The sequence below is a fragment of the Papio anubis genome, chromosome 8, assembly GCF_008728515.1.
Source record: "Papio anubis isolate 15944 chromosome 8, Panubis1.0, whole genome shotgun sequence".
NCBI lineage: Eukaryota > Metazoa > Chordata > Mammalia > Primates > Cercopithecidae > Papio > Papio anubis.
In genome coordinates this window covers 124,396,943-124,469,031 of record NC_044983.1, presented here as the reverse complement: position 1 = coordinate 124,469,031, position 72,089 = coordinate 124,396,943, and the positions used below count along the sequence as shown (strand labels likewise).

General features: G+C 38.8%; 1 long non-coding RNA gene across 1 annotated transcript; it reads right to left on the bottom strand.

The window, feature by feature from the left end:
• Positions 1-41,221: 41,221 nt before the first annotated feature.
• Positions 41,222-67,615, bottom strand: LOC103887128. The gene is made up of 2 exons (XR_651102.4): positions 67,387-67,615; positions 41,222-41,670 (listed from the first exon to the last, which is right to left on the bottom strand). It is a non-coding gene; the product is annotated as an uncharacterized LOC103887128 (long non-coding RNA).
• Positions 67,616-72,089: the final 4,474 nt, after the last annotated feature.

Sequence of the window (72,089 nt, the reverse complement as noted above, 5' to 3'; positions counted from 1 at the left end):
TCTATTATGCACTTAGAATTAAGGATTGCTTTCTCTCCACGTGGAATATGACCAGTATAGCATAGTGAGGAATTATTGATAATACTTGTGAACATATCCCATATGAATAGTTGGCTATAGAATAAGTTCACGAAAAAGAAGCGTTGTGCATAACTTTTTAAGGTTGGAAGTCTAGTGCAATTCAGTAATCATGGTATAGTTTAAAAAGTTACCAGTGAGAAGGAAGAAGGATTTCACCCTCAGGAACTCCTTATGGGTACATTTTACACATATTGCAAGAGAATAGAAACCTGATGTTTGGAATAGGATTTTGTTTTCCTTCACACCATGCAATTTGTACCAGAGACTTAATGCTGTGTGAGAGATGCTAAGAATGCAGACCTTTTCTCTAATTCCTGTAACTAATTTGGCAAGTTCTTCCTGAAATAATTACGGTACTCTATTGCTTTCTTGAAAGATTAATTTGTTGTATTTTATTACTAGTTTTTACATGCATGAATATGAAATAAGAACAGTATCTAATTGGGTTAATCGTAGGGTTGCTAAATATTCTCATATTGAAAATCTTTGAGCTTTAGGTTAGTTTTGGAAGGTGGCTCATGCTCTACCAAAACTTCAAAACAACAGAAGGGATTAGGTTATCTGATTCCTCAATTTGTGCTATACCCAAGAAAGATGAGATCCTTTAGCTCTGGGAAGGAAGTGAGAGTTGAGAATAAATGCCTCCCATGAAGAACACATTTTAAACATAACTAGCTATTAAGTTTATTACTCTCATTATAGCTTAAATAAAGGCCATCAAGAAGGGAATTCTTAAGGTACATTCTGCATTGTAACAGATTGTGATCACACCATTTTTGACACAACAGTTTTGAAGCTTTTAAGTATGTAAAATTCATATTTGATGCTGTTTAAGCATTAGGTGATTTTCTAAAATAACCACCCTGCCTCAAGCAGCCAGAAATGAGAAAGAAAGAACTTAGGGAATACATAGCAGTAGCAGATGAAGAACGGAATGGAGTATTTTGAAGTTTCGAAGAATTAAAGGCTATGATATTATTGAGACAAGCATAAAAATGAGTGCTTCCTTCATTCATCAGTTTTTAAAATTAAGTACATCCTATGAGCTAGGTACTTTGTAAGATATAGGATATTACAAGACAGACTTGGTTTGGGGTCTCATGTAGTTTACAGTCTAGTGGGAAAGACATATATTGAACCAATAAATTATATGCAGCATTAATTAATTGCTATCATTATACCTGATATTAATGATCTTTAGATTTCCAATGAGACAGAAAAGTATGGCTTCAATCTAATCTGGGTGGAAGGGGCGGTCCATCTTCTCTTGGGCAATGAGAATTAGTTAAACAGACAGCAGGGGCTGGAAAGGAAAAGGATAGAAGTCTGGAAAGGGAGATTTCTTCAACCAGAAGGAAAAGCACATGTGAAAGCCCTGAGACCAGGTTGGCAGATTCAAGGAAGTAAAAGCAGCCTGTGCCCGGAGCAGAGTGAAAATCTGCAAGAGAGACCGAAAGTGAGGCTGGAGAGACAGGCAGGGCTGTCCAGGCCATGGTAGATTTCCCTTAAAAACATGTCAGTCAATGAAGATTTTTATGTGAGTAACATGGTTACATATTCAGATTTAAAGTATCATTTTGGTACTATAGATTGAAAGGAGAGGAGGTGTGTGTGTGTGTTTGTGTGTGGTTAATTCTGTCTGTGTTGAGTGACCTTGTGCAGGTATCTTCAAGTAGCTGAGCCTTGGCATATGCATTGGCAAAAACAAGGGATGAAACTAATAATTTCGAAGATGTTGCAGCTCTTTAAGTCTGTGCCCTGAATTGCCCTGACGTTCTTACTTTGTTCCTTTGCCTTGACAAATTTGATTTCCTTTAACTGACAGCAATAACTCCTACACCTGCTCTTAAGATAATTTGCTTTTTGAGAACCATGTCTTAAAAGCATGAATGTCAAATGCAGCTAGGAATTGGAAAGGGGGGAACAAAATTATCATTTATGCAGATGATGGGATTGTCTCTAGACATTCTAAGCATCGCTTAAAAATAAGAACTAAAAAGAGAGCTCAGGAAGAAGGCTAGGTACAAACAAATCTTCAAATCATTAAGAAGTTTTCTGCATCCCAGCAATGACTAAAAGGCAAACAGACCAAAGCAATTTATGAGATCAAAATGCCTCTGTAGTTGATTGAATGATGATTCCCAAAAGTTGTGTCCACCCAGAACCTGTGAATGTGGCCTTATTTAGAATAAAACGTGGCTTGGCAAATAGATCTTAAGATGAATTTACCCCAAAGTACTTGGATAGTCTCTAAATGCAATGACAAGTGTGCTTATAAAAGACTAAAGAAGGCTGGATGCAGTGGCTCATGCCTGTAATCCCAGCACTTTGGGAGGCTGAGGCAGGCAGATCATTTGAGGTCAGGAGTTTGAGAACAGCTTGGCCAACATGGAGAAACCCTATCTCTACTAAAAGTGCAAAAATAAAAAATCAGCCAGGGATGGTGGTGCATTCCTGTAATCCCAGCTACGTGGGAGGCTGAGGCAGGAGAATCACTTGAACCCTGGAAGCGGAGGCTGCAGCAGTGAGCCAAGATTATGTCACTACACTACATCCTGGGCAGCAGAAGGAGACTCCATCTGAAACAAAAACAAAAACAAAACAAAACAAAACAACACACAAAAAAACTAAAGACGAGAAGACACAAATAGAAAAGGAAAGTCAGTAAGGATAGAGGACAGAGACAGAAACTGGAGTGATGCAGCCATAAGCCAAGGAACACCTGGAACCACCAGAAGCTGGCAGAGGCTAAGAAGGAATGGTAAGAGAATAGAATGGTGAGAGAATAGATTTCTGTTGCATCAAGCCCCCAGGGTTTTGGAACTTTGTTACATCTGCCACAGGAAACAGAGACAGCGTCTAAGGCCCCTCATTGCTCTCCCACTGTGTCTTGGTGAAGAGGAAAATCATCCCTTTGAGCATGGCATTAGTCAGTTTCTACTTCCTTGCTTTGGAAACTGGATGAAACAACGTACAGTCAAAATTATTCTTTCCTCAAAATCTAATGCAAAGGGTTTTGCATTACGGGATAGTTAACAGTGACCTAAAATGAAGAAAATTGCTTTTCAAATATGAGACCACTCTTTAAGAGCCATTGTACAGCCCTTGAATTTGGAACTTTGAGCCTCTACTTGCTACAGTTCACACCATTTCTTTTGGATGAGGACTCGTGAGAGGGAAGAGGCTATATATGACCCTAACTTAACAGCATTTTAAAACAGTTTCTTTGTGCGTAACAGAACAACAAAGAATTTGGAATTAGGAGACTTGCTGTAAAGTCCTGTCTCTCCTATCTGTTTGCTTCATTCCTTGCAATGTTTACTGTGCTTTCTTCAGCTTCAAGTTGCTCATTTATGAGGTGGAGTTAATTAATATTCACTTCAATGTATCTTATAAAGTTATTTTTGAAGATCAAGGGAATTAGTGAAATTGAACATGCTTTAGTAAACTATGCAATGCTAATAAACCTCAGGGAATATTAGTCAGCATTTATTTCTAATATAAATTCAATTATTGTTGATCAAATAAATTGAACTAAAAAATAATGAAATCTGACTGCGGCTGTATTAGTCTGTTTTCATGCTGCTGAAAAGACATACCCAAGACTGGGTAATTTACAAAAGAAAAAGATGTACTGGACTTACAGTTCCACATGGCTGGGGAGGCCTCACAATCATGGAAGAAAGCAAGGAGGAGCAAGTCACATCTTTTGTGGATGGCAGGAGGCAAAAAGAGAGCTTGAGCAGGAAGTTCACGTTTTTAAAACCATCGGATTTCATGAGACCCATTCATTATGACAAGCACAGCGCAGGAAAGACCTGTCCCCATAATTCAATCTCCTCCCACTGGGTTCCTCCCATGACACATGGGAATTGTGGGAGTTACAATTCAAGATGAGATTTGGGTGGGGACACAGAGCCAAGCCATATCAGTGGCGTTGGGAGAAGAGTTTGAAATAGCTAGCCGCCGTGTCTCTATGTTCCTTGCTGTATGAGAGAGTTGTACTAGATCTGTGCTTCTCCAGCTGGCTGACCATTAAAATCATCCAGGGAGCCCTGAAAAACCAGCCCAGGAAAACCCAGTGATAACTCTTGGAACAAAGTCTACACATAGGTATTTTTAACAGCTCTCCAGGTGGTACTTGTGTGAGCAGGAAGCATTGAGAAGCATTATGCTACAATCATGAAGGCCTCTGCAACTCTAAACTTCAAGTTTGTCTTGACTTTTCACTACAAATATTATTCCTGTCCTTTCTCATTTGGCATTATGAAAATGGGATTGCCTTCGCTTAATTCCAAAATCACCTAAACAAAGAGTGGAAAGAAGCAGTTACTCTGAATGCTCTGTTTTATATGATTGCAAACATGCAGATATTCTCAAATATCTAGATGTTCGTCCTGTGGTTGACAAGACCTCTAATTATCTGCATGAATTTTTGCTCATTTTTTAAATCTGAAATAAGGAAAAGGATGGAACAGATGGCACCTCTTATGCTTCAGGGATTGTCCAAGATATTTTATGGGTGCTATGAGGCACATTCTCAGAACTATCCTATCGGCAGTATTAGACCCATTTTATAGAGAAAGAACTGAGGCTGAGGGAGCTTAAAAAATTTAGCCAGATAATTCAGTCAATAAATCATTAAATCAAGAGTCAAACTAGCATTGTCAGCTCCAAATAATGTACAGAGTTCTTTTTTACCATACTGTTTTGGCAGTGGTACTGTAAGATCTTTTATCCATAAAGGCAGTCTGAGAATTCTGGGAAACAGAGAAATTAACTGAATAAACAAACCCCAGTTTACTTGGAGTATTTCAACAGACTTAGCTTTCAGTTATCTATTTCTTTATAATGTATATTATGCTTACCTCCAAAAATGATTAGTAGCACGGTCTCCTTCTATATTTGCACTCCTGATGTTTTTGAAAAGAAATAAAATGATATGATTGTATTGGCATTGTGGACAATCACAGGCAGTATCTTTAAATTAACCACCTATGTAGATCAATGTTTAAATTAACCACATCTCCAAGATGGCTTCAAGTGGTCTCTGTCACCTGCCTATGTGTACATCTGTCCATCAAGAAATAAGGTTGACTTGAATAACCAACAGGATATGACAGAAAGGACGGGGCGAGACTTCCAGCCTAGGCCATAAAAGACATTGTGACTTTCTCCTTGTTCTCTTTTGTCTGATCATTTGCTTTGTGGAGAAGTCAACAGGTATATAATGAGGACTCTCAAGTGGCCCTGTTGAGAGGTCCTTACGATGAAGAACTGAAGTCTCCTGCTGGTAGCCGACACCTACTTGCTGGCCATTGTGAGTCAGGCATCCTGCAGATGGGTCCTCCTGCCACAGCCAAGCCTTCAGATGACTACACCTCCACCTGCTATTTAGACTGCAAGACCTTGAGAAAGCCTGAGCCAGGACTATGAGTCAGCTTCTGAATCGCTGACATGTAGATTGTGAGAAAATAAATGTTTATTACTTTAGACACTAAATTTTGGAGTAAGCTATAATGCTTTAATAGATAAGTAACATTAACTTCTTTCCTTCTAGCCTCTCTTTCTGTATTAGTTTGTTTTCACACTGCTGTAAAGAACTTCCCTGAGACTGAGTAATTTCTAAAGGAAGGGGGTTTAACTGACTCAGTTCCACGTGGCTGGGGAGACCTCAGGAAACTTACACTCATGGCAGAAGGCAAAGGGGAAGCAAGCACATTCTTCACAAGGCAGCAGGAGAGAGAAGAGCAAGCAAAAGGGGAAGAACCCCTTATAAAACCATCAGATCTCGTGAGAACTCACTCATTATTATGAGAACAGCATGGGGGAACCTGCCCCCATGAACCACTCACTTCCCTCCCTCTACATGTGGGGATTACAGGTCCCTCCCTCAACATGTGGGAATTACAAATTGAGATGAGTTTTGAGTGAGGACACAGAGCCAAACCATATCACCTTCCCTCTGCTCCTTCTTTTCTATTTTGCTTCCTTTTTTTCTTTTGTCCTTTCTTTTTTCTTCTCCTGACCTTCCCTCATTACCCCTCTTTTTGCCCTCCCAACCTTCCTCCCTCTCCTTGTCCCAACATCTCTTATTGCCTTCCACAAAGTTATAATGGGTGCTTACTTAATGCTTGGTGCCACAGAGCTAGAAAATTTAAAAATACTATCCTGCTGTCAAAGGACAATTTAGTTGTGATTGGGCTATGAGCCAAAAATAAACCCCATATGTTACAATGCTGTTTTGGAAATTATCTAATGAATTCAGGAAGTGAAGCATAGTGGAAAAGGGTCTAACCCTCTCTGGGGAAGTCAGGGAAGATTCAGCAGATGGATTAAAAGGGACAGTGGAGGAATCCAGGGAAGGCTTTTCCAACAAAGGTAAAAACATTTACAAAGATGATAAGGGCATGAGAGAAAAGGACCAATTCAAGCAACAGCTAGCAGTTCCAGTTTTGCCCAAGCATGAGCTATTAAGAATAGAGGTGAGAAACTGTCATTTAATCCAGGACTTAATAGTAAGGATGGTGATACCCTAAAGAGAAGTATAGATTTGGACTACTCACATCAAGCTCTCTGAGCCTTTGTTTCTTTATGTATAAAACACAACACAGTACCTACCTAATAAAGTTGTGTAATGATTTAAGAAAACATCCTACAGGATGCCTTATACATTGTAGGTGCTCAATCAGTGTGGCTCTTCCTCTAGGCCATGGTCATACCTTTAAAACTTTAGGTCTCAAATTGTCCTTTAACTTCTGTCTTCAACTAAAATGTGTCAAAAGACCCACACTCTATGAGAGAGAGGATAATTAAGTATCAAGAGTTATTTCACCCTCAGAGTATATTAAAATACATATTATCTCCCTCTTAATGGTCACTACTTGGGTAATTAGGCAGAAGAACTCTTCGTATCATTTGACTTTGGGGAGAAAATGGCTAGAAAATGGGAGAGAAACAAATGATATTTCTGAGAAGTCTTGGAACCACAAGCCATGCTCCGAGGTCTTCCCTGTCTGAGAATAGTGATGCTGGATCTTACTGCATTTTAGTGCATCCAGAATGTTCATGCTGAAAGCATTTCCTCTGGATAGTAATGCCCTTGAGAGGAGCGAGTTCCGGGTCAGTACATCCTTATTTATTAGAATTTACTGAAGTTGCATTTGAAGTTCGTTGTGACAGTCTAGCCTTTTCAACTTCTCAGAAAAGGGTGTGTTGAAAAAATACCAGCATTTTTAAAAGTTTTCTATATGAGATGTCTATCTGTGCAGAAGAGTTTATATGTGTGTCTCATCTTTTCCTCAGATGCTGTTCCCAATTCTTATTTTAAACATTTTTTTTACCCCAGAGTTTTCCAGATCTGTCTTCTCCATCTTATGTCTGCTTAACATTTTATTTTTCTGGCTGTTAGCCACTGAGTCTCATTTGAAAGGAATCTAAAAACTCTGTATGGTTCCCAATCAGGTGCAGAGTTAATGCACTGAAGTTTTCCTTCGATTGTGTTTGTTTTCCTCATATCCCTTATGGGTAAGGACATATGGAAAATCTTAGCTGAGGTTTACGTATTGGTTTTGGAGAGACCCCAATGTGACATTTGTCACCTTCCTGGTTGCCAGGCTTGAATCAGCTGTTTGGGCTGGCTGGGGAGATGGGTAACAAGGATAAGAAGTGGGGTTGTATTCCTTCAGCATTGATGTACATAATTTGAACCAAGGGTTCATAGACTGTTGGAGGGAGAAGCAATGTGAAAGGTAAGTATGTCCAATTGTCTTATTGTAGACATAAGAAAATTGAGACCAAGGAAACTGGATGGTGTTACCCAAAGCTCTACCTAGAAAATAGCAGAGAGGGAATACAAATTCTTGGTTACATCAATTCCTATTTTGGTTTGATAGAAAGAAAATAGATTTTGCAGTTAGACAGACATGGCTTCGAATCCCCCTGTGGAATTCAAAGTCATGTCTGTCTAACTGCGAAATCCACATCATTTCTGGTGATGTGACCTTGTTATTTTTTATTTTATTTCATTTTATTTATTTATTTTTTGAGATGGAGTCTCGCTCTGTCGCCCAGACTGGAGTGCAGTGGCGTGATCTTGGCTCACTGCAAGCTCCGCCTCCCAGGTTCACGCCATTCTCCTGCCTCAGCCTCCTGAGTGGCTAGGACTACAGGCCCCCGCCACCATGCCCGGCAGATTTTTTGTATTTTTCTTTTTTTTTTTTTTTTAGTAGAGACAGAGTTTCACCGTGTTGGCCAGGATGGTCTTGATCTCCTGACCTTGTGATCCACCCGCCTCGGCCACCCAAAGTGCTGGGATTATAGGCATGAGCCACCGTGCCTGGCTAATTTTTTGTATTTTTAGTGGAGACGGGGTTTCACCATGTTAGCCAGGAGATGTGACCTTGTTAAATTGGCCTTGTTGACAGGGCTGTTGCATAGATTGTAGATAATTTAAAATTTATGTAAATCATCTCACACATTATAGGCCCTCAGTATAAGTTAGTTTGACCATTGACTGGAGAATGATGTCTGGAGAAGAATTCCAAAAGCTGTACAATGCAAAACCAATATGAATGATGAATGACAATAATCCACTTTGTTAACTGATTAACAGAGTTATGTCTGGAAGTTTTATAAATGCTGGCCGGAAGACCCTCCGTGTGTTTTTCATTTTAATGTACAAAGGTGAAAGGAGTTTATTGCTTGCCTCGCCTGCATTTCCATTTAAAAGAAAAAAATCAGGTTGAACTATGTATGCTCTTTGCATTATTTTCAGAGAGAAAGATCCTGAAACCTTGAATAGAGCCAACAGTGTTTTTTTTGTATTGTTTTGTTTTCTCTTCAAAGAGCAAGTCTGGCTACAGCCAAAATTTTGGGGTTAAGAGTAACTTCTTGGATTATTGAGACCTTGTAGTTCTCTCTGCAAACAACTTGCTATTGTATCACTTGCGAAAATGGGAGGAAGATAAATTCCTCTTTCTTCATCCTCCTCTACAAATCATAAGAATTAACCTTTGTATAACACCCTGCAGTTTATGAAGCACTTTAATGTTGGTAGGTTTGTTTTTGATTCTCAAAACAATCTTGTGAAGTAGACAGGGGAAAGATGATTATCTTCTCCATTTCAAAATAAGAAAATTCATCAGTAAACATCAGCATTCTTAGACATTCCCTTCACCCTCAATGAATACTATTCAGTATTATTTGTTATAACATCATGAGTGCGAGCCCCAAATTCGATTACGTTTCCATGATCTAAATCTTATCTCCCTCTTTGCGCCATGTTCTGCATCTCTCCACCCTCATTTCACAAAGTAACATGATGCAGCTGGGCTGTTGTGTGGATTAAATGGATCTATGTATGTTAAAATGCTAACGAGAATGGCTAGCATGCAGTTAGGTTTATACGAAGTGTTACCTTTTATTACTTTGTTCATGTTCATGTAGATGTTTCCTCTATCTAGAAAGTAAGTCCTTTTCCTAACTCTTAGACATCCATTAAGACCTCTTCTGTGTCACTTCTTTTTGCAAAACATTTAGTTACGCTATACAAACCAGGTTGTCTGGCCTTGTCTTTTCTCATACCATTACTTCTTTATTGGAATCCAAGTACTTGTAACACTGCTTTGTCAATCTATGATTATCTCCACCTCCCTTTCTGGATTCTATAAAGACCTGTCTTTATCTGTGTCCAGTTGACGCTCATATACTTGTGTTTCATTCAAGTTTACACCCCTGTACCTAGCCCAGTGCCTCTTAAGAAATGCTGAACAGAAACTCTTTGGCTTTAATCAACTATCTTTTTTTTTTTTTCCACCAAATGAATTGGCAAGTCAATGAGAAAGAAACCATGTTTTGTTCTCTTTAAACCCACCACAGCTCTTCTAGCACAGGGCCTCCTGGTGTTAGGCCTTCTATCATAGCAACCCTCAAGATTCACACAGCCCATGTTACATCCAGGCCTCTGTGCTCCTTTTCTCAGGGAAGTAGAGGTCATGAGCCACATATCTTGGTATCTTCTGGCGAAAGGAACTAAATGCCTCCACTTTCCTTCCCACTGAGAGGCAGAAAGTTCACAGGATCTGTGTTCTCTCTTCATTGCTATCTTCATTGGGAGAAAGGGGTATGCCCAAGGCTCCTGCTGCCATAGCACCACTTCTCACTCTTGTCACTGTTTAAGTTACTTTACTGCCTCTGAAAAAGATTAATTAGCCATGAAGTCAGCCTCTACCTAGGCTCCCTGATTTGGGTTCAGTCATGGTATTTTGGGACTAGCTGGAGACAATGCAATTGATTTAGAACATATGTGGATTTCTGAGGAAATCCTCTGTAGAAGTCATCAATAATAGTAATTTAAAAACTCTCTGCTTGCATTTGACATAAATATAATTATGTGAGTGAGTTCAGATTTAAACACAAATGTGCTTCCTGTTGGGGATCCCAAAACAATCTGTGAGCCATCCATCTAATTATTTATTGTAAAAGATGTCAAGACTTGACTTCGAGAAATATGAAGAGTAAATGCATGTTTATGTATTTTCTTTCCCCAAAAGCTATCAAAAGGAACCAAAAGTGAGAAAAAGATAAAAAAGAAAAAGAAAACATTAACTTTGAGCTTAAGAAACGGACACCTCCAGATGACTACCCCTGAAGAATACTTTCCAAAGATGTAGCATCATTTGAACCAAACAGAATAGGGATATCACCTAGTAAAGTTAGCAAAAAAGCAAAGTTAACTACTAGTTCATTATTATGTAGCTTTGTTCCAAAGAGTCATAGTAAATGACACTTGTCAAGAAGAAGAAATAGTTTTAAAGATTTGAAAAAAAAATGGAATTGTCATTATTTCTATGTGAAATGATGGTAGACTTAGAAAAAAATAAAAATCTCCATTTAAAAATAGAAACAGAGAATTTAGTAAAAGCGCCGATGTATTGAAAACAATTTACATGAACTTCTTCTTTAAATAGACTCAAATGATATGAAGCTTTCAGTTCTCTATTAATATACAAATATAATAATCATCTATAAGTTTCATGTGTGCCCAATAAAATATAAGTTGATTTTTTTTTTTACTTAGAACTGGGTGGAAAAATGAGAATGGGTAACAAAATGTAGCACAATGGGAAAAGAGAGAATCTAATCCTAACAAATATTTAGGTGAGTTATGATGTTGTAACAAATTTAAATGTTTTGTTCTGGTCCATGAATAGAATGACAGTTGTTAGTCACATGAAATAGGGAGTCTATAAATAGATTACTTTTGTTAACAAAAGTATGAAAGTCATGAGTCTTAAAAGATACTCAGCTTCACCTAATAACTGTTAGTTATCACTTTTTACAATCAGATTGGCAAGGATCAAATAATTTACCAGTGTACTACATTGGTTAGTAACGTGATTAGCCTCTGTCTCCACCCAAATCTCATCTTGAATTGGAACCCTCATAATGCCCAAATGTAACTAAATTACTTTTGATTTTACAGGTTTATAGGTGCAAGGAACCTGCCTTATTTCAAAAAAGACTTTGGACTGTGGACTTTTGGGTTAATGCAAGAATGAGTCAAGACTTTGGGGGATTGTTGGGAAGGCATGATTGTGTTTTGAAATGTGAGGGCATGAGATTTGGGAGGGGCCAGAGGAGGAATAATATGGTTTTGCTGTGTCCCCACCAAAATCTCATCTTGAATTGTAATCTCCATTATCCCCACATGTTGTGGGAGGGACCCAGTGGGAGGTTATTGAGTCATGGGGGCAGTTTCCCCACGCTGTTCTCGTGATAGTGAGTTCTCATGAGGTCTGATGCTTTTATAAGCATCTGGCATTTCGTCTGCTGGCACTCATTCTCTCTCCTGCTGCCCTGTGAAGAGGTGCCTTTCACCATTATTGTAAGTTGTTTGAGGCCTCCCCAGTGATGGGGAACTGTAAGTCAATTAAACCTCTTTTCTTTATAAATTACCCAGTCTCTGGTATTTCTTCATAGCAGTGTGAGAACAGGCTAATACAGTAAGAATTGTTAAATATTCTGTTCATAAAAGTGTAAATTGATTCAGCCTCTTAGGAAGGCAGATTTGTGTTACCTTAAAAACTAAATACAGTTTGATCAAGCAAGGTAACCTACAGGAATTGATTCTACAAGTTAAATGTATTTGAATTTAGTCATGTATAAAATAATGTAACTTTCATTCTGTTTGTATATTAGTTATGAGGATCCTGTCTTAATTAGATAAACTACTAAATCCACCCATAAATCACAAAGTTATTACAAACTTATTAATCAAACTTATTACAATCAAAGTTCATTTCTCGCTCATGTCTAGATGTTCTGACTTGTTGGGGACACCCTTCCAAACAATAATTTAAGGATGTGGCCTTATTCCACTGTGTACCAGCAGCCATTATTACTATTGGACTTCTAAGATTTCTAAACGAGGGAAAAAGAATGTAGTTTCACCTTAGTCACCAAGTGCAGGAAGAGACTCATGTAAATTTCGCCTACATTCCATTGGTCAGATATCAGTCACATGGGTGTGCTTACAAGGAAACTGAGAAAACAGATTTGATAAAGGACTTTGCATTTTGCTCCATAGCTAATCATAGGAAATTAGTTAAATAGTTTATATCACACCTCTAAAATAAACGATGATATATCTATAAAAAAGAATGAGCTGGATTTACAATGTCCCAATATAGAATAAGATATGTTTCAACAAAAACAAGGTAAAAGGAATATGAAAAATTTAAAAAGCGACTTCTTCAAAAATAATTACCAAAATAGATACATTGTTCTGTTTAACTTCTTAATCTGATAGATGACAAAGAGATAGATGAAAATTATGCAATATTAAGAATAACAGGATTAAAATTATTATAAAAGTATACTTCATGAGACTCCATAACACTTTTATAAACCTAGGGGAAATTATTATAAAAATTAAACAGACCCATGATCAAGAAAGCAAGATGATTAAAGGTATACAGAGGAAAAAAGATGTACCAGAGCAAGGCAGTTTCATAGTTGAGCTCTAACTAACCTTTAAAAAACAAGTACTGCTGAAGTTATTTAAACAAAAACAAAAAGCTCAGAACAGTGTTTGTAGTATAATTCCATTGGTCAAAACGTTTCTGAATTAATACACACATTTTTTTTTTTAAAGAGGATGCTTATGAAGTCAGAGATGATGAATCTGAATAGAAAAGAAAACAAATTATTTTCTTTGCATGCCATTTTAGACTCCCAGAATTCTTATCCTCATTTTTGAAACAATTTGCATGTGAAGTTTTTTAATGCAAAAGAAAAGGAAGAGGAGAATGGGAATAGGTGAACCCATTCTTCCTATTTTAAGCACAGGGTTATGTGCTGGAACAGCTGGGTAAGTCTGGAAGACCCGGATGTCCACATGTACGGAAGGCTCTATCAGCTCCCTTCTGACAGCCATTCCACATTCTTCTTTAGTTATGTAAGCTTTACTTACAGCTGGTCATATTACCACCTAGCAAAAAAGACTACATTTTCCAGTCTCCTTTGAAGCAAATCATCTCTCCATTGAAATGCAAGTGAAATGTTTTATGCCACTTTGAGGGATTCTTCTAAAAAGGAGGAGTGAGTTCCTATTCCCCTTTCTCCATTTTGCTGCTGGCAAGGTGGACATGATGGCGGAAGCTCAACAGCCGTCTTGAATTATGAGATTGTAGCACATCCTAAGGATGAAAGATGGAAGAAGCCTAGACCCTGATATCATGGAGTTGAGAGATAAAACCTTCTAGAATGCTGACTGGACCTCTCTATGAAGGGAAAAATGCATTTGATTTAAGCCATTCTTGTTTTTTCTGTTTTTTGTAGCTGAACTTTATCCTTATTGACATGCCTTACAAAGCGTTCATTTTCTTCCTGCATCATCAATGCGTGGTCATGCTAAGCCAGAAATCATTTGGCCATACTATTTTTTTTTTCTCCAACCCAGATTTCAAAACCAAAATCAAGGCATGGAAAGTGAGACTACATCAGGCTAGAACTGAAAAGCAGTGACTTAGGAGTCACTTTTGTAATTTCGATCTATTTTACGAAACAGTGAATGTGTGTTCTGTGAAAGCCTCTCACCAGGTAACTGGCTTACTAAGAAGTGAAGGATTCAGAAAACCTGAAAGAAGCTGCCTTCTCCTCAAAATGTAGATGGTCCCATTGATTAAAAAAAAAAAAAAGATTTAAATATTCTTTTTTAAAAAGGAATGTGCTTCTTAGTTTTTTTCCACATCGGATATCTGACTGAAGCAGGTATGAAAAGCATCAGTGGCCAGCCTTCTATCCTAAATTCTAAAGGAAATTTCAAGTAGAAATTAGGGAAAGAGGGTGTGTGCAATAAGTTGCTGAAATTAATTTAACAGTTGAGGCCATTGTCCCCAGCAAACTAACACAAGGAACAGAAAACCGAATACTGCATGTTCTCATTTGCAAGTGGGAGCTAAATGATGAGAACATATGGACACACAGAGAGGGGAACAACACACACTGGGGCCTTTCAGAGGCTGGAGGGTGGGAAGAGGGAGAGGATCAGGAGAAATAACTGATGGGTGCTAGGCTTAATAAGTGGCGATGAAATAATCTGTACAACAAACCCCCATGACACAAGTTTACCTATGTAACAAATCTGTGCCGGTACCCCTGAACTTAAAAGTTCAAAAAATCAGTTTTCATTTCTTCCTCATACTGATAACATTACTATTCACAATAGTAGAATTTGAACTTTTATAAGTTCCAGAAAGTATGCTGAGTGCTTGAACTACCTTATTTAATCCACATAATTCTAAAAGTCTAAATATTATTATCTTTATTTAGATGCAAGATCTTGTGATACAGAGATGGGCTACAGACCTAGGCCAAAATCCTACAACAGATATGTAACAAGAACAGAATTTAAGATAAGCACAACCCCAGTTATTCACCTTTACACTGTATTGACGCTCACAAAGTCTGCAAATAATCTGGAGAAGTTTAAGTAAAGGTACCAAAGTAGGCAAAGTTCATGGACACAGATCTATAATTCCCAAAGAAAATATTATCAAATTGAGCCTTTAATTAGAAGACTGATTACAATAATTCAAATTCAATGCAAGTTTAGGTTAACATTTCAGAATCAAAGTAATCTGTCATATTAATAGGATAAAGGAATAAAATCTACACAACAACTTAAAAGACACAGAAAATGTAAATATGAAATTTATATCAATTTATAATTTTAAAATGAACAAGTACTCTGTAAACTGCTGTGTTAGCTTCGTACTGCTGTTGCAACAAATTACCGTAAACGTTATGGTTAAAATAATACAAATTTATTACCTTACATCTCTAGAGGTCAGAAGTTGAAAATGGGTCTCACCAAGATAAAATAAACGTGTCAGCAGGGCTGCTTTTCTTCAGGCAGCTCTACAGAAAAGTTAATTTCCTTGCCTTCTCTGGCTTCTAGATTCTGCCCACATTCCTTGACTTGTGGCTCCCTTCCATCTTCAAAGCTAGGAATAATCTGGTCTTTCTCATATTGCATTTGCTCTGACCCTGCTACTTCCTTCTTTCACTTATAAGGACCCCTGTGATTATACTGGGGACACCAAGATAATCCAGGATAATCTCACATCTCAAAGTCAGATGATTGGCAACCAGAATTCCATCTGTAACTGCAATCCCCAACTCCCATCGCCTGCCACATCACATCACATACTCACAGATTCCTGGAATTAAGAGATGGATATCTTTATAGAGCCCATTATTCTGCCTGCCGTAGCGACGAAATAAAAACTATTTTAATGTATTGTATATTTCTTAGCATTGGAGTTAACTCCAGCCTATGAAACACTGTGATATTCTTCTTTCAATCAAAAGTTTAAAAATTCTTTAATCCAAAATAGTTATTTAATAATTAGCCTTGCTAGCAAAGAAAAATATAAGGAATTATTCCCTTTTTACCCTGGTTGGCGTAACAACTTTGTGACAGATTAGTGTTAGGGGAAATAGAAAAAATGTACACCGAGAGATTACAGTGTGGATAAAAAAATGTTCATTCTAAAATGCTTTAAGTGTTCAATGGCAGAGGCATGGATCTTTCCCTAGCCAAGTCTATAGTCCGAGCAATGTAAAAACACATTATATGCAGTCTCAAGCTTAGGCCCAGCAAAGCCAGAACAATCAAAAGTCATTCCAGAACCTGAACTGTGGAAAGTACTTCATAAATATTTGTTGAATAAATGAGTGAATAAATGAATGAATGAATGAATGAATGAATGAATAAAGGTGACAGTAGATGGAACTCTATGATTGAACCAATGAATTTTCCTTGTTTTCTACATGTATGAATATTATAAGCAATAACGAGGCCTCTTAGGAATTAGCTGCCCATGAACCAATATTGTGTACACTAACGACTTGTTCCTGCCTTGTAAGGCCGAAAGGCAGTTACTGGAAGATGGCTGATATTTTTGTGGCCCCAGGATTTATTGTGGCTGGAAACATTTGTCATAGGTAGACACTGCTTCATAGAAATTTTCCTGAAATATTGGCGAAACTCCTCTAACTCTGAAGATACATTCCAGAAAAGTTGGTCTCCTGTCAAATTAAATCATATGTTAAATCCTGAACCAAACATAGACACATATGTACACAAACACACATGTAATTTTGTAGGCAAAGTACAGTGGCTTCTGCAATGACATAAGAATAATACAGTGTGAAAGGAATTACCATATTCTCTAAAATGAAAAAGGCAGAGTAGAAAACAATCATTTGTATGTGAGAGATATTTAAATATGTATAAAATGTTTATAGTTTTTAGTATGATTTGGGTAGATTTTATCTTCTTTTTGTTGTTTCTTTATTTTTATTTATTTATTTATTTATTTATTTATTTATTTATTTTTGAGACAGAGTCTTGCTCTGTCACCCAGGCTGGAGTGCAGGTGTGCGATCTCAACTCACTGCAAGCTCCGCCTCCCGGGTTCACGTCATTCTCCTGCCTCAGCCTCCCAAGTAGCTGGGACTACAGGCGTGTGCCACCACACCCGGCTATTTTTTTGTATTTTTAGTAGAGACGGGGTTTCACCATGTTAGCCAGGATGGTCTTGATCTCCTGACCTCATGAGCCACCGTGCCCAGCCTTTTTGTTTACTTTTACTTCATAATTTAAAAAATTTAACATGTTTGATGTAAGAAAAATTGTATTACATTAAAAGAAAATAATTACCTTTTTCTAAGGATCACTTCCTATTCAGAAGTTTTCATCCAAAAAGCTTAGGGAATCACTAAATCTGTTTACAGAATAGTTTCTATAGAGTCATGTGCCTTCTATGCTTTCTTTGGGCGCTACGTTCTTTTCCATTATTCCAAAGGTCATCACATACTTCTCCCCAGTGAGCTTCTCATATTGAAATGAAATGTTCATACAATTAGTAGATGAGGTCTTTAACAGCAAGATTTTACTAATTTTTCTCTGCTTAGCACTTAAAGCCACACCTTCATCATAGTAGGAATTAATACTTGCCTGCTTAAAGTAGGGAAAAAAACTGCTTCATCTTGCCCGTAGGTAACAGGTGAACACCTGCCTGATGGTTGATTTCACCTCCTAAGAGGTAGCATAGCTTCGAGGGTCAAACTTTGAGCTGTATAATCCTGCTCTATTAACAGAATCATTTGGAAGACTGACCGTATCTATAGGGGTCTTAGCATGAGGCCACTTGATTCTGCTATGCCTTGTTGGATTTCTAATTTAGAGCTAAGGTGGATCTTAGAGATTATATATATATATAAGATATATATATATATATATAAAATATATATTTTTTGTCATGGAGTTTCGCTCTGTTGCTCAGGCTATAGTGTAATGGCATGATCTTGGCTCACTGCAACCTCTGCCTCCCAGGTTCAAGCGATTATCTTCCCTCAGCCTCCTGAGTGCTGAGATTACAGGCGTGTACTACCATGACCGGCTAATTTTTGTATTTTTAGTAGAGATGGGGTTTCTCCATTTTGGTCAGGCTGGTCTCGAACTCCGGACCTCAGGTGATCTGCCCACCTGGGCCTCCTAAAGTGGTGGGATTACAGGCGTGAGCCACTGTGCCCAGCCAAGATAATATTTTAATAATTATTGCACTGTGTATGTTTTGCATGCTTACTATGTCTCTGGTATTGAGCTAAATTGTGTACATGCTTTTTTTCTCAATATTATGTCAGAAATAACCAGGGTACGTGACTTGTAAGATATTCGGAAGCTAGTTTGTAGCAGGACCAGTGCTCTAGTCCACATTTTCTAATGCCGAGCTAAGGATCTTTCTAATTTTGCCTATATTATATAATAGGTTTCCCATTACTCTTAGAGACCATGGCAGATTTCAGGTTCCACAAGCCCCTATTTGGTTTATTTCCTCTGCCACACAGTGAAATCAGGGCTATATATTCGCAAAACATCTTATGTTTAAGTAGAAATTTATTCATTTCAAAATATTGAGTGTCCCAGAACAGGGTCACACATACATGGTCGAATTAGGTTTTTACAAAGGTGTGAAGGCAATTGAATAGAAAAAGAAAAGTCTTTTTAACTGGAACATTTGTATATCCATGCTCAAAAACACAACTTGCATCCTATACAAAAATTAATTCAAAGTAAGTCATACCTCTAAGTGTAAAACTATTAAATATCTAGGAGAAAACTTATAAGAAAATTATTGTGAGCTAAGATTAGGCAAATATTTCTTTAATAGGACTCAAAGAGTCACAATCCATAAAACACACACACAAAAATAAATTTGACTTGATCAAAATTAAGAACTTTTGCTTTTCTAAAGATACTGTAAGAGAATGGAAAGGAAAGCCTCTGAGTAGGAGAAAATGTTTGCCAATTCCATATCTGATAAAGGACTTGAACATATAAAGAACTCTCAAACCCCAATAAGAAGATAACAAACTGATAAAAGATAGACAGAATATTTGAATGGAGATAAATACATAAAAGTGTCTTATCTCATTAGTTATTAGAGAAATGTGCATTAGAGCCACAATGAGATACTATTACATACATATTAAAATGGCATGACAAACAAGGAAAAGAAACACAACTCAACAATACCAAGGATACAAGGATGCAGAGCCACAGAAACTCTCGTACATTGCTGATATGAATGCAACAGAGTACATCCACTTTGAAAAACACTTCAGCAGTTTTCTGTAAAGTTAAACACATACTACACAACATACAGCAATCCCACTGCCAGGTAAATATTCAAGCGAAATGGAAACTATGTTCACACAAAACCCTGTAAGTGGGTGCTTGTAACAGTTCTAGTCTTCCTGATCATCAGAAGCTGGAAAAAACCCAAATAGCTACCAGCTAGTGAATGAATGAAAAAACTGTGGTATATCCATATATTGGAACACTACTTATCAGTAAAAAATAAATAACTACTGATACACATAATACCATAGATGAATCTCAGAATGCATTATACTAAGTGAAAGAAGCCATATTTAAAAATCATCATACTGTATTCCATTTACATGTCATTCTTGCAAAGGCAAAACTATAGGGATAGAAAACACATGGGTGGTTGCCAGGGACTGGGGACTGATGGCAAGTACTCATGGGGAAATGTTTTTGGATATTGGAACTGTTCTATATCTTGATGGTAGTGGTGTTCACATGACAGCAGGCGTTTTTTAGATTTGCATTACTGGCTGGGTGCAGTGGCTCATGCCTGTAATCCCAGCATTTTGGGGAGGCCAAGGCAAGCATATTACTTGAGGTCAGGAGTTAAAAACCAGCCTGGACAACATGGTGAAACCCCGTCTCTACTGAAAATACAAAAATTGGCCAGGCATGGTGGTGTGTGCCTGTAATCCCAGCTACTTGGGAAGCTGAGGCAGGAGAATTGCTTGAACCTGGGAGACGGAGGTTGCAGTCTGGAGCGCCACTGCACGCCAGCCTGGGTGACAGAGTGAGAATCTGTCTCAGAAAAAAAAAAAAAATTGTATGATTGTAAAATAAATGGTGAGTTTCTCTGCGTGTACATTAGAGCTTGATTTTTAAAACATAAAATATATTATTCGGTGCTGTGCATACCAAATCAAAACCTTTAATAAAAAACACAACAAAAAGAGAAGTGAAAGAAAAAGGAATATAATAAGAACATAATATAAAATAGAATATAATAAGAGTTGAGCACAGAGGCCCATGAAAGATTCCTATGCAGATTCTCCGTAAGAAATTCCCTGCCTACCCTTGTACCCCAGCTTTAAGGCAGCCTTATGAGACTGTCTAGATTTGAAATCTGTGATGATTAGAACTTGGGTATCCCACTGAGTTCCTTCAGGGGATATGTCCAGGAGTGGGTGGGGCGAGGGCGGTGCTGATCCTCTAGCTCCCTCTACTCATTGTAAATATCCTTCCTCCTGGGCTACACTTATGTATTGAGTTTCAAGGGAAAGTTTTATTAACAGAAAGCCATCCATGACTCAAAAATAGTTTGAAAACCACTGACTTCATCAAATTATTTTCTATTTTTAGAAACAGTTAGAAATTTGCCTATATTTCTTTGCTAGTTAATAGCAGAGCTAGCTCAGGAACTGAGATGCCAAACTGGACTATCAACAGGACAAGATAACCTCTAAGAGGAAGGCAGGCAGGGAGAACATTGTGGCAAACAGAGTGTCCCTTCTCCAGGGCCCTGACCACCGCCATGCAACTTTGTATGTCCAGAGATACCAAATCTTTCCTTTTTCTCTTTCAAAAGAAGCTTGGATCTGGATTGCCATATAAAATCTCTTGATTTTTTTTTATGTTATTATTATTATTTTTCTTGAGACAGAGTCTTGCACTGTCACCCCAGGCTGGAGTGCAATGGGGCGATCTCGGCTCGCTGCAACTTCTGCCTCCCAGGTTCAAGCAATTCTCGTGCCTCAGCCTCCCGACTAGCTGGGACTATAGGTGCCCATCACCATGCCCAGCTAATTTTTTGTATTTTTAGTAGAGACAGGGTTTCACTATGTTGGCCAGGCTGGTCTCTTAACTCCTGACCTCGTGATCCGCCCACCTCTGCCTCCCAAAGTGCTGTGCTTACAGGGGTGAGCCACTGTGCCCGGCTAAAATCTCCTGATTTTTAAAAGCTTTAAATCATTTCCTTTTTTGTTCACATGCTGTCCTGATAGAATAAAAGCCATCTGTCTGTGGGCTGGAACTGGCCACAGGCCACTGGTTTGTGACCCCTGGCCTGAGCGGGACTATCAAGCACATGCTTTGTTCTTTACATGGTCATCTGCCTCACTCGAGCTGTGAGCTCAGAAACCACAGGAGTAAGACGTAGAGGAGCTATCTTGCATCCTCAGAACTATCTGGGCAAATGGCAGAGCTTCTCGACACAAGAAATCCCTTCTTGCATATCCTTTACCCAGACATGCTTAAATAGTGTGTTTCTTCCACCCACCCTCAGACAAATCCTCCACGCTTTACCAGGCAGCCTGCTCTGGGTTGAAATGGCAGCATTCTTGCATACAGAGACTGTAAATTATGTTTTAATGGCAGTGCAGAATAGTGTAAAAGACACATGCTTGAGAATGAGACAACCACACACTACCTACATAACCTTGGGCAAAGTACTTACAAATCTCAAGGCCCCATTTTCAACTATAAAATGACAATGGCAGTACCTAAAGGATAGAATTGTTATAAAAATTAAATCATATAATGTGTTGAGCAAAGTTGCCACTTAGATATTTTTCTTTTCATATCTATCATTGTTATTATTACTATAAATATTATTAATACTTAGGACAGAATTAGAGTTCTGTAACTAGCTAGCCCAGCAACTGTGGGCAAGTCATAGAGTCTCTCTGAGTTTGTTCCCTTTTCCAAAAAAAAAAAAAAAGAAAGAAAATACCTAGATCACAAAGCTCTTGTTCATTCTTGTCAGTAATGACATATTAAGGGGGACTAGCAAAGTTTGTGGCCTACTGTAGCTCTCAATAAATAATTTTTATGAATAGATCATTGCTATAGATATGTCTTTATCAGTACCACTGAACAGTGTCAGCGATGTGCTCATGGTTACTTTTCTGCAAGGTATCAAGCTGTGCAAGCTTTTCTGGGGAAGTTAGGATGATGTCCAAGTACTCATTTTCCAAATAAGAGATGTGCTGGCACTGTGCCTGGACATCCAACCTGCAGTGGATGTCAGTAGACGATCACTTTGGAGCACCTGTCTCTTTAATTTTGAAATGGAGCCAGTGTATTTTTCTCCACCAAGATTCTGGGACTAGTAGGGAGGCCCTTAGGGAGGCCCTTAGAGACTCCTTAATCTCTTAAAGATACTAAACTGAATCTTTGCATAGATATTCAACTGAAATCTGAGGTTGGGATAAAGTCCATTTAAACTTTTAAAGTTCTCTCTGTGGAACTGGACAAAGCTCTTAAACATTTTATGGATCCCTAGGCAGCTACTTAAAGCAACCATGGCTCCTTGAGAGCCAGGCACAGCAGTGAGTTGTGAAAACACAGCTTGATAGATTTCATCCATTCACTTATCATTTAATCTGCCACAGGCTCATGTCATCTCCTGTATTGTTTCTTTACATGTCTATTTGACTTTTCGTGAGACTACATCTGGCCTCCCCAATCAAAATGAGGGGCCCCAGAGGTAAGACCATGGCTTCAGTGGCACAACAATCATTGACTCATATGAGAAGGTAGAATTTTTCAAATAAATGCGCTATCCATCTTCCAACTTGATTTTTGCTACCATTCATTAATTGAATACATTTATTATTATTATTGTTGTTGTTGTTTTGTCTTCCACTTATAGATGAGGAAACTCAAGCTCAGCAAAATTAAATGACTTTCCAGAAAACACTATTTGAGAAAGTGGCAGGGCTAAGTTTTGACACAAACCAGTCTATATCAAAGCCAGTGCTTAAGCTATTGGGTAAGACAACACCACTAACACCACTTAAGATGTGTCTTGGCCAATTTGGTATTGCTATAAATGAATACCACATACTGGGTAACTTACAATGAACAGAAATTTGTTTGGCTTACAGTTCTGGAGTTAGGAAGTCCAAGAGTATGGTGCCAACATCTTGCAAGGGCCTTCATGCTGTATCATCCCATGGCAGAAGGTGGAAGGGCAAGTGAGTGCACAAGACAGAGAGAGGATGGGGGCTGAACTTGTCCTTTTGTCAGGTGCCTACTCCTGTGATAACTAACCCACTCCCGTAATATTGGCATTAATCTCTTCATAAAGGCTGAGCCCTCATGACCTAACCATCTTTTAAATGTCCCATCTCTCCACACTGTTGCATTGGGCATTAAGTTTCCATCACATGCACTTTGAGGGACATATTTAAATCATAACAATGTTTCAGGAGGATTTTTTGTGTAATATTGAGGTAGCTTGGATGTAGTTTGTTATAGCTATCTGATAACTGGGATGGAGCCTTTTTTGGGACTCAAATCTGCATCATCATGCGTTAAAGTGGTTTCATCTCTAGTACTTGCCTAAGGGGAACTGGTCCTCTGGCTTTCATAGCCTCTCCTTTGCTAGATTTCTTTTTATAATTACAAAAATCACTAACATTTTTATATTCACAGACTCATCTACAGAGGATATGAGTCTCAGGTAAATGCAACTGTAGATCTGTCTCCAATCTTATATTCTTATATAAAATTACAGAAAATAATTATTAATAAGGATAGATGATTATAAAGGTAGAAAAAAGCCCTACATGTGTTTAAAAGGAAATAGATGGTACAGGCAGAGGCTAGCTTTCTTTTGTTGATGGAGTCACTCAGCTGAGAGTTGTATCAGCTACTAATATGTGTGTGTGTGTGTGTGTGTGTTTTGCCACAGTTGAAGAAATTTCTTCCATCTGACCCTTATTGCCTGTCTCTCATGATCCCTCAGCAGCTTTAGTTGTAACAGATTAGGAGGCCTCAGATTTATCCATTAAATCATCAATTCTGTGAATACCTACTGTGGGTAAGGCATTTGCCAGAAACTAGCAATCTAGATATATAAAGATAAATTAGTTAAATGAGTTGGGAAGTCTCTGTCCACACAAAGTTTCAGACTTTTTAAAGTCATAATCAGCTTAATTATGGTAATCATCTCACAATGTATATGTATATCAAATCATGTTGTATACCTTAAATAAATATTTCCTTTGTCAATTACACTTCAATACAGCTGGAGAAAAGTTTCTGGTCAATTAGAATTGTTATCAGTTTGTACAGTATTGACCAATTACAAGCAGGGTAATAAAATATTACAGATGGGGAGACTGAAGCACAGAAAAGAAGAGCTATCCCATGGTCACACAGTTAACAAATCTGGACCCTGAATGTGAACTCAAGTCACCCCTGGGACATCCAGTGGCATTTCCATCACACCATGCTGTCTCTTAGCTATTCAATAAAGATTTTTTGGAAGAATGCATGGGCTTAGCAGCTGAGAAGTGTGGAGGCAGTGGCAAGAGAAGAGATGAGGGAAGTGAAGTCATCTAAGCTTTTGAAGCTGAGCTTTGCTGGCACTGAAACCCAATGCATCAGGAAGCTACAGGACATATGTAAAGGCAGAGGGTGGAGCCCCTCTTCTGCACACAACTGTACCTTTGAACAGTACATTTTCCATATATTTCCCCAATTAACTTTTCAGAAGTGAGAATGTGCATTAATGAAACTGCGAGTTTATACTTCCCACTAGTAAAAGGAGATTTGAAGAACTGGATAATAAACCCTTTGAGAGCTATTAAAATGCAAACAAGAAGAGAATGGGAGAGATTGATGGAGGTTAGAAGAGATAATCTTTCTAATTTCCTCTGTACTGGGCACTCAAACATTTCCTGAATGAATCATTTGGCTCTTCAAAAAAAGAGATTTGGAAGGATGTCTACATCCCAGAGCTGTGCCAGTTCCATGACCACCTCTTTTCATCTTGCAAGGAAAAAATGCCGTAGCACCTCATTGAGGGTGCGATGTTGCTATTAAAGGAGGAACTGACAAGCCATTGAGTGAAGAACACTGAAGAGTTGGCTCAGCTCCCACAGAGTTCAAGCAAGCATTCAAAAGGAGGTGGCTGAATAGATTACTCAGCATCTATATCCTTAGACTAGAAGCAGCCCAGTGATTGTGGGGGATAATGTTGTACCACTGTGTTTTATTCTTGAATTAATTAATGTCTTAATCTTTCCCTGACACTAGACAATAGCATCCAGAACTCTAAGGGTCCTTACAGATCAACTGTTAATGTCCTTTTTTTTTTTACATGGAAAAACAGAGGCAGTATGTAGCAAAGGCACTATCTTACCTTTGGATATTCACCAAGTTCTTGGCAGAGTTAGAACTGGAATAAAGGTTACTTCACTGGTGTTGCAGTAAACTGTATTTTTACTCCAAATGCAAATATTAAAATTTTCAATATTCTTTTATATTTTCTCTGCTTTCCGTAGGACTTACCACAGTGTACAATACATAGCAAACGCTACCAAATAGCTCAAATGATGGGAACACCAATGTTCAAATTTTTTTGTTTGAAAGAAAATTATAGAGATCATCTAGGGCAATTCCCTTCATTTTCACATGATTGTCTAAAGGTCTGGAAAGTAGAAATAGCTTAAACTCCATCTCTACTAAAAAATACAAAAGCGAGCCAGGCGTGGTGGCGGGCGCCTGTAGTCCCAGCTACTTGGGAGGCTGAGGCAGGAGAATGGCATAAACCCAGGAGGCGGAGCTTGCAGTGAGCCGAGATCCGCCCACTGCACTCCAGTCTGGGCGACAGAGCGAGACTCCATCTCAAAAAAAAAAAAAAAAAAAAAAAAAAAAAAATTTACGTGTAGAGAGCCATACAGTCAATTAAAAGAGAGCTCTGCCTTATAGCTAGAATGTAGTATGCTGATCTTAAAGCAAGTGTTAGCTGATGGATAATGTTTTCCTTCATCACAACACAAATGCTCTCATATGATGTGTTTATTTTACCATAGTTGTTTAACAGAGAAAATGAGACATTTCAAATCAAAAGACTTTCATTTGCCTCTTCAATGATAATATCTTTTCATAAAAGTCTCTGAATATGTCAGACAAAAGTTGCTGCTAGTAAATCAGGTTCTTCATGCAGAATCTAGAGGCATCCTGAAGTCAGTCACACAGTATAGTAGAAATATTATAGAAGAAGAAATAAAGTAATGAGGTGACAGTGTATTAAATATTGAATGCCCAGTTTGGGGATATACAAATAGAGATACATAGAAAGAAAAAAACCGTGGGCTGCGAAACATAGTCTGCAGTAATCAACATATAAACAATATTAGGAATCTTCATCTTAGAATATAAAGAATGAGATGAATCAGATGACCAGAACCAAATTCTAGTCTTAAAGAAGAAAGCAAAAATCTTTTACTGAAAAAAAAAAAAGAGAGAGAGATTGTAATAGTGGTCATGCAAAGGGTGGAGAAAATTTGAGAAAATTGATTGGGGGAAAATGGGAGGAGAAGCTAAACAGAAATCCACAAAGGAATCCCCATAACGAAATGCTTAGTCGATTTCATTAGAGACTCTAAGATTGTGATAGTGCTGATCCTCATGGCTGGGGCACTTTCTGTAGCCTGCATGGTACCTGGGTGGGCAAGTGGAAATGTAGCCTAAGGACATTAAAGATTCTCTGGAGATGTGGCAAGGAACCTAGGTTTCATATGGGTTCATAGGAAATAAAGAGAGAGATTAAAGTTTTTTTCTGGAGAAAAGGGAAAGTTTCAGAGACCCAAAATGCAAAGTAGGTTTGGTGGAAACACTGAAGGAGAAATATCAAAGGAGAGGGAGTTATAGTCCAAGACTGAAAGGCTGACATTTCCTGTCTTAGAAATGGGAAAATGTATTTCAGAAGAGAAGTGGTTTCAGTTGTCTGCTGGAATCAGGAAGGTGAAGGAAAGTTAAAATAAGACAGTGTGATGAATTACCAACATGGATGCCGAAGTTGCTAATGACAACATTAGACCTGTGATGTGATGCCTGGCAAAAGTCCTGTTGAATTATAGACATTGTCAAGAAAGTAGTTAATGCCGGCAAGAAAGAAGGTAGCGGAGTGACCGACGAGAATGGAAGAAAGCTGGTACAAATTCCTGCTCTATTACCCCTTGATGGAAGGGGGACCTGGCTGGAGACATCGCAAGACAATATAAATCAGCCCTCGTTAGGGCTCTTATAGTTCAGAAGGAGGCCTGGGGCATAATTACACTGAATGGCAATACGAATCTACTCCCATGGGAAACCTTATTATTATTATTTTACAGAAGTTACCAGCTCCTCAATACTCTTTAACAAAGATGATCTATGTTGATAAGTAGGATAAATGATTGTAGTACACTAGGGCAGAGGGTGAAACTTGTGAATTCAAGAGTTTTTGCCTATTGTTTTAGTCAAGGTCCTCCAGAGAAACAGAACCAATACAATTTGTAGAATGAGGAACTGGCTCATAGGATTATGGAGGCTCAGAAGCCCAGCCATCTTCCATTTAGAGACCCAGGAAAGCGAGTATTATAGTTCAGCCCAAGTCTGAAGGCCAGGAAACAGGAGAATTTGATGATGCAAATCCAAATCTGAGATATAAAAACCTGAAAATTCCAGCTCATGCAGTAGGGTAGGAAAAAATAGGGATGAATTCCTCTTTCCCCAACCTTTTGTTCCATTTAGACCCTCAATAGATTGGATGATGCCCGACCATATTGAGGAAGGCAATCTGCTTTATTGTGTCCACTGATTCAAATGCTAATCTCATCCACAGACATCCTCACAGACATATCAGAAACAGTGTTTAATCTGGGCACCCCATGGCCCACTCAAATTGACATGTAAAATTAACCATCGCACCTACATGTCCACTACTGCTCACTTTCAACTAGTTTAGGCCTTTTCCAAATACAAAGATGATCCCCACCACACCACCAAACACACATACATGAAAACCTTTTGCAGACACATTATTTAGACTATAGCAACAGCTTTCGATTGTTTTTGAAATCCTATGTCTTATCCTTAGACATAGATTTAGTCTAAGGACCAAATCCATGTGGGGCAAATGAAAATTCTTCACTATTTGATAATGGATTGAGCAAATTTCAAAGAAAAGGAAGTGCTATATGAAGGTAGATAGTGATTTGAGATTGTCCACGAAGAAACATAGAACTTCTATCTGCCCAGTGTTCAATGAACTAAGACTGGGGGATGGGGTGATGCAGGTACGGAAGGAGAATGAGTGCTCCTCCAGAGACCCATGGAGGAGCAAATCTTTTGGCAGATTTCTTTTGGGGACAGGAGGTGGGGAATTTATTTGTTTAGACTCAGTGTTTTTTCACACTAAAGAATTTGAGAGAATGTCTAGAGAGGAAAGGCTTTAAGCAGGGAGAAAATGAGAGGGGCTTACCTGGGAGGGGAGATCTTTGAACATCAGGACCAAGAGCTATGAAGAACTGGCTCTCCTGAACTTTCTAAGTAAATGAAGCCTGGGTGGACTAGTGGCCAGTTGTCTTTCATCTTTGTTCAGAGTTCCAAATGCAATGTTTGCTGAGGAGTTATATGATTCTGCAGAAAATGTAGCCTGAGAGCCCCCTGGAAGTGGCCAGAAAAGACCATGAACCTGGCAGGAGAGTTAAGAGAGGACTCAGTGGCTGTTGATGTGGTTCCCTTCCATGGTGTTTGGTTTTGTTTTTGTCTTTTTGAGATGGAGACCCAGGCTGGAGTGCAGTGGCATGATTTGGGCTCACCGCAACCTCCATCTCCTGGGCTCAAGCAATTCTCCTGCCTCAGCCTCCCAAGTAGCTGGGATTACAGGCATATGCCACCATGCCCAGCTAATTTTTTTTGTATTTTTAGTAGAGATAGGGTTTCATCATGTTCGCCAGGTAGTCTTGAACCCCTGACCTCAAGTGATCCACCCGCCTGGACTCCCAAAGTGCGGGGATTACAGGTGTGAGCCACCGTGTCCGGCCCTTTCCATGTTTTTTCCAGGGGCCTTGTGGTGGTCTGGAGACCCAAGTGCTCATCTGGTGGAACTACACATCTTCTGGATTATATTGATTAGAGAGAATGATAATGTTTAGTGTTGGTCTTTCCCCTAAATTCTAAGCTTCATGTGAACAGAGGCAGCTCCTTTCTTATTCCTTGTGTTTTAAATATAGTAGATGCTCAAAAAATTGCCTGTAGTTAGTTGAATAAATAAGAATACAAACAAGTACAATAATAAATTATCTTTATTGAACTTTTTCTATGCATCCGGAAGTCTTCTAAGTATTTACACTCATTAACACAATTAATATTCACTATGATCCTGAATGAATACATGTTAATTGTAAGCATAATATGAGTTTATTAGAGGAAATTTTGCTTTGAAATAAAGATGCCAGTTTGTTGTGAGAAAAGCTTTACACACACACTTGTGTGTGATACACATATGTGTTCATTACCATGTTTTGGCTTTTTTGTATATTGATAAATCTAGAAAGAGAGAAATATACTTACTAAATATGTGAGAGGTAGTTGATAGAGTTTTCTATTTTTCTCTAAATATTAGAATTTGAACTTGATTTGTTTTTACAATGTGGAAAATCATTTGTGTAATACATTGTGAGTCTTGTGCCTGTAACCCTGTTTTATTCTTCATAGTAAATAGGTATGCCAAAGGAACCTTGAGGAGTTTTGAGGAGTCTTTCCTGCCGGGATGACATTAGTACTGGGTGGAAGAGCCAAGATCCATGGCTAGGCTGAGGGAGCAGCTGTTCTTTGTCATGTATACACAAGGGCACAGCTTGGCCGTTACCAGTGTACAACTTCTGTGTGAGAGCACAGATATCCTTGATTTATTTTGAATATATTTTTGCCCTATGTGATGAAACAATTGACTTATTAACCCTCACCTCTCTGTACCAACCACAAATGGGATACTATAAAAACAAACATGCAAAACCCTATATTTTATTAATTAAAAACTGTTTGTTGTTCAACTCTGCTATCTAGGTACTGACTTAGGGATGTTAGACTGGGGCAGAATGTTATAAAGGAGGCACATGAAACTGATTTTAAGGTGCATTTGTTATCTGGAGTTTTGGTCTTTCCTTTTTTGCAAATGTGTTTCCCCTCTAAACGTCTCCATCCTTGAGACGTGCTTGAAATGAAAGCCAGTTCTTGCTAGATTTGCAAAACTGCAGCACAGGCGGGCAAAGCCCCTGGGAGAGGCCATCTCATCCATCAGGCCCACTGGCTTTTGAAAGGAGAAGCCTGTGAGTAGTCAGGATGATGAATCCCAATGGCTGGCAGCAGCCAGATTATGTACACTGGAGGATGCCAATACATACTGTGGTAATGCTTGGCATACACAGCGGTGCCAGGATCCTTTGAGAGATCAGCTCTGCCTGATATTGAAGTAATGCACACACAGATAGTGTACGGACTGTGCTCTGCCTCCCTAGGCAGATCACAACACCCAAATGCAGCGGAACAAAAGTGGGGAAGACATGTGAGAGGCCAGGTATTTTAATCAGCAAATTGGTGAGTTTCTCTGCTACTGAGTTGTTGCTATAGCAAAGAAACTCAGCATTAGAAAGGTCTTTGTGCTAACCTCTTGCATCCCCTCTGCTTGTGATCCAAGTCAACCCACTGATTCAATTGGACAAATTTATGGAACACCTGGTATGTGGCAGGCACTGGGCTTACTGCTGGGGCTAACCTATGAGACAAACAAACACGGTCTCTCTTATCGGGCTTGAAATATACAAAGAACAATTTACAGTGCAGTGTAATGATTATTATGAAATTCCTGAGCTGGACAGCCAAAGAAACATAGCTGAGTAAACGTAACCTGCCTGCTTCTGGCTGCATAGTTGTGTGGTCACTAAATTTCACTCCTGGCTGGTATTCTGTTCCTAGAGCTGTCATAATAATGACCCTAAACTGGATGACTAAACACAACAAAAATATTCTCTCACATTTTTGGAGTCCAAAGGTCTGAAATCAAGATGTTGGCAGGGCTGCGTTTTCTCTGTAGGTTTTAAGGAAAACCTTTCTCTGCCTATTCCAGCTTCTGGTGGCTCCGGGCATTCACTGGCTTGTGGCAGCATAACTCTAATTCCTGCCAGCATCTTCACATGGCCTTCCTCGCTGTTTAATTCTCTGTGTGTACCGTCTCCTTTTCTGATAAGGACAACAGTCCTTGGATTTAGGGCCCACCCTAATCCAGTATGACCTCATCTTAACTTAATTACACCTACAAAGAACCTATTTCCAAATACGGTCCCATTTTGAGGTTCCAAGGATTTAAATTTGAACATTTCTTTTTAGGGGACAGAATTCAACCCATCACACAGCCTAAGATTTTTGCCATTTTACCATTGTCTTTCTCCAGCCCTGGCTATCTTTTTGGGCAATTGACCTGCTTGATGCTCAACCCTTTTGCAATATTTGGAACTTGGCTTTTACTTACCTGTGTCTCTTGGTGCTTTGAGTTGCTCTCTGTGAAAGACTTTTTCCTTCTCAAAGGTGATTAGTGCCTCATCTGATGCGAATATGGGAGGCAGGTCCACCTCAGACCCTGGGGGGAGACCAGACCGTAGCAGAGGATTGTTGAAGGAAGCGCATAAGGAAAATTGACAGGTTCATGCGGCCTTAACAAGCAACATGTAGTGAGAGGCTGTCTCTGAGGAGGGGGGGCCTTTTGGAAGGACTCTATCTCTACCCCTTTGAGGGTACCCCCATTTTGCCTAAAAACCCATAATACACAACACATTATTAACTCTTGATTATTTCAAAACTTCCAAAATTTTTTAGGAGTTGACTCTTTCCATTTGGTGGAGATGGCAAGCAGCTAACTATAGCAACAAAATCTCCAAATGTTACTATAGTAATGCAAGGAAGAAAACAACATATTTGCCTGATAAACCAGGCTGAAGCCAGTCAGAATGTTGTTTTTTTAGGATTCGTTTCCACAAACCCTCAAATTTGCAAAGCTTAGGGATGTCTAAAATCTTCTCCAAGATTGTAGCAAATGCCCAAGAACTAATAATCATATTTTCATATCCTACCTCTGAATTAGTCCCATATAAACCTAAAATCAGAACTAAGCGTCTGTACCACTTTCTAAAAGAAACCTAGCATCAGATTACAATTCATTGTAAGGGGTTATGGCACTGAGCACATAGAATTTCTCTTCCTTTGTCTCTGTCTTCCCCTCACTCTTTTTCTCTCTCCTTCTCACCCTCGGTCTCTTTGCTCTTGAGCTCCTTGCCTCCTATAAAGCAGATGGCTTCTCTGTCTCTGAAGCCACAGCATGAATCCTTTTTACATGCCTTAGGAATCACCTACTCCAGGGGACATTTTTCTATATGTTTTCACGATACCAACTTGTCTTTCCCTAACAGGAGCATCCTACCAGATACTAAAAGAATAAACATTTTCTCCATCTCATTATCCTAAGATAAGAAGCCAGTACAATTTTAAGGGCTTAATGTGTAGGCTCTGATAATGATACTTTACCACCTATTACTATCTTTCCTCTAACAAGTTGTTGCTCCCTTTTTACAAGGAATAGGAGTTTTAAAGACCTCCTTGGCATTTACTCGTATTTTGGCAATTTGGGAGTTAAATACTTAGAAAACATGATTTTATCAGTCCCCCTTTAAACTTTAAACTGTCTGAAATATGAATACAAAGCAAAGATGCATTAGACTTCAGTTATTTATTATTTATTTATTTGTTTGTTTGTTTATTTATTTATTTATTGGCTTGGAAAACTGGCATCTCTCAGAGTTACATTAACAGCAATTCATAGTCCTCATGGTAACTGTTGCCTCCTGAGCTTTATTTCAACACCAGAACATATGTCAGTAACCTCCATTGAGGAATGCCAAGTCCCTTATAATAAGGGGGTTCTGTTACCAGAAGAAGGGATAATATATTTGCCCACAATGAGGCAGGACAGTGCAGAGCACTCGTTCTTAATTCTGACTGCACATTCAACTCATCTGAGGGCAAGGGAGCTTTTAAGACACATTGATCTCCTTGGCCCACTCACAGAGATTCTAACTTAATTGTTCCGGGGTGGGGCTCAGAATTTGGGCTTATTTTAAAACTCTCCAAGAGATTCTCATGTGCAGTGGAAAAAACCCTGGTATGGCACAGTGCATCTCAAACTTGACGCTGTGCATGATTCTGACTTGGTAGGTAGGCCTAGGGACAACCCCGACATTCTGTGTTCCTATTCAGCTCCTACATCGTGTTCATGTTTGGGGTTTTCAGGACCACACTTGGAGTAACAAGAGCAGACTAAAATTGGCTTTATCTTGAATATTGCACAAACCTAAGTCTGAGAATTGATTTGTCATTTGGTTTTGTTCATATTTTACTATAAAGCACTGAACTTTAATCCTGTCTTCTGTAAAGCAGAAATAAAACGTGTTGCATTTAAGGGTTAATGTATAGAATCAAAAGTATTCTAAAAGGCCACTGGCAAAGGGCCTGGCACTCAATGGCTACAGAAAAACTACTTCCATTTCACTTTGTTCCTCTCCACCTTCCCAAACACCTCCAACCTTCACAAAGGCAAAGTTGTTCCCTAAAAAGCAGTTGTTATGGGAATGTTGTCCTTTGGAAAAAAGGAATGGAGGGTATCAGTAACCAACATAGCTTAGTGTGGACTGGTGTGTTGGCTCATGCCTGTAATCTCACTACTTTGGGAGGTTGAGATAGGACGATTTCTTGAGCCCAGGAATTCAAGACCAGCCTGGACAACACGGCAAGACTGCATCTCTACTTAAAAAAGTAAATAAATAAAAAATAAAAAGGTAGCTTAGTGACTACTAACCCAGGAGTCTGGGAAACAAAACTAAACTTGAGGTTACAGTTGTAAGTGGAAATCTTTACATTTTTGAAATATAACATCTACTCAAAGCCAAGCTCCTTGCCTTTGATTATATTGGTCCTCTCATCTAGAATGCTCTCTTTCCTCTCCATTACAAATTAGAGCCCCTAAATCCCTAGTTCCAAATTAAAATCATCATTTAAAGGTAGGGAGAGTCTATTAGGCAGGTATTTTAAGGGGATAGAGTATATGGATTATAACAGTGGATCCAGCTACTGGAACATGCCACATCAATCTGGAAAAGATGTTTGAGGCCAGAGTTTTAACACCAGATGGAGTTGGAACCATATGCTGTAGGCAATGGGAAGGCCTGAAGGGTTTGGTAACACAGAATAAGTGTAGCGTTCTTGAAATGTTAATATGCTTGAGTTGGGGGTGGATCAGAAGAATGAAAATGGGAGAGTAGCAGAGAAGTAAATGTCACTCCTTTGTTCACATTTACTGATACTAATTGTGTGGGGGGCGCCATGCTTGTTGGAGGAAATGTATGGTCAGTAGACAAGTATTTTTCTTGCTCTAGTGACATTTTCATCTACTATGAACTTCTATCCTATGACTGAGACAGAGTAACCAATGATTAACTATAATTAGGACAAGTGTCTAAAGGAAAAACATAAAGTGCAATGAGAATAAAATAACAAGGAAATCTGACCTCTTGAGGTCAGGGAGGTCTACCCTTGAAAATGACTATCAAATGCTCTCAAGCTGAGCCCTTACCTATTACAAGTGCTCTCTACAGGTGGGGTGGAGGTGCGGGGTGAAGTATGAGATGTATTATCTACATCCTGACTGCCACTTACTAAGTGAGAGACTGGACAAGTTATGTTTCCTCTCTTATAAAATATATATATATAGTTACACACAATTTCAAGGATTGCTGTGATGCTAAATGAGGCAATCCTTTGTTAACAGTACAGTGCTTGGTACCTGATGAAACTTAAAAGTGGTAGATACCAGGCCTTGTTTTTCAGTCCCACTTACTGAGCGCCTATGTCTCTGTTGCAGAAACAGTAACTGCAGATTGATTATTCATCTGGTGCCCCACCTTCCAGTCCCTTTTGGAGGAGCATGTGGTTGGTTCTGGTTCTGAGAAGACTGACATGTGTCATTTCTGGATGGATTCGCCCCTCTTTTTCCCCTCTGTGTTGACTATGTGGCCAGGTGTTGACATATTAGGGAATTCAGTTGGGTCCCTGTATTTACTATGTGGGGCACAGTCTCAACCCCCTCCATAAACCTCATTCAACATGTAGCTTGAACAGGAGTAAATCTTGTTTAAACAAGTCATTTTAAAGGGATAGATTTTTTTTTTTTTTAATTATACTTTAAGTTCTAGGGTACATGTGCACAACGTGCAGGTTTGTTACATATATATACATGTGCCATATTGGTGTGCTGCACCCATTAACTCATCATTTACATTAAGGTATATCTCCTAATGCTATCCCTCCCCACTACCCCCTCCCCACAATAGGACCCGGTGTGTGATGCTCCCCTTCCTGTGTCCAAGTGATCTCATTGTTCAATTCCCACCTATGAGTGAGAACATGCAGTATTTGGTTTTCTGTTCTTGCGACAGTTTGCTGAGAATGATGGTTTCCAGCTGCATCCATGTACCTACAAAGGACACGAACTCATCCTTTTTTTTTTTTTTTTTTTTTTTTGAGACGGAGTCTCACTCAGGCTGGAGTGCAGTGGCCGGATCTCAGCTCACTGCAAGCTCCGCCTCCCGGGTTCACGCCATTCTCCTGCCTCAGCCTCCAGAGTAGCTGGGACTACAGGCGCCCGCCGCCTCGCCTGGCTAGTTTTTTGTATTTTTTAGTAGAGACGGGGTTTCACTGTGTTAGCCAGGATGGTCTCGATCTCCTGACCTCGTGATCCGCCCGTCTCGGCCTCCCAAAGTGCTGGGATTACAGGCTTGAGCCACCGCGCCCGGCACGAACTCATCCTTTTTTATGGCTGCATAGTATTCCATGGTGTATATGTGCCACATTTTCTTAATCCAGTCTGTCACTGATGGACATTTGGGTTGATTCCAAGTCTTTGTTATTGTGAACAGTGCCGCAATAAACATACGAAGTTAGCTGTCTCGAGCATCTGTGTGAAGAGACCACCAAACAGGCTTTGTGTGAGCAACAAGGCTGTTTATTTCACCTGGATGCACGCGGGCTGAGTCTGAAAAAGGAGTCAGCAAAGGTGATGGGATTATCGTGAGGTGGTGGAGTTAAGAGCAATGTTTTGGGGACAGGGGGTGGATCTCACAAAGTACATTCTCAAGGGTAGGGAGAATTACAAAGAAACTTAAGGATGGGGGAGATTACGAAGTACATCAATCAGTTAGGGTGGGGCAGAAACAAATCACAATGGTGGAATGTCATCAGTTAAGCTATTTTTACTTCTGTGGATCTTCAGTTGCTTCAGGCCATCTGGATGTATTGTGCAGGTCACTGGGGATATGATGGCTTAGCTTGGGTTCAGAGGCCTACCTATCTTTGCTAAAAGAGTGCCCAACACCAAGAACTTTTCATATGTTTTTACATCATAAATATTACAAAGTAAAAATTATAGAATATACTTTAATATATTAAAGTAGTATAAGTTCAGAATCTATTGCATTTATACAAAGTAAGATAAATGACTGAAGGAAACGAAATTTTAAGCCCGTGTTAAAGGAGGTAACAGTAAGCCTTGAGAAAACAACCCTTTACTTATTGTTGCTGTTTGTGCAATAACTTTACACCAAACACAGGAAACATTGGAAGAAAGGGAGACAACATTTTGTGCTTTTAGAAGAAATAGCTTTGCATCTCATGATGCTTTTGGTCTTTGCTAAGTGTCTGGACTTTAATGTAATTTGTAGCTTCACTCGACAGCTTCCCAACCCCTTCCCGCTGACATGTAATCACAGACTCAGGTTTGTTCAATTTCTCCTTTAGAAGTGGATCTACTGCTCTTCTGACTACTGAGTTACCTCTTGAAGCGCTCTTGCCCTTGTCTTCAGCCATATCTCTAGGTAATGCTTTCTGCTGCTCTGCTCTTTGACTTCTTGATTTGCCGTGGATACAGCTCAGGATTGCAGGGCTGGTACAGGCTGCAGGTTTTTTGCCATGGTGCTCAACAGGTGAAAGACAGAGCGACTGCTTCTTTGGGAAACATCACGATCTTTTCCCCTCTCCCTCCTTCCACCCCTCCCATTGGTTGCTTGTGGTGGATACGGACATCTTGTCAGGTATGAGAATTCTTCTTTCTTTACTTGATGCAAAAATCTTCAAACGGGATTTCTGTCCAGCTCCTCCATTCCACATCTCCTGAGCATTATGAAACCAGCTTCAACATCAACTTGTGCTCTGATGATAGTGTTTTGATAAGCTTCTGATAGTGTGTTATTCATATATTTCCCTTCCTATGTAAATACTAAGCATTTTCTAAGTATCTTCTTCAGTGAAAAGATCTTCTCCAGCATAAAAAAGAAAAAAGAAAGAAACAAAAAAAAAAAAAGAAAAATAAAAAAGTATTCACTACCTCTTAACTTGAATATAAGTAACTTAAGGTTTGATATGTGGACACTGGGGTTTTTTTCTTTGCAATTATCTTTTATGGCTAGGTTGCAAAAGAAAAGGAGCTGAGTGATAGAGGACTGGCTGGATGCTAATTTTGGCTTGGCCACCAAGTAAGATAGAATCATCTGTTTGTTTAATCATTCTTTTATACTGAACACCGATGATGTCTCAGAGACAGATCTAAGTATCAGGGATACTGCAGCAAACAAAACACGTATCTGCTTCAGGAATCTTTCATTCTCTGGTGGGGACAAACTGTAAACCACAGTCTCTCAACTTCAGTAAGAATCCAAATCACCTGCAGGTGACTATTAAGACACATTTCCTAGCTCTGGGGTGGGGTCCAAGAATTTGCATTCAAAAAGGTTTTCAGGTGATGGCCATGGCCCAGAAAACACCCTCTGAGAACAACTGATATAAACAAATAAATGAGAAAATACATAAAATAATGCCAGTTAGTGATGAATGTTATTGTTCGGTTCAGGGTCAGGTTCTAGCCCATGCTGTGGATGAACAGCAGATAGCTGAAAGAACACTCAGAGGGCTGTAGGTAGGTGAAATATGGCTTTATTCAGCAGCTCTCTCATCAGCAGCTCTCTTACACTGTCTGCTCTGTCTCAGATGCTTGCCCCGGCCGCTCCCACACATAGCTGCTTGGCTGGCTCTCCCGACAGGGTCAGCAGCTTAACTCTTTCTCTCTCTGGGCACAAGTGCACCTGTACAGTGGTCAGCAGGGCAATTACACCTTTTGTTTGTTTGTTTGTTTGTTTAGATGGAGTCTCACTCTGTCACCAGGCCGAAGTGCAGTGGCGTGATCTCAGCTTACTGCAACCTCCACCTCCTGGGTTCAAGCAATTCTCCTGCCTCGGCCTCCCGAGTAGCTGGGACTACAGGCATGTGCCACCATGCCCAGCTAATTTTTGTATTTTTAGTAGAGACGGGGTTTCACCGTGTTAGCCAGGATGGTCTTGATCTCTTGACCTCGTGATCTGCCTGTCTTGGCCTCCCAAAGTGCTGGGATTACAGGGGTGAGCCACCATGCCTGGCCGGCAATTGTACCTTTTACAGAAAATAGTGGCTTATGGCCAAAGGATGGCCTTCCCATGTTATGGCTACATGGGTGTGATAACAGGTAGAGTTATATGCCTGCACTCTAAACTGGCTGAGTCATGTAGGATGCTTACCTCAGCCTATGCTCTCTTGGCCACAGCACAACTGTGTTCCTTACACTGCACCCCCTAGGCCAAGGGAGACATAGGTGTTGGATACGCAGGTTATACCCATAAGCTTTGGGTGCATAAGCTTGATAGACACACACAGGCTCTATACACAAGTGTTGGGCACATAGGTTTGATATACAGTCTTGGCACACAGGCCTTACAGTTATGAAGCCAAATTGCTCAGGGAAAGAGAACCAAGAACGATGCACTGCAGTGTGTGCTGCGATTTTAGGTTGAAGCTTCAGAAAAGGCCTATCTCCTGACTGAAGTGAGGGAACAGGGTTTTTGGGTATCTGAGAAGACATTTTCAAGAAGAGCAGAAGCACATGAGGAAGCCTGGGCTTGGAGCTGCTGGGTCTGGCTGCTGTCATCCTAGTGGCTCTGTGCCCTGAGGATGCCACATGTGTGTACCACTGCATTTAACCTGATGTATGGTTGGATTTGTTTTGTGTTTTAGTGCTCTGTAGCAGGGATAGTGCCATTTTCATACTTGAATGCCCAAAACCTAGTACCAAGAAGTAGCTCATTAAGTGAGCCAGGCACTATTTAAATCACTTCAAACCAAATAAACCCATTTAATCCTCATAAAAGCCACAAAACGTACGTCCTGCTGTCATCCCCATTTTACAGACCAGGGAACTGAGGCACAAAGAGTTTAAGTCATTTGGTTAGGATCATAGAGATAGGAAGTGGCAGAACCAGGATTGGAACCCACCTTTCCTAAAGATTGGGTGGATGAATGGATAGATGGATGAGTGAAAAGTTGAAATGGAGCCAAGAAGAGTCATCGACTGGTTTCTATATTTTAAGAGAGGATTTGTAACACAATTGGAACAAGTGGAACCAAGAGGTGGATGTTTGTCCTGCAGAGGAAGAAAAATGCCCTGGGTGGTGGTGTCCAGGTGAGAGGATGCATGTGGGGGCAGGTCTAGAGGGAATGAGACCAGGTGTGTGGCAAAGTTGCTTGCCTAGGCAGGTAACAAGCTCCCCCTGCATGAAAGCAGGACATGCCTTTGGAAGCTGGAGGGCAAGATAAAACGAATTCAGCAAACCCCTTCCTCTTGAAGGACCCTGACAAGTTGTGTTTTAATCTAATTAATACATTCAGGAAGCTGGACCAAGAGGAATGTGATTATTTAATTGTTTTGTTCAAAGGGTACAAAGCAAGCTATTAGTCTGGGGTCAGGACTCCAAGGTTCATATCAGGTTATTACCAAGGAGGGTTTTGGAACAAGAGTGGCTGATTGATTCTTTCCCGCTGTTACCCTCATTAATTTACAAAGATTCATTGTGTCAGTGCTAATTTGCAGAGTCTGGAACAAAATGTAAAACAGACTCAGACTGATAAGAATTGTTTTGTATCTGCAATTCCATCTTGTTCCTTCCCCTACGTTTTCCCTTCTAAAGATTTTCAGGTACATGAATTTCCAGTCTGATTATAATGAACTCTTTTTCCACATGACAAAAGTTGTCTCTACTGATTAAGCAACAAGCAGGAAGTCTATACTTGGCATTTTATTTCCAGCCCAGCAAAAATGTGGCTCTTCTATTACTCTCCCTATGACCCAGAAAAAGTCATTTAACTTTTATTGCTCCGATTCCCCTTCTGGAAAATCAGGAAAATAAAATGCAAATCTGAACACCTTATACCGACCTCCCCGTTAACATTTTTAAATCACTCCTGTGGTCTGCAAGAGAAGTTTCAGACTTGATGTTTCCAAACCCTTGATGATTGGCCTCAAACTTCTAGTCTCAAATTCTGCCACCGTTCAACAAGTATGTTCTGTTCTATTGTATCAAACAATGGCTGGTATTTATTCTTTCTCCGGAAAGCCTTCCCTCACCTCTGGATATTTGCCAAATTTCTTTTCTACCTTTAACTTCATCACTTTCATGAACCTTTTCCAGCCCCGGGAGGCAAATTATTCAATATTCAATGACTTATATATCCTTTCTTGGTTCCTCCATTAAAGCTCGCCACATTTTATCATAATTATTTGTCTGAATGAATATTTTATTGTAGTTGTGTGTGTGTGTGTGTGTGTGTGTGTGTGTGTATCCCTCACTTGACTCTGAGCTTCTGAGGGCAGGGAAATAGATTACATCTTAATCAGGTCTGTATGCCAAATTGCTAGCAACCTGACTGGCAACAACAGGAACTTCCGTATTGATTGAATGAATAAAAGAAAGAATGTCTGGCTTGCCTGACACCTAAGATTATAATGAGCAAATCATATGTTAAGTGCTAAAGCTCTTTGTAAACCAAAACAATACAATGGTGTGCTGATGTTAGGAAACACTTCTTTATTGAAGTGCTCTAAAAACATTTTCCAACTCCATCTTGATCATGAAGCTTTAATATTTTCTTTCTCTTTATAAAATGCAGTCATTCATTCATTCTTTCTTGATCACAGAGTATTAAATATTTTCTGTTTTGTTTTTTTTTTTTTTGTCAGAAGAAGTAGAGGCAGTGATTTATTCATTCAGCCATTTTTCATGTAATCAACAAATATGCCTGCCAAGCAATATGCGAGGCACTGAAGACAGAATGAAAAGTTGCAGAAAAGTAGCCACAGGCCTCATGGATCTCACAGAGGCACCCTAGATGAGGCATGAGTAATTCCTTCAGGGTTTGGGCTGGTCAAACTCTTCCCAGTTTGGGCTGCCACCTCACTTAAGTGCCTGTCCTGTGCACTGACCGCAGGTGGTATCCTATCACCTGGGCCCTTTATTCATCATAATGCTTTGATCCTTGGTTGGTCTAACCTTACATCTGAACATGTTCCTGTTTTGCTCAGCGGGGCTGGATCCAGGTTATTGGAGATGCCCCAGGGCACTCAGCACTCAGTTTTCTGGGCTGGTCCACCAGATTCTGGCTGCCATGAGCTGCAAGGAAAAATGCAAATGAATCAGTTCTTGGGAGGATTAGGCCTAAGGACTAGACTTCAGTGTCTAGGACCATGGGTTGTCTTTCAGCCTTTTTAAACCTTTCAGTCCCCAAACAGCATCAAAATAGAATCAAAGTATTGACATACAGTATCTGAACCTCCTTTGATAAATAGGCGCAGTGAGAAAAAAGCAGCCTGAACCTAATTTTTCTTCCCAGTCTGTTGTTTCTTATCAGAAACAAAGACTTTGCTTCTGTAATCATTAGTAACAGCTATGAGTTTCTTCACTCGAAATTGTCCAATTCAGCTCCTCACTAGATTTAACTATTCTTGGCGGCCTCTGACTGAGACCAACTGGTTTCTAATGATCATTTTCTTGAAAAGTGACCTGTCTTTCCTTGCCTGAGCCTGTCTCCCTGGCTCTCCCATGGCCTCCATCAGGTTAGCTAAGAAGGTGGTAGGGAGGGACAAGGGGTCAAATCTGTTACTTTTTATAAAGGCAGAGTGAAATTAATTTCCTGTGAAAGCTGAGGACATTCCTCCGTTAGTTTGGCTTCCTGCTCTGTGTCTTAAATGCTGGGTAATTTTTTTTTTTTCTTTTGGAACTTCTATGGGCCAACTTCCCATGCCTGAGGCTGCTGAAAGAGAGATTTACAGACTCAGCTTACTACACAGCAATGAGCCAAGGATAGTGATGAATGAACAGAAGAGAGATGCCTAAGCCATTCCAGAATGTTCTGAACATGAGTTCAAAGAAGCCTCCAAGAGGTGTCCTGGAAAGCAGTCACCCATAGAATTTTAGGGTTAAGAAAGACCCAGTGGGGAAAATATATTCTACCTCCCTATCCCTTGGATCTCAATGATAATTCTCTCCAAATTGATCTTTCAAACTTTAATCAGTATATACTTGCTGAGAACCAACTGTGTGTTGCACATTGCTCTAAAGGCTGGATGAATCACACAATGGCCAAAAATACAACTCAAAGAGGCTGAAGCAGAAATGTATTATGGTTCAATCAATCAATCAAGTTAGACTATTACTATTACTTTCAAAAGCATGACATAACTTATCCATCCAATATACAGGAGTGATTCACTTTGATATCACAGGTTGGCCTGATTTTGTGGCACCTTATCAAGACCTCAGAGAAGATACCAGTATGAGGTCGAAACGGTATGGAGGTGATAAAGTGATGAGAATAAAAGATGCCAGATGCCATTACACATATCCATATTCGTGCTTACTCTGCATCCTTAAACTATTCTAAGTGAAGAAATCACCTATAGCCTTTCTTAACCTTCTGACATAAAATTATAAATTTTGCAAAATATATTACCCTGAATAATTTTATTGGATGTAAAGTATTGCTTTGGACACTATACTTGTTTATCTTTTTAGTGATGAAAGAGAAAGATCAATTCATATTTTCATCTGTACCATGTCGTAATCTCCTCCCACAAGAAACATCATCAGTGGTGTAGAAGAGCTCAGGGAAGTAAGGAGGGCTGCTGTGAATGACACCATGAATTTCTGAATGTGATGTCCCTTCAATTCATGAGGTCAGTTCTTTCTACTTAATATACTTCTGGAAGTATCAAACTAGGTAAAAAAAAAAAAAAATCCCATTTTTCCTGTCACAAATATTTGGCCAGAAAAAAAAAAAAAAAGATTTAATCACAGACCAGCCAAAGTCAAATTCATAAATAATGTTATTTAAAAGGTGAGCTACCCCTATTCCACTCAAATGGCAAATCTTTGCATTATTCCTATTTGACTTGATCTTGTCTGAATTTTTAATTTTCCTCTGTGTAGGAGAGAAAATATTTTATTAAAAACCTGTCTTGCTTAAAAGGCAACATTCTGATTCCTTTGAGAATCCATACGGTGTGGTATTATGATGTTTTGAAAGACAGACTCAAATAATATGTCAACTGACTTTCCTTACTTATCCTGCTCATGGTTATTAGGCATGCTGTGTAAATAAATTTGTAGTTCTCATGTGAAAATACTAGAAGAAGAAGATAGGGAATTCAGGTTTCCACTTCAAGATGGTAATTCTAGGAAAAAAAAAAAAAAAAAAAAAAACCATTGAAAATTCCTCAACTCCAAAACTATAATTACTAGCCTAAATTCTACTTTTAAATTCATAAACTCAGCAGCTTTTGTTGATTTTGGAGGCGGAGGGAGCAGAAATGTTACAACTACAAAAAACAACTTGCATTCTCTTCATTCCAGGCTACCTCATGTTAGTGAGAAAGACAGAGCAAGGAAACCAAAAATGTGTGGAAACCTGGGGAAAGGCAGGGAGGTGGGAGACTATTGAGAAGAATGGACTGCTTAGTGATGGTCAGAGTTACATAAAGAATAGCTGAGAATCTGAAACCTGGTGTTTTGGAGGAAGGAGTCTGCAACTAAGTGACAAAAGAGGTGAATTTCTAGCTCAATTTTAGTATTCATCAGCTCTGTGATATAGACTTCAGTTTCTGTACATATTTAACACACATGCATAAAGGGAAGACCTTCCATATCTGCTATGCCCACTTCTCCAGATGAGTGACAAATAAAATCCCGAATGTGTCTTGTAAACTCTAACTTGTGGGATGGCATTAATTTTGAGCATTTAAAAACAGTCCTGGCAGGTACAATGCCTCAGGCAAAATGACCTGCATAAGGCTTGGGAATAGTGAAAAGGAGACAGAAAGGAGGGGCTTTGGAAGATAACAGAGCAAAGATAGAAAACTCTAAATCCTACAAATTAAAGTCAGCATTGTGAAGCAATGGATACTGCACATAACCTTCTTAAAGGAGGAAACCACTCCTTAGTCGCAGGCTATCACTACCATTTAAGAATCTTAGTCAGAATTTCCAGCTTTTTCAATTACCATGAACATCTCCAAATACAGACACTCATGTGATATAAACGAATTTTAAAATTTAACATTCAAGAGAGATGGGAATAGGAAATTACTAGAGGATAAAAAAGATAGAGAGAATGGGCGTTAATTACCTGTTCTATAAAAAGGGGAAGACTGATCCTTGAGGGAAAAATGAGATATTCAGCTTAAACATATTGTACTTGCATCTATTTACCCAGCAAGTATTATCAAGTACTTGTGCATCTCATATATAGTATCAAAAAATCAATAATAATAACAAAATACACAATCATGAATTCCTTTGAAGTCCTATTCCATACATGACTCCTACTCAATACACATCCTCCTCCTGTCCATGCTTCCTGTGTTTCTGCCATATTGAACTTCTAAATAGTCCTTGGACATAACAGACTTTTTATAGTTTCTTACTTTCTCAACTTCTGTTTTTCTGAATAAAGTTCTTTTCTGAATATTTCATAACAGAGCTAAGAATTCTTATCTAAAATCCAACTCAAATGTCTGTATCATCCATTTCATGCCTTCTGTATGCAGTTGTTCACTGTGTTCCATATTTCCATAGCTGTTTGCTCCATATTTCCTTAAAGCATTTACCAAGTTGAATTAAAATATGAAATATGTTTGTCCTCCAAATCTATGAGCTTCTTGAAGTGAAAACCTGGATTTTAAACTTGTTACACTAGTACATAGAGTGGTTATTGAAACAACATGTGTTCTCCAGAAATATTTATTAAAAGCATAAATTAGAGAGTTTACATTTTCAACTAAAATATGAAAACTGGGAAGAGTATTGTTCAACCTACTTTAATAAAAATGAATCCATCTTTTTCTCTGTTCTCTCAGTACTAAATTCTTGTGTTAACCTTATTATCATACAAGCTTTTCCTACTCAGTCACAAGATGGTCACAGACAACTTCAGGCTTACATATACTTTGTACAGGACAAAGTACAAGATAATAATTTTTCCCCAAATCAGTAAAACATAAAGCTAGAGATCATCCACATAGATTAAAATACAAGGAAAGACAATTTTTTCTACCAAGAGGTGAGACAAAAACATTTATTCATTAGTGGCAAAGTATGAGATAAAAGGCTTGTAATATGATACAAGTGGCTTACGTAGAATTCAGCTAAAATTTTTAAACAAATAAAAGTCAAAGTGTGGTTAGTCCAAGTATATAAAACCCCCCAGAAACCAAAAGTCAAGAGAATGCTGTTTACTTATGTTTACAGTGTTCTAAACACAAAGTATATTTACTCAGAACTTGAAAGGTATATAATAAAACCAAAAAATAAAATATCAAGAGATGAAACAGTTAATAGAATCAGATTCAGCAATCCAGATGTTGAACTCTTCCAACTATTTATTTAAAATAATAGTGATTAAAATGTCAAAATTTCTGGAGGAAAAGATAAACAGCATGCATAAACAGATTGGAAATTTCAAGAGTCATGGAAACTATAATCTTTTGGCTAATGAACATCCTAAGAAACAAACAAACAAATAAACAAAGCAGCAGAGATGAAAACAAAAACATCTGATGGGCTCATCTGTAGATTCAGTATGGCCAGGGGAGAAAAAATCAGTGAACCCAAAGATAAATCAATAGAAATAACCCATGCTGAAGCACAAAGAAAAGAGAGAGAGAGGGAGAAACAAAAAAGAACAGAGCATACAAGACCTGTGGGAAAATTTCAAAAGGTCTAAGATGTAAGTTGGAATTCCAGAAGGAGAAGTAAGAGAAAATGAGGGTGATATACATTTTCTAAAACTAACAAAATACATCAAATCACAGATCTAAGAGAGTAGGATTATATCAAGCAAGATAATACCAAAAAATAAAAAAGAACACTTATAAACACCATATTAAAACTTTTGGAAATGTAAGATAAAGGCAAAAACTTGATGGAAGCTAGCAAGAAAAAACAAAAGACACAATGAATACAAAGAAGCAAATAGATGAATTACAGCAGACTTGTAATTGAAGCTATGAAAGCCAGAAGACAATGGAGTGGCATCTTGAAAGTACTTCAGGGAAGAAAAAGATACATAATATGCCTATGTCATGTATATATTATATACATAATTTAACATGTATTATTTTATACACATTTATATAAATTTTCTATAAATATGCTTTAAAAGCCTTCACATAAAATAAAGAATTTTAAAACACTAAAGCTAAGAGAAATCATTACCAGTAACTTCCACTGAAAGAGATATTTTAAAAAATTTCTTTAGGCAAAATCTACATGGAGGCAGCCACAGCCCTGTGACTTGTGCAACAGCAGAAATGGTGCCATATGAATGCAGTCAAATGCCGCTGTCTTCTTAAGGGGCAACCACTGTGGCCCACATGGTACCTGAGCCTGCCAAAGCCACAGCTTGGGGGGATGAGGAGCATGGAACCAGAATGCAAAGAGCAGAGCCTGTGATGTGAGGTACTGATGCATGGTGGTCCCTCAGGCACAGGTGGCTCCTCTGATAATCTCTCAATTGGCTTGGGACAGGGGTGAGAGGGAAAGGTTTCTTCCATTGTCTTAGACAAAAGCTCCTAGCTTCCATTTAGATGATTAAATAATCTCATTTGATATCCTTTGGCCATACCCTTTGTGTTTTCTCCTGAACAGGCTTTCTTTTTCCTTTCAATATTGGTAGGCCAAGGATTTCCCAAATATTTAAGTTTTACTTCTCTTTTGATGAATAATTGCATATGTAAGTTCCTTCTGTTTCCTCACACTTTACTGTAAACAGTCCAGAGAAACCACGTCACCCTATCAACATTTTGTATAAATATTTTCTTAGGCAAATATTCAATTTTATAACTAGCAGGTTCTGCCTTACATAAAACACCATGGCACCAGGATAATTCAGCATAGTTATTTGCCACTTTATAAGAAAGATGATCTCTCCTTTGTTGTCCAATAACATGCTTCTAACTTCTATCTGAGATCTATCAGAGTGGTCTTTACTATCCATATTTCCACCGAAAGCTCTACTCAGGATTAGATTTTTTTTTTTTTTTTTGACACAGGGTCTCACTATGTCATCCAGGCTGGAGTACAAAGGTGTGATCTCAGCTCACTGCAACCTCTACCTCCCAGGTTCAAGCAGTTCTCCTGCCTCAGCCTCCCTAGTAGCTGGGACTCCAGGCACATGCCAACATGCATAGCAAATTTTTGTGATTTTTTTTTTTTTTTGGTAGAGATGAGGTTTTACCATGTTGGCCAGGCTGGTCTTGAACTCCTGACCTCAAGTAATCCCCCCTCCTCATTTTCCCAAAGTGCTGGGATTACAGGTGTGAGCCACCACATCTAGCCTACTTACATATTCTAAAGGAAGATGGAGATTTTCTCTGCAGCTCTCCTATTTTTTTTTTTCTGAAGGCTCACCAGGATTGCCTTTAAAGTCCCTTCATGCTGATGTAAGCTTTTTCTAGCATTCACCTCAAACCTCTTCTAGTCTACCCATCACCCTGTTCCCAAACCACTTCCACATTTTTAGATATTTGTTGCAGCATCACACCACTTCCTGTACCAATTTTCTGTCTTATATTGTTCAGGTTACTGTAATAGAATATCATAGACTAAGTGGTTTATAAACAACAGAAATGTTATTTCTCTTAGTTCTGGAGGATGGAAAGTCCAAAATCTGGGTGCGAGCAAATTTGGGATCTGATGAGGGCCCAATTCGTCATAGATGCTCTCTGGTCACTGTAACTTCATCTGTTGGAAGGGATGAGGAGTCTCTCTGAGATCTCTTTTACAAGAGTACTAATTCTATTCATGAAGGTCATCCTCCTGACCTTATCACCTCTCAAAGCCCTTCTAATACCATCACTCAGGATTTGGTTTCAACCTATGAATTTGAAGGAGACATAAAAAGGTAATTCAGACTCAGCTTGGATTGAAAAATTATTGTAGAGAATACTGTGCCTGGGCAGTCCTGACACACATGTCAACTCCTCAGATGAGGAGAGTAACTGCCTTATTGTAAGTATATGACACTGGGAAACAGAGTTTACTGCTATTCACAGAAAGAAAGACAGAAAGAATTAAGGAAGGTAGGAAGGAGAGAGCGAGAGTGAGAGTGAGAGTGATAGCGAGAGCGAGAGCGAGAGAGAGAGAGAGAGAGAGAAAGGAAGGAAGGAAGGAAGGAAGGAAGGAAGGAAGGAAGGAAGGAAGAAAGAAAGAAAGAAAGAAAGAAAGAAAGAAAGAAAGAAAGAAAGAAAGAAAGAAAGAAAGAAAGAAAGAAAGAAGAAATAAAAAGAGAAAGAAAGGAAAAAAGAAAAAAGAGAAGGGTAGATATGTACTAAGGTAGGGGTGCTTGTATTGAACTTCAGTAAGGTTTTTCTATAGCTCTATAACTGTAATGAATTTACATAGTCTTAATGTTTTGCACATTTTCTTCTTTTTCTTTTACACCTTGTTTTTTTTTTTTTTTCTTCTTTTGTGCCTTTGCATCATTTACTTGCTCTGAAATTTCCTTGTATATCTTTTAATATTATTGACTTGTGCTTGTCCTTTTAGGGCTAAGATACGGATTCTCCTCCTCCCAGAAACCTTATTTTGTCTTTCCAGGCTGGATTGAGTGCTCCCTCTCTTTGCTCCCATAATACCTTGGGTACATCTTTATCAGAGTGTTTATCACGGTGCTTAATAATTGTCTATTTACTCATCTGTCACACAACTAGGCTGTAAGGTCTTTGAGACATGATAGATATCATTTGCTATATATTGCTGTTTGCCTTCTTTACTCTGCTTTTTTCCCTCATTATTATGTGTCTGTTTTCAGACTGCTGTAAAGATATCACCAAAGACTGGGTAATCTAGAAATAAAAGAGGTTTAATTGGTTCACAGTTCCAAATGGCTGAAGAGGCCTCAGGAAACTTACAATCATGGTGGAAGGAGAAGGGGAAGCAAGGCACAACTTACATGGCAACAGGAGAGAGAGCAAAGGGGGGAACTGCCAAACACTTTTAAAATCATCACCTCCTGTGATAACTCCCTCACTATCCTGAGAAAAGCATGGGGAAACTGTCCCCATGATCCAGTCACCTCCCACCAGGTCTCTCCCCTGACATGTGGGGATTACAATTCAAGATGAGATTTGGATGGGGACACAGAACCAAATCATATCATTACATATCATCCTCTATATGCTGATATATGTCTCCTTCTCTACCCATTAGAGTTCTCTGAGTTCAGAGGCTGCTCTTTTTTTTTTCATTGGTATAATCATGAGAGCTTAAAACGGTGCTTGGCACAAAACTCAATGTTTTTGGGTGTTGGACAAGTTGAATAAATATACTGGACTAAACTGGTCAGAGTACAAGTTATATCTTAGAGCAGAAAACATATATGGAGAACTAGACAAGTTTACTTGGTAAATATCATCAGTGCAAGGTCAAGCAAATTCAGCAGATAAATTTAACATTAACTCTGCAGAATAGCGCAGGGAGAAGAAAGAGGAGACAGAGGATAAAGCAGAGGAGAAGAAGGAAAAAGACAAGAAAGAGAAAGAGGAGGAGAAGCAGCAAGAGGAAGCAGAGTGGGAGAAGGAGAGGGAGAAGGAAGAGGAGAAAGCTGAGAAAGTAGAACAATGACAAATGATAATTAAAGTTAGATGCTCACACTTATTAAGCATTATGTATCTGTTATTTATTTTAGCCTCACACCTAAATACAAAGGGAGGTATTATTATGTCTGTTTTACTGTGAAGAAACTGAAACTTAGAGAGCTATACTGCTAATTAGTAATGATAACCACATTCTAATCTAATATGTAATATTGTTCACCAGTAGGAAGAAAAAAGAGAGACAAGTATACAAGTTAGGAGATAGGTACCAGAAAATCTAAATTTCCAAAGGCCATTATCTGTGTTCATTGCTCCAAAGCAAGTGAAGGTCCAGATAATACCTTAAGGGGTATGCATGTAAGAAAATCACAAGGAAGAGATAACTAAAACGATGTTTTAAAGAAAAATGAAAAGGGATATGTATGTCTTTATTCATTTTAAAGGAATGATATCCTATCCTTGTTTCTGAAAGTGGCTTTTTTGTTTTTGTTTTTTTGTTTTTGTTTTTTTAGCTTGTGACTATTATAATGAGAATCATTTCAAAGAGATACAGGGTGTTTTAGACTGTTTGGGCTGCTGTAATAAATTACCATAACTGGGTGGCTCACAGATAAAAGAGGTTTTTTCCCCACAGATCTGGAGGCTGGAAAGTCCAAAATCAAGGCATCAGAATATGTGATGTCTGACGAGGACCCACTTCCTGATTCGGAGATGACACCTTCTGTGTATCCTCATGTGGTGAAAGAGAAAATTCACTCACTGAGGCCTCTATTTGAAGGACACGAAACCCAATCATGAGGGCTTCACCCTAATGACCTAATTACCTCCCAAAGACCCCACCTCCAAATACCATCATCTTGGGGATTAGGATTTTAACATATGAATTTTGGTAAAATACAAATATTCAGACAGTATCAGAGAGTAAGAAAGAGCTAAAGGAATGGCAGTGAAATTAAATGCCCTATTTTCAAAGGGAGAATGTGAGAAAGCAGCTTCCAAAGAAAGAAGCATCAAAGGTTAAGAAAAAGAAATGATGTGAGATTAAATAAATATTCAATTTAGCCCTCAGTGTAATAGTGGGATTTATGCAGTGGGAGTTCATGTGCTTTCTGTGACACACAGACAACAGAAAGAAACAAACGGATTGGTAGGGGAAGAGAAAGATGTAGCAACTAAGACCCTAGAACTGAGTCTAACCTGGTCATCTGTAGCCAAAAAAGGTTTAATGCTAGAAGAGGACATGAAGGACAAAGCTAAATTCACATTCTCATAGCATCTTTAAAGGGAGTGTATGGGGTATAATTGGAACATTTGTAATAAACATCAAGAACAGTGTGTCTGGAACATAGATAGTAGGTCCTTAGCTGATGACAAAGGTTTTGATCTTAAAATTGAATTTGAGGAAATTAGAGGGAATGCACCTAAGATATCACCTGAACTAAGGGAGTGTGCTTGCACACACAGGCACGTGCACTCATAGACATGACTGATATTCATTAAGGGCACACGATACAGCTGTACCACATATTTACACATTGCAGTCATTCCAGTTGTCAGGAATCCATTCTGTTTGGTTATACCTATGACATTCTGTTTGATAAATATTTTGAATGACAATCATTGTGCACATGTATGCACTCACACTCTTACCTGCCTGTACGAATGGGTTCTGTTTTCCCAGAGAGAAAGAATAGAATGAGGTACATTCATAGGCTTTGTAGTCAGGTAAACTGACTCTAGGATCTGACATTTACTAATCATATGACCTTGGTGAAGCTTCTGAGAACACTCTTTATTCTCATACATAAAATGAGGATAACAATTTCACAAACTGCCTTATATTTTATTGAAGCCAAAATTATCATTTACGCCAGAATAGAATAAAAAACAGTGCCCTGTTTTTTCAAGGAGACAGTTCAAAGAATGTTTTGGGGCAATCAAATACATGAATTTTAGTGATATATTTTTAAGATCTAATGTCTATTTAGAAAATTTAATAATTTATTACACATAAATACTAATGACATATAAAATAATATACTAATTTGGAATTTTATTTACTCTTTTGTTCATTAAAAAATTTACACAAACTGTTTACAAGAGACTTTGACATCAGTACCTTCACAGTATTTAGAGACATTAAAGTCATTTAATACTATCTCCTCCTCTAAGTTGTTTGAGATATAGCATAATGTTTTTGAATCTGCAAAGCATGCTTTTATTGTGTATTTTATACCATGTTGAAGATAATGTAGTCATACAAAATTGAGAGAATTTTTCATTTATACTGTTGATACATATTTAAAATCTTTAAAAAGTAGCTTTTTTGTATTTCTTTGTGAGTAATCTTCAAAAGGCTTATTTATGATATTATTCAAAACTTACAGTTGCAAAATGGAATACTACCTTCTCTTTTTACTGATTTTGTTAGGTGGATTCTGCATAATAATCTTTCCTAATTGGTAGTATTGACTGCAACATAAAGTCATTGAGAGAGAGTCATATAATATGAGTTGACTTCTATCTTTACTAGGGATATAGACATGTACTTGGGAGGGGGTGTTTCTCCTTACCTTAAGACATATATACCTACGTTTTAAGAGACTGACACACAGTAAAATGTTTTTACTGTCTTCTTGTCTGTTTTTGTTAACTATTTGGTAACATTTTAAAAGTCTTTCCATAAACGAAATCATTCAGTTTTTCTCAACCAGTCCCTTTAGTTGAGTTGAAAATATACTACGTCATTGGGGGGTGTAGAAGGGGTTGATATATTCCAAGTATTGTTAAGTAGAAGAGTCTTGCTTTGGAAGATCAATTTGCCTTGAAATTTCTGATACTGTTAATGTGAAGATTGGGGAGTTTCAGTGTGCAGGGTCTGCATTAAGCTTTTTTCCTACCTTGTGTATCACACATTAATAGAGGAAAAGTGAGCAATACCTAGATCTAGTGATTAGAGTGAAATCATATGCATATGCCTAGTAAGCAGATATGTATAGTACATGACTGGAGTGAAGTCAATTTGGTCAAGGAGAGTGAATTTCTATTATTTTCATTGATCTTTTCAACATAGTAGGTTGGCAATGCACACCCAAAACTTTCTCCCTCTAAACGTCTTTCCAAATATATTTGTCTTTCCTCTCCTGCACACACCTTTTACTCTAACTTAACTGAGTTTCTAACTATTTTCCATAAAGCTTTATTCTTGTCTACCTTCAGGTTTTTCTTAATGCAATTCCTTCACTTGTAATAAAAACACATATATCCTTGGAATGACTCTCCATACAACACTGATTAGTTAAAAGCTATTTGTTTCTGCAATATTTTTGTTTATATATAGTATCTCAACATGCTAAGTATGCTTTAATATTTATTTTATTTACTTGTGCTTTCAGCCAGTTAGTTGGGGCAATGGGTTTTGGCGAGCCACGTTATAAATAGCCTCAGGCAGTGATGTTCTACCATGTTAATGTGAATTGAGGATGTTCTGCAATGTGCAACACATCTTATTCACTTTACTATGAGCTTTGCTTTCTCCACTCATACTCTGGATATTCTTTAAGTTACGAAGCTGACAAAAGATGTGCAAGAGATAATGTGGATGTGTTACAGAGTAGCTAGAGGGGTATCAGTTTGCATGTTAACTTATTTTTCAAGTATATGGTTGAGGAAATAGATGGTAAAGATCAGAGGGCAATTAGAAATTGGTACAAGTCCTTTGACCATGTGAAGTGTTAGAGTAGGTGGGTAGGTAGACATAAACAGGGCAGGATAGGGGCTTCCACCACCCCTGGGAATGTCAGGTAATCATCAGGTGATGGTCAGGTGGTTGTTGAACCAGCTCTCTAAAATAATAATTGGATGCAACTGGCACCAGGGAACAGGCAGTCTCCCAGTGGATAGAAAACACCTGAAGGTTGTGATCAGCAGCTTCCCAATAAGGTCTTAGGAGTTGGGCGAGTGGACTCAAGCATGCACACTAAGAGGCAAAAATGGTAGATTTTAACTGGTATGTGACCTTCTTCTAGGAACACTTGACTGGTAAGGAAAGAATGCCTCAAGTGAGCATCCGTACAATGTCAGAAAAACACACTGTGCACACGGCCCCTCACAAATGCTGGAGGTCACCACGCATGCAGATAGGAAGAATCAGGGAGGAGAGACACGATCCCCGGAAGTATGCCAACATATAAGACCCCAAGTCAAAAATCAAACCATGCACTTGATCTCAGATTGCCCACTTGGCCCTCTTCCAAGTGGACTTACTTCTTTTTGTTTCTGCTCTAAAACCTTTTAGTAAACATTCACTTCTGCTCTAAAACTTGCCTTGGACTCTCCCTTTGCCTTATGCCCCTCAGTTGAATTCTTTCTTCTGAGGAGGCAAGAATTGAGGTTGCCATAGACTCATATGGATTCAACACTGCTAACAGAAAGACATCATGACGTCACTACAGTGTGGAAGATTGCACAATTGTTTGAACAGTAGTTGACAGAAACATTGGCTAGAGGTATGCTTCAGGGGACTTCAGAAAACTGAAGAGAATGATTTCTAATATACTGGTACCAGAACCATGAGCTCTCCCATTCTCTGGAATGTATCCCATCTCTCCTACATTCTTCAAATTGGCTGTGAGCTTATTCACTGAATGAATACCCTAGTAATAAGTTAATGACTGGATTATGAATGAGTAAAAAATTATTGAAAATAGTAAGTGGCCATTAAAGACTAAGATTACGTATTTAGTCTTTGTAGCTTGTTATTTGTGTGGCATGACTTTTATGTCCTGGTGTGAGGCCGTATGTTTAACAGAATAGAGCAACATTAGATTCTGCCTCATTAACCAGTCAGTTATTCATGATGAGTTCAATTCTGGTTTTCTGGCTTCTTTACTCAGTTGCTTTTAAGGCCACACCTGCAGGAATTTATGTTCACATATTACCTGAACCTCTGATTCCCAAATAATGGTTTCCCAAAATGATGATTCCTCAACTTTTGCCACTCATTGTATACTGGGAAAGAGTCTTCTAATTGAACGTGTAGAAACAACATACAAATCAACAGGAGAGGAAGAGAGAGAGAGAGAGAGAGAGAGAGAGAGAGGAAGGAGAGAAGAAGGGGGGAGAGAGAGAGAGAGTTATGTGATTCTCTATTGTAACTACTGGAGAAGTTTTGAGGACAGAATATCATAAATTTCATAGAACCTTCCCATTCCTGATTTACCAGCCTCATTATCAGACAGACTCTCCCCATTTGTTGTGAGAATGTTACATTATCCAAAATGAAAAGGATCATCTCATAACCAGCATACATTATAATATACATGCTATATATTATAATAATGTTATATTATCTTAGGGGTGATTCTGATTGGTCTCATTTGGTCACCTGCCCTTCCCCAGAATAATTAGTGATGCCAGTTAGATGTCATGCCCTGATTGGTCAATATTGGATCTTGTGCCCATTCCTGTAGAATGTGAATAGGACACTTGGTTGAGAGCTCCTCATGGACTTCTTTAAGGTGAAAGGAAAGATAATTGGCCAAAGAAGAGATGAATAACAGAACCAGAACCAGTGTTCAGAACATCTCTCTAATTAAGTGTCTCCTAGAGCCCTAGAAATAACTTGAGTGATATTAAAAGTGCATTTTTCTCATGCTGTTTGCTTCCATTTGACTCCTTTCTACCCAAAATTAACTTTAAAAAAACCCTCTTGATTCCATACCAATCCATTTTAAATCTCCATGAGACTCCCAGAATGCAATGAACCACTCCTTCCTGTGAAATACTTTAGCACTTTTTATCTAAATCACATTTGTATTTCAAAGCAATTCACCAAATATTTCTTGTACTTGCACTATAATGTAAGATAATCTGCTAAGGTTGTACAGAAATGAAATGGTCCCCATTGTTAGGGTATTTAAATAACATGAGTTAGATTGTCGTGCACATGATCAACTAAAGATGAGGCTGTTTTTGCAAATACGCTTTCAAAGACATGAACCTTCCTGTCTTTGTCAGTGCTATTTCTTCTATTTGCAACGCCCAATCACCAATCTTTCTTTCACATATAAGCCAAATATAATTTCCTCAGCAAATTCAAGAACAAAATACCCCTCACATTGATATGTTTTTCCTATAAGCACTAGATTTATAATAGTTATTTTGTGTGTGTGTGTGTGTGTTTGTGTGTGTGTGTTTTCTTACCCCACTGCAAGGGTCTGAAAAGTAAGGGGTGCACTTATTTAATTTTTGTTTCCCTACACCTAGCATATTACTTATAGAATAAGCCCTCATTAAATAGGGAATAAACATATTTCTTGCTTCTTGTGAATTTTAGGTCACTTAGGAGCCATAAGCATGGAAGGTAGTGTACTATGGGAGAAATCATAAACGCTTCATAAATCTCAGAGGTCTTTGTACTCTTAACAATTACCTTATATAGTACTGTTAGTATTCCCATTTTACAGATGCAAAAACTGAGGCACAAAAGTGAAATACTTTGGCCAAAGTCCTGGGAATTGTTAGTGGCAGGGATATGACTTGAACTGGACAGTGCAGTTTCAGAGGTAGGGTTCTTCACCATTTTAAACTGCCTTTCAAAGATAATATTATGTATTTTTAAGTGCATACTAGATTCCTGAGGTTTGGCAACTATTTTTCCATTTCCTGTCCCTTTTTAAATACTGACTTTACTCCCTGCTTTAACCGGAAAGATAATAAGAACGCAGTGCTCATGGAAGTGCAGATTTTTGCTAAGATAATACTCTTCCAAAGTAAATAAATAAATAAAGTGTTCATTGTTGAGAAGCTTGCCTACATCTCTCTAAAAAAATGCTAAACTCTAATTCTGTTGATCTACTTTACAGCATTCTGGAGATAGCATTTTCACTTAACCACATGTGAATTTCATTGAAATATCAAACATCCAAATGAAAGTGTAGCTCAGAGACATTCACTTATACAGAAAGTAGAAAGAAACCAGCAAATGCCAAATGACATAGTCAGAGGTCTCTGGCCCAGACCCCCATGGAGCTTTCATCTGCTGGAAGCATGTCACTCATCATGGCATTTTGCGGAGAGCCACAACTAAAGGGCCAAGGCACATTCCCATAAAATGGTTATCAGGTGCAAGTCTGCAGTTTCTCAAAGAGCACCCTGTGGTTTCAACTTAGCAGTTCACCGCAGAGCTAAAGACAATTCCAGCAGCCTCCTTCCCCAGTTCTCTCCAAAAAAAGGAAATTAGTCAAACATAACAGTGGAGATAAGTAGTTCATTCCCTGTGATCGTCAGCTACATAGATTTACCAGAAGTATTGGGTTGGAAATAAAGATAACAGAACCTCATACATGAGTGAACTAGACAGTTACAGGACAGCCTTTAGCTCCCAGTGACATTTGAGATCTAAACACAAAATTCACGGAGAACTGGAAGAGACTAAAGAGACAAACAGCTATGCCTTGTCTTCACCTACAAATAAGAAAATGTAGGCACAGCAAGGTGACTTGCTTTGCTAAGATCACATGGGACTTATAAATAAGCATATCACAAACATGGTGCTCCAACTCTAAACCCAGTGTTTCTTCTACAACAAATCAAAGTTTGATATACTTATCATCATCATTGATGCTAAGCGTATCATCTGTGACAATAATGGGAGGGTCCTTTAACTTCTTAGAGCTTTATCTTTGTCATCTGCAACGAAGGAAATTGTTTTTAAGGCTGTTTTATGCTTTACAGATAATGCATGTGCAAGAACAAAATTGTCAATGGTAATCGTTTTTATTTTACCTCCATATACTCTTTGGGAAACTGAATACAAAATAAAATCAAGTATGTTCATCAAGTTATGTTCACTCTGCCTTATGTTAAACAGTAACCAAAATCTAACAAATTTTTCTGCACATATCTAGCTGCTGTATTCTTTTGTTTCTTGGTTGGTTGGTTGGCTGATTTTATCTTGTTTTCTCTACCAAGCCACTAAAGAGAACTATAAAAGTTAGAGATGACACAAGAAAAGAACTACTGGAAGTCATGGCTATGATTGACCTAGCCATATGAGTCATGCCATAATCTGTATTGACAGGAGATAGCTGTTTTGCCCAGGTTCTCAATGTATTAGTTCTTTGCTTTTCTGTTCTTCTGACATAGCCAGTATTTTAGTGCATTAATATGAAAAGAATGTAAAGCAATAGAATTCTTGTAAATTAGAAAAGGGTAATGTTTCCAGTGAGAATGACAACACCATTAGTGGTGAATAACTTGGCCCTAATCATTAAGCATTTGCATAGTGGAAAGAGAACAAGATTTGAAGGTATGTGATACCTGGATCCATCACACAGTGTATGACGTCGGTTATTGGTCTCTCTGTGGTTTCATGGCCTCAAGTGTAAAATAGAGATAATAATTGTATCCAACTCATAGAGTAGTTGTGAGGTTGAATCACAAATGCAATGACCTTGAGGGTAACAATAACAACCATCATTTGTGTGTCATGGACCATGTGCCAGGCACTGTACTTATTGCTTTTGATGTTTCATGTTGTTTTCATGATGTCCCTCTAAGAAAGATACTACCGTTTGTTCTGGAAAGCTAGAGGAAAGGTAAGCCTTGGAGGTTGAAGTGATTTGCTCATGGCCACATAGTAAACGGTAAAGCTGGCTTCTGTACCTGGGTACTTTGATTCCAAGACCACACTTTGTGTCACTATTCTATTTTGCCTCCTTTCTGGTATGTGATAAATGCTCAATAAGCCTTTGTTTCCACCTTTCTTTTTCTTCTGTTGGTCCTCCATTACTTTCATTTGCTTTTTACTAATTTAACAGACTTGGCAAAACGGTGAGAATCAAATGATTATATATGAACTCCTTAAGAACCACAAGCAGAATTTCTTCCAAGCGAGTTGTTTGAGGGAGATAATAGGAATACAGCACCTAACAGAATGAATGAGGCTCACAAAAGCTCTTCATGAATATTTGTTGAATAAATATTAACTTAGAGGCAATGCCTGTGACATTTTGTAAGCTGTGACATTTAGTTATTGTTGCACTCATTGTTCATTTCATAACTCCCTTCCAAGTCTCTCAATAGGAAAAGAAGGTGGCCGGGCGCGGTGGCTCAACACCTGTAATCCCAGCACTTTGGGAGACTGAGGCAGGTGGATCACCTGAGGTCAGGAGTTCCTGGCCAACATGGCAAAACCCCGTCTCTACTAAAAATACAAAATTAGCCAGGCATAGTTGTGGGCGCTTGTAATGTCAGCTACTCAGGAGGCTGAGGCAGGAGAATCGCTCGAACCCAGGAGGCGGAAGTTACAGTGAGCCTAGACTGCGCCACTGCACTCTAGCCTGGGCAACAAGAGTGAAACTCCCGTCTCAAAATAAAACTAAATAAATAAATATGAAAAGAAGGTACAGAAGATACAATTTCCTGAGCTCACGCACAGTCACCTAGTATCAGTACAGATGCTCAAGTTGCAAACAAGAACTTGGAGGAGTTCATAAATGAGATGATGTCATAATGGGCACATTCTCCATGTGCTGGAAAGGAAGTGTGAGGAATTGCTGTTGGCCTGTGACAGAACTAGGCATTTTTCCACTTAGGGAATTAAGTTCATCCTAGATCTCTTGGATTAATGTTAGTGCATTCTCCTAACCAAAGGAATTTGCATTAGAGTAGGCAGCTGCTTTCACCTCTCCAGCTGCACCTCCTCAGCAAACTCCATTGATATTTCTGTAAAACATAAGCTCCGATTTGGGGTAATTGCTAGATTAGCTAATAATAGAGGCCTCTCCTTCCTGCCTCTATTACCCCTTGAATAGCTATTCTGATTGTTAAATCCATTTTTTATTACAAACAGAGAACAAATTTCAGCAATTAGTGAACATTTTGTAGTTCTTGACCTGTTTGTAAGAGCATGTTTCTGTTGTACACATTATATGAAAGTCAATAAGGCATGCTTCGTTAATTGCAGCTGCTTTTATGTGTGCCATTTTTTTTTCCACATGCACTAACTTAAAATGCAGTAGCTCAAAGGACAAAATTTAAAAATATGTTTATTATTTACAACCAAAGCTGAATCACCAAAGAAAATTATTCTAAAATTCCATGTGATATTTTTGAAGAAAAAAAATAATTAACCTCAGAAATTGCTTAAGGAAAGATGGTAGTCAGCTAGAGCCTTCCTAGCATTTCCAAATTGTATCAAGTCAATCATTGAACAGTGCCTTTGAATATGTTTCATTGTTGTAAGCATATCCTAGTTCATTCAGTCCATTAGTTACACATTTTAATACCTGTATTGAGATATAATTTACATGCCACAAAATTTGATTATTGTAAGTGAACAGTTCAGTACATTTTAGTAAATTGATTCAGTTGTACAATCATCATCCAAGTCCAGTTTTAGAACATTTCCACTAATGTAGTTTCCTTGTGCCTATTTGCAGTAAATCCCTGTTGCCTCCCCTAGGCAACTATTGATAGACTTTGTGTCTCTCTAGATTTGTCTTTTCTAGAAATTTCATACAAACGGAATCACACATCTGTAGTCCTCTGTATCTGGCTTTTTTCATTAGCATAATGTTTTTGAAGTTCATGTTGTAGGGTGTATCAGTGCTTTGTTTCTATTGCCAAAGAGTATTCTATGGTACGAGTATAAATTTTTAAAATTCATTCTAATTGGATTGTTTCCACATTTTGGCTGCTATGAATAATGCTGTGATGAACAGTGTGACTCACTTTTGTGAGATGTATTTCTTTATAAACTTTGATGAGCAGAAAGTACTCCCTTCGTTTTGACTTTGAACTCATTCATGTGACATACCTTGGTCAAAGGGATAGTAGCAGATGAGATGAAAATATAGATGTAGTTGCTGGGTTGGGTTTAGGGTTAGGTCTCTCTCTTGTACCTCTGTTATCACCATAAGAAGAGTTTTCCAGGTAGCTATTGCCCTTTCAGACCAGCCCTAAGCATGAAAACATGTAGACAAGACCTGAGTCCAGACCACAGTGAGGAGCCAAGTCCAGACTCACTCCCATTCTGAAACAAAGCTGTGTAACTGAGCTCAGTTTAAGTAGTTAATCCCAAACTTGATGGCAGAAGTATGACGGGTAATAGTTGCAGCAAGCCAATGTACTTTAGGGTGGTTTATTATAGCAGATGAACAAAGAAGACATGAGTAATCCGGCTACTTCTGCCTCACCAAACCTATTTCATACTATTTTCACTCTTCTAGTTCTAGCCACTTTGATGTTCTTCTAGACATTCAAACTTAGCATCTGCATGCCTTCCTCGGGTTCTTCTTTATGTCTGCTAGTCCCTCTATTTGGAATATTGATCCTCTTCCCCCTTGTGTAATTCATCTCCACTGAAACTTCATACCTTGATTTAAATATCTTTATCTTAGGAAAGCCATATTTGCATTTTCTGAGGAACAAAATACTGTAAAGCCCAGTAGTTTATAACACCAACTTATTCTCATGAAACTGTAGGTCAACAACATGAACTGAGCAGTTATGTTGCTTGGCCCCTTGGATCACTGATGCAGTTTCAGTCACATAGAAGATTAACTAGGAATAGACAGTTTATGTTTCACTTCTATGGCATGTGCTGGCTTTTAGCTGGGTCATGTGTTTCCAGCAGGCTAGCCTATGATTCTTCACAAGGGTGCAGAGTCCCCAGCAGCAAAACAAAGCAAATCCCAATGCACAATCACTTTTCAAGTGACTGCTTGCATCACATCTCCTAAAGTTTCATTGGTGAAAATAAGTCCACATGGCCAAGCCCAGAGCCAGTATGGGAGGAGACTACCCAAGGCATGCATACAGGGAGGCAAGATGCATAAGAGGCCTACAGTCTTCTCTTTGACTCCAGTGGTTCATTTTCCTCTAGCATGCCAAATAAATTAACTTCCTATGGAGAGCCCTAAAATGTCATTCAATTGTGATATCAGACCCAAAGCTGTGAATCTCATAATCCACATTAGGTCTAGATACAGATGAAGCTTCTTGAGTGTAGCTCTTAGGCTATGGTTCCCATTGATTCAGACATGACAAATTAAAAGACAAGTTATCTGTCCTCATATACATAATATACAATGATGAAACAGGAACAAAAAATTCATAGTAGATACTTTTTCATTCAAAAGAGGAAGGAATGGGAAACAAATCATAAAATAAAACATAAAATAAAGACAAGTACACGTTGTCAGGCCCCCTACTGTGGTTTTGCTCAAGGGATTGGATCTATAAACTACTATTTGCCTATGCTCTTTTTAAAAATTATTATTTCAATTTATTATTTTAAGTTTCGGGGCACATGTGCAGGATGTGCAGGTTTGTTACATAGATAAACATGTGCCATGGTGGTTGTCTGCATCTGTCAACCAATCACCTAGGTATTAAGCCCAGCAGGCATTACCTATTTATTCTGATGCTCTTGCCGCCCCACTGCCCTCTCCAGACAGGTCCCAGTGTGTTTTGTTCCCCTCCCTGTGTCCATGTGTTCTCATTGTTCAGCTCCCACTTATCAGTGAAAACATGCAGTGTTTGGTTTTCTGTTCCTGCATTAGTTTGCACCTCATTCTATAACAATTTTGTAAAGTAGTGATTTTTTTTTCAGGCTGCCTCTTATCAAAAAAAAAAGAAAAATTGTGGTAGCGGGAAGGGTCCAGAGGACAGTCTCAATTTCCTTTAATCTCCAATTGCATAACTTCCTTAAAACCTTTTTGGGTTTGCTATGTATCACCTTACATCCCTTTGTCTAGTACTCAAAATCCACAGTCAAAATTCTTTTTTGAGAAGGCCTTCTCCCACTACATTTTAGGACTGTTTTGAGATTAAGATTCTATAGGAATATGCAATTAATATTTTTAAAAGCAATTTTGTTTAGCTGAGAGAGTCTACTAAGTACAAGTTTAAATCTTTTAGGGATCTTAACAAGGAGTTATATCAAGTCACACTCTTGATTTGATCTTTAATCTGAGGCCATTTCTTACATAAGAAATCTTATTGCTATCTGGAGAGACTAAAGCTATGAGAGTTTTATTTATCAATGTAGAAAATTCTGATTACATTACAATTCCTTTGAATATTGCTTACAATGTCAAGAGTTCTCACTTCAGCTCATCTCACCCTTCCCCAACCCTTTCAGATGCAGCTAATAGAAGCCAATTGTCACTTTCAAAGTTCTTCCTGGTAATATCCTTAGCCAGATCTGCAAATTCATTATGAATATTTTCTTTCAGCTAACTCAGATGACAATTTGATACTGCAGCATAACACAAATCAACTGTTTTCCAATTTCCAAAGGCAGTTTCCTTAGCACTTCTCAAGACCCTAAAAAAATTGTGTTCACTATTTTACAAGATGTAAATAACAGCTTTCTCACAACTTTTTCTTTCTCCACCTACTGTCCATTCCCAAAGCTCATCACTCCTGTTTTAGATTTTATGACAGCAGCACACATCTAGGTATTTTTTTCTATGTCAATTAGCCTTTGCTGCATAGCAAACCATCCCAAAGCTTACTAACTTAAATGGACGACCATTCTATTTGTTCATGACACTTCTGGTCATAATTTGGGCTGAGATTAGCTGGATAGGTCTTCTGGTCTTACCTGGGATCATTTATGTAGCTGTAGTCATTGTTATCTCAGCTTCGACCGAATGATTTGATACTATGAAGCCATGAAAAATCAATGAAATCACACCCTTTGTGTTGCTATAACAAAATACAACAGATCGAGTGATTTATAAAGAATAGTAATGTATTTCTCACAGTTCTGGAGGTTGGGAAGTTCAAGATCAAGTTGCTGGCAACTTCATTGTCTGGTGAGGATTCTGTCTCTGCTTTTGAAATAATGCCTTGAATGCTGCTGCCATTGGCATTAGGACATAAAGGGATGAACTCCCTCTGGCAAGTCTTTTTACAAGGGCACTCACTCCCATTCATGAGGGTAGAGCCCTTATGACCTAATAGCCTTCCAGAGGGCCCACCTTTTAATACCACCACTTTGGTGATTAGGTTTCTACATTCATTTTGGAGGAGATATCACATTAAAACCATGGCAGATGTTTCACTCATACACCTGGCCATGGGTGCTAGCTGCTGGTTGGGCAACATATATCCTGCACGTCATCCTGAGTTTCTGCATGTGGTAGCAGAAGAGTTCCCAGCAGCAAGAGAAGGCAAGCTCCAGTGCACAGTGCTTTTCACACCTCTGTGTACTTCAGGCTAGCTTCTATCTCATTGACCAAAGAAAACCACATGGCCGACCCCATAGTCATTGCAGAAGGGGACCTCAGGAGGGTATAGACAAAATAAATATAATTCATTGATGGCCATTGTTCTCACAGTCTACCAAGAAGCATTTTGTGACAGCCTTGGACTACAGTCTGATGCCTTGTTTTATACTCACAGTACCTTGTATTTCTCCTTTAAATAATCAATATTATTTTAATATTTAACTTTTGACCCTCAGCTAAATGTATGCTCTTGAGGACAATAATTATATCTTGTTCCCTGTTGTATTTTTTTTATTTTAATGCAGCCGTGCTTGGATCACTGTTGTATCTATAACATAAAAAATTATGTGCATGATAAGCACTGATGAATAAATAACAGGATAAACAAATGAATAAAAACAGTCCTAAGGGAAACTTTACATCTATTCACATTTTCTTTTCTTTAGCATCTAACATATCTGAAATAAGTTGCACATTTATTTGTTTGTTACCTGTATCCTCTTCTAGAATGTAAGTTCTGTAATACCAGGAACCTTGCCCTTAATGTTTACTTTAAAAATGCCTGAACAAAAACCAACAGATGTTGGCAAGGTTGAGGAGAGAAAGGAATGCTTATTCACTGCTGGTAGGATTGTAAATTAGTTCAGCCATGGTGGAAAGCAGTTTGGAGGTTTCTCAAAAAACTTAAAACAGAACTACCGTTCAAACTAGCAATCCCATTATTCGGTATATATCCAACAAAAAATAAATCGTTCTACCAAAAAGACACATGCACTCATATATGCCCATCGCAGCACTATTTACAATAGCAAAGATATGGAATCAACTTAGGTGCTCAACAATGGTGAGTTGGATAAAGAAAATTTGGTACATGTACACCACAGAATACTATGCAGCCATTACAAAGAATAAAATAAAGTCCTTTGCAGCAACATATATTCAGTTGGAGGTCAGTATCCTAAGTGAATTAACGTAGGAATAAAAAATTAAAAATTGCAAGTTCTCACTTATAATTGGGAGCTAAACAATTGGTACTGATGGACATAAAGATGGCAGCAATAGACACTGGAGACTACTAGGGAGGAGGAATGGAAGGAAGGAAAGGGTTGAAAAACTAACTCTTGGGTTCTGTATTCGGTACCTGGGTGTTGGGATTCATCAGGCCCCAAACCTCAGCATCATGCAATATACCCAAGTAACAAACCTGCACATGTATCTCTGAATCAAAAATAAAAGTTGAAATTATTTAAAAAAAAAAAAAAAGTAGAAAAAAAGTGATGTTCTAGATCTTCACAGTCACTCACCACTCACTCACTGACTCACCCATAACTACTTTATGGTAGGTGCCCTTGTACGGGTGTATCAATTTTATCTTTTATATTGTATTTTTACTGAACATTTTCTATGTTCAGATATTTTTAGATGCAAAAATACTTACTATTGTGTTACAATTGACTACAGTATTCAATACACTAGCATGCTTACTACTGTGTTACAATTGACTGTAGTATTCAGTACACTACAATATTCATTACACTAACAGTACTCAGTACATTAACATGCTTTACAGGTTTGTAGTCCAGGAGCAATAAGCTACACCATATAGCCTAAGTGTACAATAGGCTAGAGCATCTAACACTTTATGATGTTTGCACAATGATGATCTTGTCTAACGTCACATTTCTCAGGACAATCCCTGTAGTTAAGAGATGAATGTACTAGAGGTGCCTAAACCGTGTTGATGAATTAGTACAACAATCTCCATTGTGGTAATCAAAACAAAATGTATCTTCCTTGTTAGACTAGGAACAGAGAAGTGCTTCCCCATCTATCTCTACTGCTGCATTAACAATTTCCTGATCATGTCTAGAGGAGATGAAATAGCACTGGAGTCATGGGCAGCCTCTGCCCAGCTTGATAAAGCTAGCCAGCCTTTATAACAGTCATGCTGGAAGGCCAGTGACTCGGTGCATCAAAAACTCTCAATGGAAGATGTTTATTTATACTGACTGCACACTTGCAAACCTGAGTAACTGACGATTTTCAAATAGTCTGGTTTCTATACATTTGCCAATTTCCAAAGCCTTTTTTAACAAAATTATGGGAGCCCATTGTTTTGGACTGAGTTCCTACACTAGGCCCCAACAGACCAGACCAAACCAAAATGGAGTCACTCATGCTAAATACCACGTAATCAAACTGAAACTGTAAGGAAACAGATAAATCCTGAAACAGACAGGTCTTTTTCTCAGAAAACCAGAAGTTCCAGTCTACCTGAATCAGAGTAATAAGGAATCCATCTTGGCTTTAAAGCCTACAAAAATGTAAACTGAAGTAATCTGATGTTAAATAATGTGTGTGTGTATGTGTGTGTTTGTATCGTTCTGTTTCCTTGTTCCCATCTTACAAATCCCATGTTCTGCTATTGCCCAATGGGAACTCTCATTCTATTTTATAGAATGAAGGCCACCCTGATTGATGAATTGTAAATAAATGTCTATTAAATCTGCCATAATTTTGTCTTTTGAGATTTTTTAATGTTAAAATTTAGTGGTCCAGTCTCTGTGCTAGGTACATACACTACCTGCTTATTCACCTTTACACAGCTCTGGTGGCAAGCATTGTTAACCCCTAAGGCAGATAAAGAAATTGAAGCCAGATGGGGTCAAAAAAATCTGCATGGTAGAAAGAATGATAGAACCTTTTCATTCACTTCACATTATCTGAATATCTATTATACTCCGGGCCTAAGCTGGGCCTGTGCTTGAAGACAATTACTTTGCTTCCTGAATCTGAGCTCTTTCTGCCAGGTCAGTCTGGCTTCCAGAAAGGGGGTTGGGGAGAGAGATAGGAGGGAAAGCAGGGCTGGAGAGTGTGAAAAACAAACACTCCGGATTTGCCTGTGAACAGCGCCATCCCATCTCCTTTTATTCTTGCACCCTACCCCCCTCTTCCCACCCCCCCCCCTACTCCCTCCACCATGCCCAAATCCTCACCTCCATGACCCAGGCAGAAGTTCTTTCTCGAACATCTCCCTTGAAAGGATAACAAAGTGTTTTCACTGGCGCTGTTGTCATGTGATCAAAGCATAGCTCAGGAAATGGGGTCCCTCAAAAGCTGTTTATCTAAAATCTCTTATTTCACCAGTTGGAGCATTTTAAGAGAACATTCTGCGCTTTCTCTCCCAAGGGCAAATATTTCAGTTACCTGTGTATGAGGAGCCAGGCTGAGGCCACACATACTTTTCGCAGTAAAAGAAAACACAGCTCCCCTGTGAGAGCATTCCTTTTGTGCTCATGGACAGCCCTGGCCCCCAGCCCCACTTGGAGGCCATGAGGAAATCCTGATATGTCTCTCACAGGAAGTCTGAGTGATTCTAGGCAGGCAAGATTGAAAGACAAAAAGCTCTAAATCCCACTTTAGGTGGGAATGTTTTTTATTACTGATAAAAAACAGAGTCGCTTTTCTGGGTTATTCAGATGAGCCCAGAGTAAATATTTATGCTTTCAACTGATGGGTCTGTTTTGAGGAGTTCTGGGACTCCCAGACAACCAAGCTAATGGATCCGTTTTTTGCTTCCCCTGTGTGAGAGGAGGACTGGGCAAAATTACTTGGCAAGGGGAGCCCTTTTCCTGTGGCCTGCTGGTTGGTATGTGTGAGACATAACACCCCTCTTTGTGCCAGAATAGGGTAGTTGTGGGGGAGGGCCTGGCCAGGACCTCCCAGCTCCACCACTTGAAATGATTTACTAGCTACATCGTCAGTGTTCCCAGAGTACACAGCCACCCGCCTCTGGGAGAAGGAGAAAGATGGATACCTGGGGCTGCAGCCACACCTCCCCTCACATTTCAATGTAGTACTTCATTCTTTGGCACTTTCAGAGAATGCAGAATTCACACCACTGGCACCCCCAACACATACGTGTCCACACTCGGGAAAATTTACATACATGAATCAGTGTGAAGGATACATATGGACACTGTGCTGTGCTGAGAGATGTTTGAAGATGGAGATTACTCCTCTTTTGGATTTGTATTCTCACATTGCCTAGCAATGCCTGGCGCAGAGCAGATGATTAATACATTCTTTTTGAATGAATACATGAATAATTATAATTATAACCATTTAGTTAACACTTAATAGGAGCCAGGTATTGAAGGAAATGCTTCATAAACATTCTCTTGTTTAACCCTCAAAACAGACCATTAAATTAGGTGCTATTTCTCTCCCCATTCCACTGATATGAAGAGTGAGGGTTAGGCAAGGACACCCCCAGCCAGAGGTAGCAAAAGACATCTCACTCCAGAGTTGACACTCTTAACACTTTTCTCTACAAACTCATCTACTCAAAGTGTAAGGTAAAAATATTTCTACCTATGTGATGTACAAATAGCAGCAGTGTTATTGCCAAGGTACAAACCCCCAGCCGCAGGCCTCAATTATACAGTGTCTCAGACATTTCTTTCTTGACCTTTCTCCCCATCCCCAGTTGTTAGAAACTCAATGGAGGCATCAGCTTCAGAGTAAAGATTGCATGTTTCCAAGTGATAGGAAAAGCACCCTGGGTTTAGCTCCCTTTAGTGAGTACAGATATTTTCCTGAAGGGTGAACGGGCAGGTTCCTGGCTGTATTAGTTTGCTGTCACTGCCAGAATAAATGATCACTACTTCCCCCAAGTGTTTTCATGTGTCCCTTGGAACTGGGTAAAGCCCAGTCCAAGGGCTTTACCATGTCCATCATATATATCCTACCTATTTCTGGCAGAGTTTATTATAGGCGTTTTATCTTTTTAACTTTTAAGTTCAGGGGTACATGTGTAAGTTTGTTATGCAGGTAAATCCACATCATGGGAGTTTATTGTACAGATTATTTCATCATCCAAGTATTAAGCCTAGTATCCATTAGTTATTGTTGCCGATTCTCTCCCTCCTCCCACCCTCCACCCTCCACCCTCCAGTAGGCCCCAGTGTGTATTGTTTCCTCTATTTGTCTATGTGTTCTCCAGCTTCCATGGTTCGCCTTGATAATTTTTCAACTTTACAATGGTGCAGAAGTGATACACATTCAGTAGAAACCAAGCTACCCATACGACTGTTCTGACTTTCACTTTCAGTACAGTATTCAATAAATTACATGGGATATTTAAAAAATGATCATCGATTTAGCATTTTAAAGCAACACTCATTTGTTATCTCATGGGTTGGCAGGCCAAAAGTTTCAGGTGGGCTTAGCTGGGAGTACTCATAGTTTCATTAGGCTGAAATCAAAGTGTGGACCAGCTGGACTCTTGTTCAGAGGCCTTAGGAAAGAATCTGTTCTCAAGTTCATTTGGGTTGTTGGAAGAATCTAGCTCTTTGCAGTTGCAGGGTGGAGGGCCCTGTTTCCTTACTGGCTGCTATTGTTTGAATGTTTGTGTCCTCTCCAAAATTCATGTTGAAACTTCATCATTAATGCAACAGTATTAAGAGGGGTGGCCTTTGGGGGGTAATTAGGTTATGAGCACGTTGCCCTTATAAATGCATGAATGCTCTTGCAAAAGGGATGGAGGGAACTAGTAAGGACCATTTTGTCTTCTCGTTCCTCCCACCAAGTGAGGACACAGTGCTTGTCCCCTCTGGAGAAGGACATAGTATTCAAGGCACCATCTTAGAAGTAGACACTGGGCCCTCACCAGAAAGCAAACCTGCCAGTGCCCTGATCTTGAACTTCCCAGTCTCCAGAACCATGAGACATAAATGTATGTTGTTTATAAATTACCCAGTGTCAGGCATTTTGTTATGGCAGTACAAACAGACTGAGACACTGGCTGTCAGCCAGAGACATTTTTTCCTCTTAGAAGCTGCCCACATTCCTTCCCCTGTGGTCCCTTGTATCTTCAAACAGGAAAAGCACACCAATCCTTCTCATGCTCTGAATCCTTCTGTCTTCATCTCTGTAAACACCTGGAGAAATTGTCTTCTTTTAAAGACTCCTGTAATCATATTAGAGCCATTCAGATACTTTCATCTTAAGGTCAACAGTGCCGTATAGCATAACACAACTACAGGAGTAATTCAAAAGTTCCAAAGATTAGGGCATGGGATCTTGGGCTATTCCTCGAAATTCTCCCTGTTACACTTCCCTTGATTATAATTGAAGGCAAGAAAAGGAGAAAGCTTTATAGGAAGAAAAAGGGGATCAACCCAGACACACCTTGGTAGTGACCCACCATGTTAAAAAATCTGCCAAAGTGGAATGGAAGAATTGCATTAATTACTTCAAAAATAAGCAAAGTACATCAGGAGAGAGCAATAGCCTACCTATTTTTCAAGGTGAACTTGCAATGTTATATAGAAGAAAGAAAAGAAGAGGGAAACCTCATTACACAGTCCTTGGTTCCATAGAAGTAGTTTGCCTGTATTTACTCCTTATTGTTTACCAGGCACAGTTCTAAGTGCTTTACATGTATTAAATCATTTGCTATTCAGATAAAGGTATTATATTCATATATTATCGCTTTCATTTTACAGAAGAGGATTGAGGAACTTGCCAAACATTGCACAGCTAGTGAGTGTTATAGACAGGTTTTGAAAGCAGATAGTCTGGTACCTGAGACTGTGTACTTACACTGGATACATTTGGAATCATAGCCTTTTGGGGATCCAGTCATGAAAGAACTAGGTCAAAAATTGGGATATAAAATAGGGGCCTGTGACTCCGTGACACTGACTAGGGCCAGTGGGGGTCAGTGTGGTCTGGTGGAGAGACCCTGAGGTTTAGAGGTAAGAAGTTCTGGTGTCCAGATGCAACAATTAAAGTTAAGAAGGTTGTGACCTTGGGCAATTCATTGCAGTCCTCTGAGCCTCATATTCTCATTTATAAGATGTGGATAATAACACCTAGCTCTGTCTTTAAGGGATTGTCATGTGATTCAGTGATGTGCAAGTATTTTAATAGATTATATAAACCTAAGATATTGTTGCCATCTAATATTCATGTTTTGTTTCTTCTCGATCTCAGTGGTCATGTGATGCCAAGAAGGGTAGCTTTGTTAGTTAAGAGTGATTTTTGTAATCTTAGGCCAAGATTCTTGCTACCTGCAAGTTTTGTGTTAATACGTAAAGTACTACCATTCATTCTTTCCTTTTCATAGTCTGTCTTTGTTTTCCTTCATGTAAAGCCAGTAAGTGTTAATATCTTTGAGGAATTCTATCAGAGATTATCAGAGGGTATTATCCTATAGAGTGAGTGGAAGATGAGAAACTGAAAGTAGGAGATGGGAGAGAGTTGGGACAAGGACTAAAGGAGACAGGAGGAGAAAAAAGGCTGAGTGACCTCTTAGACTTTTACTTTTCTCTGTAGATGGTTAGAAGGGCAAGTGAACTGGAGAACTGAAGAAGTCAAGGGAAAAGGTGATGTTAGAAGTAGCTTCTTTGTACAAATGAAAGGGAATTGGGTAGACACATGTTAAAGGATTGTCAAGAAACACTTAGAGTCTGGCTGAGATGGGAAATCATAAATTTGTTATGAAGTCAATTAGCATGATTATGCAATTTTCATCCAATAAGTCACAGCTGGAGAACAGAAGAAAAAATTCTGTGTCTGCATGAAACTCAGAGAGAAACTATATACTTATTATGCATCAACAATTCATCCACTCATTAATTTTAAAAAATTTATTATCTGCTATGTTCCAGACATTGTTCTAGGCACTGACAAT